This window comes from Sinocyclocheilus grahami, unplaced genomic scaffold (assembly GCF_001515645.1).
Source record: "Sinocyclocheilus grahami isolate Dianchi unplaced genomic scaffold, SAMN03320097.WGS_v1.1 scaffold167.1, whole genome shotgun sequence".
Lineage (NCBI taxonomy): Eukaryota > Metazoa > Chordata > Actinopteri > Cypriniformes > Cyprinidae > Sinocyclocheilus > Sinocyclocheilus grahami.
This window is the reverse complement of record NW_015505346.1, coordinates 1,597,570-1,668,762: the sequence shown is the minus strand read 5'-3', so window position 1 is coordinate 1,668,762 and position 71,193 is coordinate 1,597,570. Positions and strand designations below refer to the sequence as shown.

The window sequence follows — 71,193 nt, the reverse complement described above, 5'->3', positions numbered from 1 at the left end:
AACCCACCACCTTTCTTGGGTACAATGAAGTAAGGGCTATAAAACCCCGTCCTCAAATCGGCTGGAGGAACCGGCTCTATCGCGTCCTTCGCCAGTAAGACTGCGATCTCTGCACGCAAGACAGGGGCATCTGCTGCTTTCACTGAAGTGAAGTGGACGCCCCTGAACCTGGGAGGGCGCCGGGCGAACTGAATCGCATAGCCAAACCTGACGTTCGAAGGAGCCATCGAGATGGGCTGGGTAGCTCTAGCCAGGCTCCCAGACACCGTGCAAGTGACATCAACGGAACTACAGGCGTACCCGCAGTGGAGCAGCGCGGAAGAACGCAGGGACCCGGCCCGGGCATCTCGTAGCCAGTCCGAGGCGGGGTCTTGGTGTGTGTAACACTGACCTGCGTTCGAGTAGAGGGTGCGTGGGTAGTCCGTTGGTTCGTCCTCCCGATCCACCCACTGCTGCTCACTGGAGAGAGAGGAGGGTGAGTGTGATACGGCTCTGGATCGTCCACAACCCCCCGTCCCCTCCGGGAACCCAGAGATAGAAGAATTTGCTCTTTTGTCGAGTATTTGGGGAACAAAGGAAACAAAAGATTCTTCGCCCGGCCCTCCTCCGGGGGAGGGAGTGGTGCGTTCACCATCTCCCGAAGAGCAACTCCCTCCATCTCTGGGTCGCCCGTCTCAGGGCCTCTTGCTCCTTCGCTTACCACCAGGTCTGGTGGGGGCCTGGATGGGCGGCTGCCCTGCGGCCGGCTCCTCTGTGCAGTTTTGCTGGAGGCTGCTGCGGACGCTGCGCGGGAGCAGGGGCGGCGGCCGGGTGCTGCCCTCGGCGACGAGTGGGCTGAGGTGCTGCCACCGGCGGCCGGGTGGAGGCGGCAGCTGCATGCCAGGGCAGGATGTACCTGATGGCCTCAGTCTGCTTTTGGGCAGCGGAGAACTGCTGGGCGAAGTTCTCCACTGTGTCGCTGAAAAGGCCGGTCTGGGACACGGGGGCGTTCAAGAATCTTGTCTTGTCCGTCTCGTGCATGTCGGCCAGACACAGCCAGAGATGGCGCTCCTGGACCACCATAGTGGACATCGCACGACCCAGAGACCTTAACCTTCGTCGCTCGTAGCGCGAGGTCCGTCACAGTGCGGAGTTCTTTGAGAAATTCCGGGTCTTGTACCTGGGGAACTCCCACATACCCCCGCGCTGGACCCCCATCAAGGGTGGTGAGGGAGGATGAGCCACTGGGCCAATTTATGGCAGTGAAAGGTGCCGTCCATGACCCAGCGATCTCATCATGCACCTCCGGGAAGAAAGGCACTGGTGTGGGGCCCTGAAAACCAGCGCGTGCCACCCCGACAAAAACCAATCGTCCAACCTTGAGGGTTTGGGACGCGGTGGAAGTTTCCACTCGAGCCCGACACTCTCGGCGGCCCGGGAAAGCATAGCCATCATTTCCGGGTCCGTCTCCAGCACCGCTGACCGCCCAGAGGGCGGCAACGCTGAAGGATCTTCATCCCCAGAAAAGTCTGGCTCACACTCCGATGCTGCAACTGACATCCGATCGTCGGGGGGAGCCTGCTTTTGAGAGCTCCGCTGGTTTCGAAGTGCCGGCGGGCTGGGGCATCCCCGGAGGGGAATTTCTCACCATGACCGTAAGACCAGTCCCAGAAACACACAGATGGTACGACATCTTTAAAAAGATGCGTCATTAAAAAGACGTTCTACCCGTGAAGCTCTTTTAGATGGAAATTCTCTCTTTTAGTGTGCTGAAGCGCACAGGGGAGATGGCCCTCTGCAACACACACAGGGGTAGTGCAGCCTGCTGTGTGCAAACCACTCGACACGGGAACACCACCGCCGCTGAAGCACGAGCACGAGAGCCCACGAAGAGCGTGCTTTACTGTAGTTTTTACTTCTCTACGTAGAAGGTTAGGAGCAGAACGATAGAACCTCTTGGCTCCGAAGCGAAAAGCTGAATATGCGCTGCATCTGCTGCCTACTTATACTCACATTGTGATCAGCAGCAGCTGGATGCAATAATCGCATGCCAATGTGCATTGGCTCGTTTAGTTTACATTCGAAGCAGATTGGTCTCTCTAAGCGAGATCCCAATTCGTCGGTCATCCGACGTGACGTCGGGAGTGACCGACTGAAAGGGAAACAGCTCCGCTCATCACCTGCAGAGTACCATCCCATAAGTAAAGTGTGCTGGTAGCAGCCTCATGCTGTGGGGACAAAGGAACTTGTTAGAGTAGAACAAATGCTCAGTGCAGCAAAATATAGAGATAGCCTTAATGAAAACCCAGTCCAGAGCATTCAGAACCTCAGACTGGGCAGAAGGTTCACCTTCCAACAGGACAATGACCCTAACCAAACAGCAAGAGTGGCTTATAGACAACTCTGTGAATGTCCTTGAGTGGCCCAGCCAGAGCCTGGGATTGAACCGAATCAAATATTTCTGGAGAAACCTGAAAATGTGCATCTGCCCCCATCCAACCTGACAGAGCTTGAGAGGTGAGGAGAAGAATGGCAGATAATTGCAAAATGCTGATGAGCAAAGCTTGTCGCATCAAACAAAAAAAGACTTGAGGCTGTTAAGGTGCGTCAGCTAAATATTTAGTTATACTTATGAATACTTATGCAATGTACTTATTTCAGTTTTTTTATTTTTAATAAATTTACGAAGTTGTGACAATTCTGTTTTTGCTTTGTTAGTATGGTGTATGGAGTGTAGATTGATGTGGGAAAAAAAGTAATTTAAAGAAGTTTATCATAAGGCAGCAACATAACAAAATGTAAAAAAAATGAAGGGGTATGAATACTTTCGCAAGGCACTGTATAGTCATATATTGCAAATGTTGTTCAACACCTGCGAGGGCAGCCAAGCCATGATCTTCATGAGTTGTCATCTGACAAGGTTAATGTTAAGTCTTGTGATTCAGCCTTTGAAAAACTCCCATTGCATTCAGAGAAAAGGCCGATGCCACAATGTTAACCTGTGAGTGATGAACAATCGTCTGTCAACGCTCACACAACACTGTTAAAGCTTAACTTTGTATCCTGTTGCTGCTGCTTTTGTCTGCATAGTCTTTCTGAAAGCAATTTTTAATTAGCTATGTTCTTGAAAATAGGGGCCTATTTTTTTGTATGCAAGTGCACTGCGTTTAAAGTGAATTAAAGTGAGTTTATAGTGAATTCCAGCAACTTTATACCTTGAAGTGAAATCAGCAGATAACTAATGGTCTTGTACTTGGTGCATACGAAATGTTCAAAGGGGAAGCAACACAATGTGCTGCACAAGTCATTTTAGGTAGACATTTCTTATATCTCATCTTATTTCACACTCCATTCTTTCAAGTATGCAAACCTGGTCTCCACCAGACATCCAAGTGATGGTTATATCTTGCATCCAAAGCCACCACTGCACATTCATTTGGCCACCGGAAGCTAACAGGAGCGCATGCATTTGGCCAGAGTTTTGCATCATATTTTGTATATTGCTTCAAGCTAGGCAAAGAGCAACATCGGCTCATTGGAAAAACATGCCTCTACCAACATTTTTGCAAAAATCCAGAAAACGTACCTACGGTATGCATGAAATTCACTGCTGTCTCCAGCTCAAATGATCACTAGAGGCAGTCAAAAGCCAACAAATTTGATTCTTATCCACACATATTATGATTATAGGGGCAGATTATCAATTAATAACGATTTTAATATGGTGTTAATATGGTAACCATAGTGCATAATTTCTAACCTAATACATGTTGATGTTTGTATAACCAGCTCCATACATATGGCTTTTCTGACATGTAAACTTGCTCAGTAGCTCACCTTGTACAGCACTACACAAGTTGCTAAAAGAGCTTGAAGACTTGTAGATGCATACTGAAAGGGCGTGGTTACTTCAGAAATTGCGTTTTTATCTCATGTTTGCTGTTGTTAACAGTATAGGTTAGGTTTAGGGTAGGTTTTAGAGTAGGTGGTATGTTATTTTGTTATTCATAGGACATTTCATTTCTAAATTGTTGTGATATGTTCAACAACCAGTGTAATAAAATGTTGCCAGATTCATATTTGTCTTTTTCGAATGAAACTGAAATGAGCTTTTAGCGACACTCATTGGAAATTTTCACTTTGAAAGTCGCAAAACTTGTGAGAAGCAACAGAATATAATTTAACAGAAATGTGTCCACAAGCATATTTTTCCAAGAAATCTGGGATGGCAGACAAATTGGTGGATGGGTCTTTTGGTTTGTTTTCAGTTTCACATGACATTTTTAAAGTGGAAAGAACTTAAGGGTTTAGACCAAGAGATAGCTCCGCATTTCATTGCACATGGCCAACAATTTATGGGGTTTTGAGTCGTTCTTTATCTCTTTTCTCTTCATAATAAATGGCTTGAGGTAAAAAAGTTCATTCTGTATTTGAGATTTACAAAACTATTAATCTAGAGGACCTCTGGCATTTTGTTCGTTGAGTCTCTGTGTATTGTGTTTCTGCCTTAGAACATACTGGTATAAATGCCCAATTGTGCACATAGTGTCTGCAGCCCCGAAAATGGTTCACAAGAGTTTAGAAACTTCAACACAAAGCTCCACATGGACCAACAGTGCCATCTACTGGTAATATGATAGACTATAAATTGTAGATAAAGGCACTGTCTGCTACACAATGTATTTTGCTTATTTTGTGGTTTTACCCCTGTTGCATTGTCTGTTCATAAAAGAGCTTTGTTTTGGGTGTGTGTTTTCTTTAATGCACCACAGTCTTATTGTTTTTTCTCTCTATATCCATGTAAAGCCCAGTAGTGGAACATTGTCCAGTACTGAATAAATGAATGATACGGTGGAAAAAGACACAGTCTTCATGCACAGACTTCATGCACTTCATGCTTTTTTACTTTTTTTAAACAAATTATTGCATATACTGAGCATAGACAAGATCAAAAAATCTCAAATCCTTGAGGTGTAAGATGAGCAATAGTGACAAATGAATTATTACAGAAACGACTGGATCGTCATGTTGTACAACAAATTTTAACATCTGTATCTCACCTCTCACCACTATGCATGTTCAGATGGCCCTCGTCACATTAAAGCAATCAGAACGAGCACTTGAAATCCGCCAAATGCTACACTTAGTCCCATTATACAAACCAGTCATAATGAGTTTTCATAATGGAAGTAAAATGGCCCATTTGAGTTATGCCAGCTATCAAGTCAAGCGCATGAAAGCTCTTGAGTTTATAATCACAGCACTAACTCCTGCTGCATGGATTCATGCACATTTGTGTATTTGTTGAGTGTTTTCTCTTTTTTTAATCAGGATTGTGTATGCATGAACGATGGAGCAAGAATGCAAGGGGAAGTGATACAGCAAACAAGAGGACACATGGAAGTTGAAGTTAAGGACAGTTTAAACGTGAGTGAGAAACCTTCTTCAGAAACTGTGGTAAAAATAAGTGGTTCAGAAGTTGAAAGGCAAAATGGAAGGCTTATCAGCCAGAGACTCTCAACATGAGGTAGATCGTTGTTTCAAGGGAAGGAAGGGTGTATATGGAGGACACAGGAGGGGGTTTGTTGGGGTTGAGAGTAAAGCTCTGTAAAGTTCAGATTTGCTTTTTCCTCTATCTTCTACTTTAGGGGCAGATAGAGACACCTGTCACCTGTGAACCCAGCATGTGAAGCTAAGACTATCTAAACTCTTCGTTTAGAGTGGCTCTCGTATACCAGAAGTGACATATATGCCACTGTCTTTTTCTTAACTCTTTTTCTTAACTTATTGCTTAGTTATTGTTTGAACCAAGTAATAAACTATAATTCCTTAAGCTATGATTTTCTCTGTCCCTCTGTGTTTTGATATTGTCAAATGACCTAAGAGAAGTTATATCAAACTTTTGGTGTCGGTACATTGATTGATTGATTGATTGATTGATTGATTGAAGTCTCTAATGCTCACCAAGGTTGCATTTATTTGATAAAAACCTCTAAAAAACAGTGATATTGTGAAACATTAGTACAATTGAAAGTAACTGTTTTCTAATTGAATATATATACTGTGTATATACTGTATATATATATAAAAAATCATTAGGATATTAAGTAAAGATTATGTTCCATGAAGATATTTTGTAAATTTCCTGCTGTACATATATCAAAACGTAATTTTTGATTAGTAATATGCATTGTTAAGAACTTCATTTGGACAACTTTAAAGGCGATTTTCTCAATATTTAGATTTTTTTTGCACCCTCAGATTCCAGATTGTCAGTTGTAGCTCGGCCAAATATTGTCGGCCAAATATTGTCCTATCCTAACAAACCATACATCAATGGAAAGCTTATTTATCCAGCTTTCAGATGATGTATACATCTCAATTAAAAAAAAAATTACCCTTATGACTGGTTTTGTGGTCCAGGGGCACATATATATATATATATATATATATGTGTGTGTGTGTCAAAAATGTCAGCCTGTCCAAATGCAGCACATACATTTTATGTTTCAGTTTTGTTTACATGATGAACAGCGTATTCGATTAGAGCATTTTCTGTCTGTCTGGATTGTCTTTTAAACATGCACAGACACACACTGCAGAGATTTCAATCTTCAAGTCTCTCTTATCTGCGCTTCAAATATCTTAACCTGATTTACCCTGCATTCCCTCTCTTCCTTAGTGGCTCAAGCGGAGATACGTGATGCTTAGATGTTTTTCACGCTTTTTTCTCTCATTTTATTTATTTATTTTTACAAATAAACGCTTCATCGTGGGAGAGAACATTTCAAGCCATCTCATGCCATCAATCAGTTGTGAACTTTTAAATGGGGCAGAAGCTCCTGTCACACTCACTGCCAAGGCTGCTCATTCTCCACATTACAAAACACTGGCTCACCTAGCCCACTTAGAAAGATGCCTTTGCCTGATGATTTTCAGCTTCTGCGATCTAAGCTTCTCTCAGGTGGTCTTGGTGGGAACACTGTCAATGTTTACCAAGCCTGTGACAATTTGGATCAGTCTGCAATCAAACCTAAGATTTTAAATGCCTTTAAACAGCTCAAATTATTGTGTTCTCTGATAGTTTTGACATTTTCCTTTCAGTGTGTCTATGCGCTGTATTGCCACAGAGTTTCAATCGAACATGTCAGGAGAGCAGACAGTTCCTTTCAGCCAGTGTCTAGTCAGCCTTGTGCGATTTATGTTACTGAAACACCTCTGAAAAGCAGTCTAAACACCATTGTAACAAGGCCAGACAAGAGAAGAGAATATATATGTGTGTGTGTGTGTGTGTGTGTGTGTGTGTGTGTGTTTGTAAAGTGCAAATGGCGCAAGCACTTGCTGAGAGTCATAAAACTCCAAATGCAACTTTTGGGTGATCCAAAAAGCAAGAGAAGAAAACTGGAAGAGGAAATGAGCCAGACTCTCCTATGGCTACAAAGCACTGTTAAATCACCTCCCACCATCAGACTACAGAGTGGGTGGATGCTGAGGACATCTTCATCCCAGATATCTGAGCAGGACTGCCAGGGGGCCACGGGGGTGGTGGGAGACCTATGTGAGGTTTCTCATCCAGTGCCAGATCGCTCTGGGAATCCGCATCATGTGGATGGGAATGAGGAGAGAAAAGCATAAGCCAATCCCCCCTCCCCCCTCCAGAAGCTACTGCACACCACAGAATCTCATTTTTGATTCATGAAGAGGTTGCAGTGACATCGAATTGCACAGCTATGGAGATAGAAGTGGAGCAAACCATTTGAACATAACAGTTCTTGAAAAGTCAGCCACAGTTGTGGCATACCATAAAAAGGCATTTGTGAAAATCAAAACTGCAGTCAAAACACTTTGTCTGGTAGAATCAGATCAAAGGGATAGTCCACCCAAAATAATTTACTCACCCCTCATGCTGTTCCCAAACTATGTGGACTTTCTTTCCTCTGTGGAACATAAAGGAAGATAGGCTATGTTTCCCTATACACTGGAAGGCAGTGGTCACCAAAATTGTTTGGTTGCAATATTTTTCAAAATATCTTTTTTTGTGTTCAGAATAAAGTAAATACAGGTTTGGACAGGCATGAGGGTGAGTAAATAATGACTGAATTTTCAATTTTGTCTGAAGTACTGTATAATTTTAATGTTTTTGGTGTTTGCTGTTTAAGTCAGAATTCAAATAATTCATGTAGTTTGTTTTCCTGTAGCCTACAACCCTCACGAAAAAAGCCAATGGAATATAGTAAAACAATTTTGGTCTTAGGCTGAAACATTAAATACTTTAAACTTTTTTATTTTATTATCTAAGCTCTTCAGTGCGCTCAAGGAATATGAAATATAATGTATTTTGTTGGGAATGGACTCTTGGTGGCGGTTAGAGACATCACACATACTTAGAGCACCATCTAGTGGCGGAGAGGTGTAATAAAATATAAACCAAGCTCTGCCTCAGAACATGCTTGAGAGATGGATGTGCTTTTATTGGGCTTAAGGTTGAACAAGTAGGCCAAGAGGTTAAGAAAGTCAAACAAATAAATAACACACAACATGGTTTACCTTTAAATAAATATCAATAATCAGTTGAGTTGAATTTTCATTAAAGGTAAATGTTTAACTATAGGAAAATGAGACTGCCTAAGAATCAAAAACACTGCAAGTTGTTTTTTTAACTGATTAGCTGTTTAAAATGTAGCAAATGCAGTGTAATTAAAATAAAAAAATAAAAAAATAAAAGTATTTAGTCAAGTCTTTAGGTGGATCAAAACCATGAACAGTTATTTGCTACTTGGTTGCAGGTGGTTATAGTATAAATGGAGAAAAATAATCTTTAATCTTTAATGAGCTGAAAAGAACGCACGTCACACCTCTGTTCATCAATTTGCACTGGCTACCAGTAGTTGCTCGCATAAAATTCAAAGCATTAATGTTTGCCTATAAAACCACCGCTGACTCTGCTCCCCTTTACCTAAATTCATTATTTCAGAGATATGTGCCCTCTAGAAGCTTGCGTTCTGCAAGTGAACGGCGTATTATTGTGCCATCCCAAAGAGGCACAAAATCACTTTCACTGACTTTTTCATTAACTGTTCCCTCCTGGTGGAATGACCTGCCCAAATCAATCCAAGCAGCTGAGTCCTTAGCCATCTTCAAGAAACGACTAAAAGCACATCTGTTCCACCTTTATTTGACCCTCTAACTCTAGCACTTTCTATTCTATTTTAATTCTACTTTTATATTTATCTTCTTTTTTATTTAAAAAAAACTTACACTAGCTTTCTATTTTTTCTATTCTATCTACTTGTTTTTCTTTGTTTGTGTGTGTGTGTGTGTGTGTGTGTGTGTGTGTGTGTGTACAGGTTTATATATCCTGGTGGGGACTTAAACCTTAATACAAACAGACTCATGGGGACTCGTGTCACGGTGTGGACCTAAATTGAGGTTCCCATGGGTACAAAAGCTTATAAATCATACAGAATGTTTTTTTGAGAAAGTAAAAATGCAACAAATTTCCTGTGAGGGGTAGGTTTAGGGGTAGGGTTGGTGTAGAGCAATAGAATATACGGTCTGTACAGTAAAAAATCCATTACGCCTATGGAGAGTCCCCACAAGGATAGCCGACTAGACATGTGTGTGTGTGTGTGTGTGTGTGTGTGTGTGTGTGTGTGTGTGTGTGTGTGTGTGTGCACATTTTTGTGACAAATGAGGACATAAATTTGTATAATGACAAGGGTATGACATAGGTATTACAAGTAGAAGTTGACTTTTCAGGACATTACCCCATGTCCCCACTTTTCAAAACGCTTATAAATCACACAGAATGGAGTGTATTGAAAATCTGAAATAGCAGAAAGTTTCCTGTAAGGGGTAGGTTTAGGGGTAGGGTTGGTGTAGGACAATAGAATATACGGTTTGTACAGTATAAAAACCATTACGCCTATGGGAAGTCCCCACTTTTCACAAAAACAAACCTGTGTGTGTGTGTGTGTGTGTGTGAGTAAGATGAAAAAGAATGCATACCACTGAAAAAAAAAAAATGAATGAATCCATCGCAACTTCTAATTAAAATATGTAGAAATGGAAAAAGCTTTGTCTCATGCGATCAAAAATTAGTGGGATGTATGAGTTATTCAAGTAATCCGAATGCTCTCTTGATTCAAAATAGTAAGTATACTCTCTTCTGAAATAAGCCTGATCCTGACCTTAGTGGAATTCTGAAGGAATGTAAATACTCAAAATAAAATTCATTCATGAAGATTATAAAAGTTAATTATAAAACATTTGAAGTTATGTAACATAATAACATGGGTATGACATAGGTATTACAACGAGAAGGTGATTTATGAGAAAATTTTCAGTGTCCCCGAAATTCAAAACGCATATAAATCACACAGAATGGAGTGTATTGAAAATCTGAAATAGCACCTAAATTTAAGTTCCCATGGGTACAAAAGCTTATAAATCATACAGAATGAGTTTTTTTTTTTTTTTAAATTTAAAAATGCAGAAAGTTTCCTGTAAGGGGTAGGTTTAGGGGTAGGGTTGTTGTAGGGCAATAGAATATACGGTTTGTACAGTATAAAAACCATTACGCCTATGGGATGTCCCCACTTTTCACAAAAACAAACCTGTGTGTGTGTGTGTGTGTGTGTGTGTGTGTGCGTGTGTGTCTAAAAAAATATACCTTGCTACGTGTACTGCATTAGGCTAACCGAGACTTGTCATTTGCACTTACATGTTGCTCTTTTGTTAGTTTTGATTGCTTCTATTGTCCTCATTTGTAAGTCGCTTTGGATAAAAGCTTCTGCTAAATGACTAAATGTAAATGTTTTTTTAATTATTTTGTTTGTATTACTTAAATTATTTGGTAGAAAGAAAGAAAGAAAGACATTGCATATTTCACCCTATCGAGAGTTCTTTCTCTAATGGTTATTATGGATTGCCATGGCTGGACCCCTACACAGGTGGAGTAGTGTTGGCATCTGTGCGCATACAGGGGTCGCTCGTGTTTAATTTGTGCCGGTCTCCAGCTGTTGGCGTGGAGGAGCGCTGCTGTGATTCACAGCTGTAGATCTTCAGTTCTCTCCACGGTCAGGGATGCTGACGGGTCATGTCAAGAGAAGAGGCGAGTGGAACCTAAGTACTCCTGAACTTTTCCTCACCTGGACAGAATACTAAAAAATCTGAAGACGTTTAAAAGACGACCTTGCTGCTCAAGAGTGTTCTTCTCCATCCTTCTATTAGAAACTGATTTACTCATAGTATTAAATTGCTTTCGGCGGACATGTAAGTACTCAATACCCCAACACTACTTTCATCAGGCTCTATTTACACCACATTTACTTTGCAAACGAACGCCTAAACGCGACGCGACTAACGAGCTCACGAGGAAAGCTGCTGTTGTGTTTTAGTTTGTCGCGTCGCAGTTTATAAACTGTATAAACATGATTCTCATGGTTTCTTTTAGTGGCGGGACATCATAAAATGTTTCCAGAGAGGGGAGGCTTGACTTTTCTCACTGGGGTTTTGATCGTGGCGTTATCATGTGAAGCTAGAGGTGAGTCATGTTGTCTATTATCAATCTTTTATTCATTCATTAGGACATAATTAGAGGCAATTTCCTTTGACGATACAGACTAAAGTTTGCGGTCTAATGCTGATTTTATATTCTTGGCTCACAAATAATATATTTCAGTGTGACTTTTTAGAAGATGATTATTTGTATGTTTCACTTTTGCCTCTCGCACTTTTGCTCAATCTAAACTTCTCTGAACTAAGAAGTTCAAGAAGAAGTGTCCAAAAGTGTTCAAATATTATCTCAAATAAATACATCAATAAAATCACATAACTTTTTAGTATTTTAGGGTTTTGAAGGGTTATACAAAGGGTTTTTGGGGTTGGGGGGGGGGGGGGATATTTTGCCCTGTAAAAACTTGCACTATAATTGACTTTAATTGAAAGTATTGAAATGTAATTTTTTTTAATACATTTAAGCAATAATCCGTAGTGATAAATTCAATGCACTTCTTCTTTTTCAACATTTGAAGTTAAAACTGAAAATAAAATTGTGTAGAAATTATTAGTTAATAAGTATCAATGTTAGTTCTTGTTATAACTGATTAAATCAAATTTGTTATTATAGCATGAAAAAATTACAGTGCTACTGAACCAATTTTAGTTTGCTATAAGGTCAAGACATTAAAAAGTGACCTTTTGCTGCCCAATTTGTTTATTGACTACTTTAAGAACATCAGGGAATGGGCCGGCCGTGTTTACTGACACAGCAGACCAACCGCAGACACATATAAAGTCATTCTTTTGAAGTCTCACATCTATATCTGCACTGCGGTGTCTCAGACCAAACAAGAGGTCCTTGTTCCCTGAACTGTAACAGAAATTTAGAGGTACATAATTCAGTGTTCCCTGCCAAGTTGAAACGAAATTTACATAAATCAATGTCTAACTAATGACACCAACTGTGCTGGAGATTGTGTATCGGAGAGTTGAGTCAGAAAGGTGTGGACCTTCTCCACATGTGCCATCACCCTGCTGGGAGCCCAAAGGACATTTTACTGCCTCTCCGAGGAAATAAATGAATGTGTTTGAAAGAAAAAGCCATTTCTGTGTGTTGTGCAATATCTTAGCTCATCTTGTATATTCCTTTACAATTTATGCTTTGACTCATACTGGGATGCCAGACCTGTTTATCTTTTAAGGTGGCTTAGCCATTTATGGTCTCATTTATGTCACTATTATCTGAAACAACATTATTTGGTCTGGCATAATAAATCTGGATGAGTTAACTGTGGTATTTACTCTGTTAAAGGTGATTACTATTAATGCGCCCATAAGAATGCCAGGTTAACCCACAAGTCAGAGCCTGACCTCTACTAAGTAAACAATCCATTGTCTTCTCTGTTTATTGGTCCATTTGTTGACTCTATTCCTCATTGTGTGCTATGAGCACTTCTTGAGGGGGGGTTCTCAATCTTTGTTGTCCTTGGATTGCTCTTCATTTTCCCCTATCAGCCATTCTTGGAATTCTGGGTTCCAGTTTTCCCACTATCTGTGTGTTAAATGTAGGGAATAAAGGAAACAGGAGTGAAATATATGACGTTTGAGTTAACTGGCTTTGCAGTGATTGCTGAATGAGGTGTATGTCGGTGGATTTGCTAAAACAGTGGCATTCCTCAAGCTGTAATATTCAATAAACAATTAGGAAATGTTTCAGGAAACCGTTTGTGCTTTAATAGATTTTGTCAGACACAACTGCACTTGGTTCATTTAAGAGGGTTCATTGTTGGGTGAAGTGACTATTATGTTGTGGAGAAACACGATATGGAGCTTAAGGCAAGACAGTTACTGGATGTGTTTCCAATGACACTTTGGCACTGTGTGTTAAGATCATTACTGTGTGACAAACACTTGTTTCCATAGAATTCTGGAAGAGCAGAGAAATGACTTCTTTGTGGAGAGAAGGGGGGGATACTACTTTATTTGCCAGTACCTGTTTTACTTGTGTGAAGTTAGAAATTAAGCAGGTGTAACTGTACTTTCAAGATCATGATATTCATTCAAATCTGGAGCTCATATTTAGAAATAAAACCTTAAAGCAGCACAACCTAAACACAAGTTTGCATAAGATAAAGCACAAAAGTTAAGATGCATTTTGCCATTGATCATAGATGTCGCTGAATATATTTATTGAATGGTCAATTAATCTTGTCTTATCATCTGAACACACTACATTTCTGAGATTTATTTATCTACTGTAAGCAATTAATGTCGATTTTTACAGAAACCATTTTATTTACTTATTTAATTTTATTCAGGCAGACTGTCAATGTGCATTAATGGTGTGGCTGTTTAGTGATTCTTTCTGCTGGTTAAATCACTTTGACAAGTTATCGACAACTTTCTAAGTGAATCATTGACCTGCTATATCAAGTCATTGAATCATCCGTTCAGCCAGTTCGTTTAAAACTGTGAATTATTCAAGAAAGAAAACAACAAAACTGTGTGTTGCTCAGTGTTGCAACTTGCAACAGTTCGGTTGTGGCTTTGTTTGGAATAATTTTCATTGGTGGAGCCACTGTATCTAAAAAGTAAGTTACTCAACATTAACTTTATAAAAACAATGACACAGTTGTTCTGTATCTCTGTTACGCAAATAACTAAACGGCTGCTAGTTGTACTTGTAACATGACATTTTCAAATTAGCAACAACCAGGGCTTGACATTTAATTTTTTGCTCACCAGCAACTGTGGCTAGTGGTTTTCCAAAATGCCACTCAGAATTTTCACTGGCCTCAATTTTGTTGTTAGGAAATTACATTTTATATGATTAAAGTTGACTGCTGCATACTAAAATTTAATTTTTGCAGGTTTCCAGGTCATTTTTTAACTAGGTAAAGGGCTGTTTTTTCCTAACCTTATTAAATTTATGCATCAAATTCTTACATTTCAGTCTTTTACATCAGTTATTTAATCTATAAATATGAAATGGTAGGGGGAAAATGCAATGATATGCTACTTTTAAATATGAAAGTAAACCACTATTTGGTGGAAGTACGTGATTGTCTTAATGAGTGAGTCATTGAGTCATTCATTCAAATGATTCATTCAGATGGCAGGTTTATTCAAGAATGAAGCAAGTGCCTGGCTGCCTCCGAAATCGAATACTCTCTTATAGGTACTTTTCTGAATTAGTTATTACTTCCTGACCACAAAAAGAATATGTTCTATATAGTATGAATGTGTGTAGTATGATTGTAATCTGGACGAACTTCATTCACCATGTTGTCATTGTCACGTGACCTACCGCCGTCAGTTGCGTCACATCGCAGCAATTCATAAATCCTCTCCCGTGGCCTCATGGGATAGTGTCCATCGAATGCACACTTCAGAATCCCGTCAGAAGTTGTAGGTCATGGGTATTTTTGCCTACTCTTTTATTACTATAAATTTGTACATACTTCTTTTATTAAATACTGATTTTGGATGCAACTCCTGTCTTTATGAATGGGATTTGAACCATTGAAGCTGTATATTCAAAAACGCTGAATCATTCAGTAACGAAGTATCACTTATTGTTGCTCAGAGATGCACGACTGTTCTGCTGTGATCTTTGTTTGGAACTATTTTCGTTAACCAAATTGAGCAAAAATGGTCAACATAAGTCACTTAATATTTACTCATTTGAATGAAATCAATGTTACATTTGCAGTCAACCTGCCAAAGTGGCTAATGGGAGTGATCGTGTTACATGCCCCTGCTAAAAATCCACCCACATTTGGGGGGTGTTAATGTCAGCATATTTTGATGTAGCAACTGCAGACCATGAATCAAGGATGTAAGGCACACAAGAGTGTTTTTTGGGAGGCTGTTTGGTTGTTCCTTACTTGTTCACATACTTGTTTATCTTTTTTTAACAGCATCTTGGTTGATCTGTCCTATAAAAGCCTGTTGAATAGCAGTTTGATTTAATAATTATTAGAATATATTCCTTTGTATAATTCATAGATTTATGTAGTGTAATCTAGCTTTGACCAGAATTCTGTTATTCTGATTTTAATTGGATATCTGTCGTTATCCAATTAAAATATGTCAAGAATCTGATCACAGCTGGGATAAGTGTACACTAGTGTAGGCTATTTGCTTTCATCTCAATACCTCATTGGTTTCTATGAGTATGGACAGCTCAGATTGGCATGACACTCCTCCAGCAATCCTTACACACACAAACACAGCAGTCAGCTCAGACAAAGTGTGAACACAGCGGTTTGAGAAATGCTCTTGCATCCCTGTTCTCTCGTGTGGTCAGATATTTCCTGTTTCTCACTAACTTTCCTGCCGGTGGAAAGAAGCTGACTGCTTTCTCCCAAGAAAATGTTCGGGTTCCTGTGGCACGGCGCCTGGCTGTTATAAGCAGCGCAGCTTGATATTTGTCAGTTTTTTTTACGTTTGTTCTGATCTGGCAGATGATTGCTGCTGCAGAGCGTATACTTGAAGTTGAAGCGAAACAAACCGTATCCATGCTAATAAATATAGCTCTGATTTACGCACTCTACTGGTTGTAGAGTTCGATGAAAGACAGAAATGTGTATCCAACAGTCGTTGGCAGTTACCAGCTGTTTAGAGTGGCACATGTATCAAAGGCCTGTATTGCGTTCTTTAAAGAGGTCAGATACGGTAAAACGTGGTATATTTGCAGACACAGGAACATCAGGAAAAGGGTTTCGTTTTCTCTCCTCTCAGATATTTAAATCAGTTCCAGACTCTGGGGTTGTAAGGAGGAGATGTTGGCCCTCATGCCCCATTTACCTCAATAATCTACCTTTTAAAGTAGAAATAGCTTTGATAAGAACAGGGAAAACAGGCTTCAGTTATGTAGGTCTCCCTTCAGCTGGTCTCTCAGCAGGTGTCAGGATCTCTGGGTTTATTAGACAGATAATGCAGCTCTGCAGGCGAGCCCTGCTTATCAAACAAATGATAATGGAGCAGCTCTGTTGGAGCCATGCTGTGTCTGTGATCTGCCTCTGCAGGACAACAGTAATGCAGGCGTCAGTATCTGGCTGCTTTGGCCAAATTACAGAGAAGCCAAATGCAATGGAAAAGCATAGGCTGCTTCATATACTATGCTTTGAATGATTAGTTGGCCTGTGCTTTAGTTTAATACAGAATACTAATGGCTGTAAGTCACAAAGTTCTACACATCCTGTTCAGCTTATGTGTTTGTTTATTAAATATTTGGTCAATTTACTATAAACTACTAAAATAAATAAAGGCCCGATCACACCTACGACTATAGATATAATGATAAAGTTATAAAAATGGTTCTAATTCTGTGAGAATAGGGATGTTTACTCTACCTTCATGTTGTTCCAAACCTGCATCACTATATTCTTTCAAAAGGAGAAATTTTAGCAGATTATGAATGATGAGCTCTGAAGAAATGACAACGAGCACCTAACTTGCATGCTATATTCCAAGTCTTCTGAAGCCATAAGATATTTGTGTGAGGAAGAGACCTCATTTAAATTTAAAGAGACCATATTTAAAACTTGTAAACCAAACATCATTCTAATATCATACTTATGGGTCTTGTCTTAGTCTGACAAACATAAACATGTGCATATGCAAATTGCATGAATAAGGCCAACTATCCATGTTGTTTCTCTTGGGTCTGCTCAAAAATGTAAATGGATATAAAAGACAGAATATATATACTACTACTACTACTTTTATTATTGTTATTATTTATTCATTCATATTTTGTATTTATTTATTGTCTTTTCTCTGGTTACCATTCACTTTTATTGTGTTAAAAAGAGCAGGGTTTTTTATTTACAGAACTTTCATATTTGGCTAAACTAAAATCACTTACGCAGATTTTCTCCTCCAAATCTATGCAAATTCAGTGGTAGTTAGTCATTAAATATTTAAAATAGTAAGCTATGCAAACATATTTTGCTGTAATTATATTACTAATTGTGTTTGATTTAACCATCAGGGGCCTTTTTGGGCCCTGGAGATGTTTTGACATGCCCTGACATTTGTGGTTATTTCAGTTACTTATAACATTTTAATGGCTAACGTCTGATACATCTCTGTAAAGTAGCACATCTTTGGTGTAGTTCTTTTATAAGGCCTTCTTATAGATTCTCTATAGAATATTTACTTGCATATTACTATAAGCACATTTATACAGTTTCAATGAGCTACACTTAGGATTGAGTTGTACATGTTCCTGTGTTAGAGAAATGATGTACTTGGCACAGAGCTGAAAATGCCTAAGGATACAAACAGCTGTAACCAGAGCTGCTCTTATCTGCCTGTCTGTCTGTGTGCGCTAGAGACAGAGTTATTGTCTGCCTGTCTGTCTGAAAGAGCTGGAAACTGTATCAGTTCAATGCGGCACACTTGTGAAGAAAACAGTAAAAAAAATAATATATATATATTTGAAAATGTCAGTATTTAGTTATTTTGAGAGGAACATTATGTTACATGTGTGTTTGCATGCATGTGTACATGTGTTTCCAATTTGGATAATTATGATGTTGATTGAGGTGATTTCACTATTAACAAATTTTTCTGCTGAAGTTTGTCTTGCCACAGGAAGTGAGCATTGTTTAGTGTACCTATGTGGCAACTGGGTTTTCAAAAAAGGATTATTTGGCAAATACCTCTGTCTGCGTGTGTGTGTACGTGCACACACATGCACATGTGCGTGTGTTCCTTGGCATTGTAAATGCTGAGCAAGTTAACCAGCACATTTCAATCGGGAAATAGTGCAGTTGTTAAATCTGAACATGATGTTCATATCATCAGGTCCTGCAGTGAGTCCAAACACACACGCACACACTAGAACATTAATGTCAGGACAGCATGAACCCAGTCTGGCAAAAACTGATGCTGTATTTTACCCCGTATTTTTTAATCTCAGATGAAAACCAGAACCATTAGCCCATTATTCTCCTCTGAAGTCTGAGGGCTTTGCTTTGTAGTTCGTGATCTATGTTAAACGTGTGCTCACATCACAAAAGCCGTCGGTTTTGTGGGTGAAAAGTCAGTTTATGTAAACAAAGCGGCTAATGAGCTGCATTCGTCGGTGCTGTATTGCGTCGACGCGGCTCTTTGAGTGTCGGTATTTATGGAGGAGGTATTAAAACACAAAGGAAGCGCGCCAAGCCTTTGAACGTTTTTTTTATAATCTGAGCTTAGTTAAAAAGTTTCAGCGCTTGAATAGTTCTGGGAGTTCAACTGTGTTTCATCCCCTTCTTGTCTATGTACCTGTGACATACCGAGCTGGAGTGTTTGCACAGGTGGGAGAGGGCAACTCATTTTGAATGAGAGATTGAGAGCTGCCATCCCACCTTTGTTCTCCATATTCCCGTGGACTGAGCTTGTCGGAGCAGTGTCCTCGTGCAAGACCAGGCCGATGCATTCGTCATGTGCAATTTGCTGTGTATGGGCGGTTCACTGTTTCGATACAGGAGCCTTCTTGGGAATTTCTTTATCCCCTGTTTAAAAGAAGGATTAGCTTGTGTTTTACAGGATTACAGGTGTCCAACACAACAAGGATCAACCTCAGCTGCGAGAGATGCACTTCACTGTCATAAAGCAAATCCAAGATCCCATGTTGTGAGCTCTAGCATTCCAGGAATTAAAAACTTGGACAGTAGGGCCTCTTTTCCTATAGCTGTTTTTAATGTTCTCTCACACTTATTGCTAACTCGGGTGCACTTTTCCTAGGGTCATTGCAATAGGTCAAAGGTCAGGATGGGAAAAGCACCGAGAGCAGGAAGATAAACAAAGTACAGTGGCCTCGAGTTTGTTTCAGCATCTGGGAAATAAAAGAGAAGATAAAAGGAAATGGGTGAACTTTTCATGTTCTTAGTGTAACGTAGGGTCAGATGTGATTAATAAGGTGAGCTCGGCAAATGCGTTGTGTGCAGTCTTGTCTTTTCGCGAACAGCTGTGTCTGCTCTGGCACGCGATTCTGTCAGTGTCATTGCAACAGCAGTAGCTCACGCTGCAAGGCATAACTTAATATGTAAACACTCATGAGAAAGAAAGAAAGGAGAGAAAGCAATAGAGAGAAAAAAGAAGCAGCAAAAGAGAGCCAAATCAGGATTAGAGGCCTTGCGTGTGATGGCTGTCGGCCGGGATTTTTGACACAAAGGCCAAAGCTTAATAAGCAGGTGCTCATTACGGTGCTGGAGACCAGGTTACTCAACATTACCCCTCAAACCCTGCAGAGCTGCGAGTCTATTTACGGGGGCGGGTTTGGCGCGCTGCAGTGCCCTTCCCTGTGGTCCAAATTGCTGGTGGTCCATATGAGGAGGAAACAAATAAGGAATGCTGTCTTACATAGAAGAAATTGGAGATGCTGTCCTGCATTGGGTTTCTGAGGTTGTTGGATCGCAACCTCACTTGGGGGGGGGTTGGGGGTCCTGAAGTACTGAATAATAACCATCATAATTTCAGCTAGCTTGAAAGCAAGATAAATCTCAAATCAGGTTTGTATCCATAGTGAATCGTACTGAATAAAATTAAACACCAGTCATGCTTGAATAGGGCCATTTCTACTGTATATACGGTAGCAATCTATGGTTTGAAACCATTGGCAATAATCTAACATCTCCTCCTTGTAGATCATTTGGTTGAACTGCAGACTGCAGCAGCATGGCAGCTTGATGACAGACAGGAACACTTTAGGTGCATTTACAGTTATGGATGCTACTTCTCATCTCCAGCTCTCAAAATATCTCTGTCAGGGTGAGGGTTTGGCAAGCTTGATGAGACAGGACAGTCTTCAACCAGATTCCCCAGCTGGCAGTTTAAATGTCAGGGGTTCATCTGAGATCCTTGGCATCAGCCCCTTTCTAGCAAATGGACTTAACAGGGTTATTACCGTAAGCTCAAGTAAAGCTATTGTAAAGTAAAGTAAACTAAACCAGTCCTATTATTATATGATATTATAAAAACATTAAATAAATAAGTAAAATAAATGAATTAACTGCATAAAATATTTCAAACATAAAATTTCAACATTATTAATGCAAAAAAAAAAAATCTGCATATTAGAGTGATTTCTGAAGGATCATGTGACACTGATGACTGGAGTACTGATGCTGAAAATTCAGCTTTGAATCACAAGTATGAATTACACTTTAAAATATATTAAAATACAAAACCGTTATTTTACATTTTTGGAATAATATTTCACAGTTTTTACTGTATTTTTGATTAAATAGATGTAGTGTTGGTGAACATAAGAGCCTTTTAAAAACATTTAAGAAATCTTACCAACCCCAAGGTTTTGAATGGTGATGCACATTTCAAGTTTGAACGTAGCAATAAAATAAGAACAGAATTTGCAAATGTAAAACTAACTACCTCTTGGTGCTTAATTTGGTAAAATGTACAGGAGGTCATCAGAATTAAGACAAAGTGAGACCAGGCGGCCTGGGCTTCGCTGTGTTTAATTTAATTAATGGATCAGTGGATGATGGGCAGCTGCTCTGTGTCCTCTTCAGAGCACAAAGAGCAGCCCATAACCCACAAGGAAGTCTGTGTGGAATCGCACACATGATGTCAGACTTCTGCAGTGCCTTATTGAGTTAGCTTGGCTCCAGAGGCAGCAGTTGGTCGAGGTACAAAGTCTGGCTCAAGATCTGATTACACTCGGTAGAGAGACAGCTGTGAGCAGTGGCGATGACAGAACCACAGCTCTGCATTCACATTACCAGAACTAAAAGGGAGAGGTGTAAGTGAACCTGTTTACCTAGCAATCCTGTGTTTGTGTCAGCATAGGAGGCTCTGTGCAAACAGCATCAGGCCTCAATCTCTGCCCATTATCTCTCTTCCTGATAAAAGAGTCACATTCCATTGCCAAGACCAGTGCTGCAGTGTTTGGTCTATCTGTATCTATCACTGATCACATGCTGAGTCCTATAGCAGTCCTCCCCTTTTGCAGGAGATTCACCATAAGAGAAGATAAAGCTGCTGCTAGATCACATGAGAATGGTAGATCAAACTCTAGATGACCTGGCAGAAGCTTGGCTGCCAGTGCTGTTTGTTTTTTTCTTAGAGGAAAAGAGTGTTAAGTCAGAACATCCACATGCATGATGTACACAGTTTACTAAGAACTAGTACTAGTTGTTTCTTTTTAAATTATTTGGTGACATTTTACAATAAGGTTTAAAAATGAAAATTGTCACCACAAACATGTTGTTGCGAACCTTTATTATGTAATGTCTTGAGTTTAACACAAAAAATATAGTTTTGAGACACCAACATTGTTTAAAATATTTTCCTTTGTGTTCTACAGAAGAAAATTTGGAATGACATGAGAGTGAGTAAATGATGACAGAATATTATACAGTTTTTTACATTTGATTAATATTATCATATTAATAAAATGTGAAAAACAGTATCATTTAATGAAAGTGACGTGACATGTGGCCAAGTATGGTGACCCAAACTCGGAATTAGTGCTCTGCATTTATCCCATCCAAAGTGCACACACACAGCAGTGAACATACCCACACCGTGAACACACACCCAGAGCAGTGGGCAGACATTTTTTTGCTGCGGCGCCCGGGGAGCAGTTGGGGGTTCGGTGCCTTGCTCAAGGGCACCTCAGTCGTGGTATTGAAGGTGGGAGAGAGCGCTGTACATTCACTCCCCCCACCTACAATCCCTGCCGGTACGACTCTCTAAACATTAGGCCACGGCTTCCCCTAAAAAAGTTTAAAAGTGAATTTTATGGTGAAAACTTTAAAAGTTAAATAGTAAAAAAAAAAGTAACTCGTATTATTCGTTCATAAAATATTAACTAATTTATACAACTTGAAATTTAAAAAATATATTAGTACTGTATGTGTACGCTACTGTTTCATTTCTTTGAACTCTTTCCCTGCCAAACACAGAATTTTCTGGTTCCGCGTTTTCACTGTTATACGCTAGGGGGTGCTATTACGCATCTCCTGAATGAGTCTAGAAAGTGCCGATCAAAAACACAGACCAGGAAGACGCAGAAACGAGCGATCTCATATGTAAGCATATGCATATGAAAAATAATGTGATCATCAACATTAACCGCATATAAATGAAAACTGCCTAATGTTATAGAGTGAAATGTCAATCCAGAAAGTGGTACAGGCCTGTCTAAGCTTTGAGAGTTCTGATGGGAGTACATCTTTACTTTGATAATATAATACTGAATATGATTCAGATGTAGTATTTGATGAAAATGTGATTTTCTCAGCATTTTGCTCAAAATGTAATTTTTTTTATTAAACCTACCAACAGTACATTCAAGTGTTGATAAAAAAAAGAATGACTGATGCTAGAATATGAGACAGGACATGTTCAGATATTCATATAACAAAATATTTTGGGGGCCATGGAATTTTAGTGATATTCAGCAAAAACGCTGGCGGGTAAAAAAATGTTTACAAATATTTTTATTCAGCAAGGGCACAATAAACTGATCAAAAGTGATGGTAAAGACTTTTACATTGTTTCCATTTTAAATACATTCTGTTCATCAAAGAATCCTAAAAATAAAATAAAAAAATCATGGTTTTCACAAAAATATCAAGCAGCACGACTTGTTTTCAGTATTGGTAACAATAAGAAATGTTTCTTGAGCACCAAATCAGTATATCAGAATGATTGCGACACTATAAACTTAAAAAATACGGCTGCTGAAAATTCAGCTTTGCCATCACAGGAATAAATTGCATTTAAAATTCATTAAAATAGAAAACTGTTATTTTGAATTGAGCAAAAGAGATATCATGTAACATTAACCTTGATTAATAAATGCAGTAAAAGTATTATTGATTGTTAGTTCCTCATGCCTAATGCATTAACTAATGGTAACAAATTGAACAATTTTGTAGTAGTCTTTTAGAATATGTATTCACTAGTAATCAACCCCATGACCTTAATGTTAGTAGCACCAATGTTAAGCTTCAGGAACTAAAATGCTATTACATATTTTATTCAGTTCCTGCTAAACATTTTTAATATGCGGTCATAGGCTATGTTGAGCAGATTTGTAACAGCGGCGGGTGATTTATAGCTGAAATAATCCCCGGGAACGCTGACAGAAATGTGCAGCGCAGTCTCTAGCTCTCATAATGGGCCGGACCGTTTGGATGTTGTGTACACGTGTCCTTTGACAGCAGCAGTTAGTTAACTGGCTGCCATGCCTGGACTGCTCATCCAAGTCTTCGTGTTACTCCTGCACCTTCTTCTCTTTCACACTGCCTTCTCTTTCTGTCTTTCTCTCTCTCTGGGCCTTTGATGGTCATGTCACTTCCTCCATTCTAATCATTTATCCATGCAGCATGCTGTCAAGCTCCATTTGAAGCTCTCGCTGTGACACCAGTGATGTTCATCTAAAGCTGTGGAGGCTGCCCAGGCTTCAAAGTACTTCCACTGCGGTCTGTAAGGCCGGTTCATAAATCCTTTGAGAAATCAAAAAACCATATCAAGATGTCTGAGACAAGACGGGCCAGTGAAGGAGTGCATGCTAGCTAGTAATCCTTATATAGTTTGGTCTTCTTTTTGACGTGGAGACAGTGGAGATTTAACTGGTCATGTGTCTAGTCCAATAGATCTAGACAGAAATGAGTGATTCATGTCAATGTAGTAATTTATTGTACAGTCAGGGTGGCAATAAATGTGTATACATTTTTATGGAGCATCAGTCCATTGATCTTGTCTTCAGTGTTGCCTTGAATGTGGTGAGGGTGTTTCCTGGGAGGTCTGTTAAAAATGCATTGTATGCGATGCCTGCACATGGACGCAAAATGATGGCTCTCTTTCTCTTTGTTGCTGTCTTTGTCTTGCTCTCATTTTCTTTGTCTAGAGACTCAATATTCATAAATGTTACCAATAGTGTGACGTGCACATTAGTGGTGCTTAATCTAAATCTGTTTGCATGAACATTTTTATTTTAAACTGATGCCAAAACGAAGTACACTACTGTTCAAAAGTTTGGGATTGGTGAGATTTTATGTTTTTGAAAGTCTCTTATTTCACCAAGGCTGTATTTTATTAAAATACAGTAAATATAGTAATATTGTGAAATATTATTAAAATGTACAGTAGCTGTTTTCTACTTACTTTATGTATTTTCAAATGTACTTTTATTCCTGTGATGCAAAGCTTAATTTTCAGCAGCAATTAATTCAGTCTTCAGTGTCACATGATAATTCGGAAATAAGTTTAATATGCTTGAGATTTGCTACTTAAAAATATTTCTTGTTATTATCAATGTTAAAAACAGTTGTGTTGCTTATTTATTTATTTTGCTTAAACCAAAATAAACTTTTCAGGATTTTTGAAGGTTCAAAAGAACAGCATTTATTTGAAATATAAATATTTTGTAACATTATAAATGTCTTATAAAATTATAAATGAACAATTCAGTTCATCCTTGCTGCTAAAAGTATTCATTTATTTAAAAAAAGAATAATAATAAAAAAATCTTACTGCCCCCAAACATTTGAATGGTAGTTTATCTTGAAAGGCAACATGACAGTAGTAGGTATGGGTGGGCAAGATCATAAGCGGAGGGTGAACCAACTCCAGGGTAAGGCTAAAAGCAGCCAAATGTATTAAACATCATAAACCCGTCTTTTTAGGCAAGAACCAGGTATGGGGGTCATGTAGGCTAAAAAAAATGTTTAATGGGACTGAATTTGTATTTAATGTGATTACAATTTAATAAAAACGTTAGAAATTGATAATTATGTAACGTTTCCTTTCCACTGTTATTCAAACAGCGAATAAACTATATATAGAAAGTGACATTATCACTAACATTGATCTATTGCGAGTTTAAGCACTCTCAAAAAAACTAAACTATCGTTATAATCACTGAAGCTGTATACACTGTTAAATGCATCTCTTACTTACATTGTACATACATCTGCGCTTTGTTGTTTATGATGAGAGAATTCGCAAGAGTCCGAAATTCAGTCAGTGAACGTGCGCGCAGTCAACAAAACTGATGAGTTTGAACAATGACTCATCTGAACACTTCTGATTGGCCATTGCATTCCTAAGCTCAGCTGATATGTGTGTGATTGGTTAAAATGCGCAACACTGTAAAAACGCCTAAAATGAAATACGGTGCAACATGAGCAGATCTTAATTTAATGCCGCAATCGACACGGTCTATTCATATTCACTTTGTTAGCAACAGACGTAATAGATTTCATTTGTTTGTGCAGGGGCATTTTTGTCCAATTTAGTGGCATTTTTTAGGCATTTTTTTGGCATTTAGTGGCCAGGGGAAGGTCAATAACTGACATCAACTAGTTTATCTAGATTTAAAAAAAAAAAACGTTAGCTTTAATATTACTTTTTAACTGTGGTGCTACAAAGAGCATGAACTTAGAGATGCAACTTCTCCAAAAGTGTTTTAGTGTGCTGTGATTTAGCATACAGTACTCTGCATGCAAAACAACCAACCCTTACCTTAACCGCCAATACTTAATATTCTGCCTAAAAAGACAAAGACAAATAATCTCTCAGCACACAGTGTGGTTATTTTCACCTCATGTAGGAGATTTCTTTTGCCACCCTGTCTGCCATCAGCTTCAGCCAGACATGTTTTTTTCTGTATGGGGCGTGTGTGTGGCCTCAGTCATCTTTTGTCTTTTCCACTGTTATGCTATTCATATTCACTTTGTTAGCAACAGACGTAATAGATTTCATTTGTTTGTGCAGGGGCATTTTTGTCCAATTTAGTGGCATTTTTTAGGCATTTTTTTGGCATTTAGTGGCCAGGGGAAGGTCAATAACTGACATCAACTAGTTTATCTAGATTTAAAAAAAAAAAAAACGTTAGCTTTAATATTACTTTTTAACTGTGGTGCTACAAAGAGCATGAACTTAGAGATGCAACTTCTCCAAAAGTGTTTTAGTGTGCTGTGATTTAGCATACAGTACTCTGCATGCAAAACAACTAACCCTTACCTTAACCGCCAATACTTAATATTCTGCCTAAAAAGACAAAGACAAATAATCTCTCAGCACACAGTGTGGTTATTTTCACCTCATGTAGGAGATTTCTTTTGCCACCCTGTCTGCCATCAGCTTCAGCCAGACATGTTTTTTTCTGTATGGGGCGTGTGTGTGGCCTCAGTCATCTTTTGTCTTTTCCACTGTTATGGGCAATATTTGTCTGTCAGCACGTATGACGCTTCCCTCCGCCTCACATCAAAGCTTTTCGGACAGCTTAGACACGGCTCTGTGACAAATAGTTAGCAAGCATGATGGAAGGAAGCAATTTTAAATGACAGTCCCAGGCTTTCTCTGAGTCACATCTTTCTTCTAATGCATTCTTTATCAAGTGCGTGATGTATGCTGTGTGTGAAGCGTGGCCTGTGGACGGAAAGGCAATGAGATATTTCAGCTTCTGCTCAATGGTATCCACCAGGTTGTTTTAATATCCTTAAGCAAACATTCAAGAGTTACCTCTCTTTTTCTATTCATTCAGCCACCAGGTTGATGATTCATTAGATCTATCTCACATGGTCCATGCAAACCATCTCCTCTCTGCTGGTGAAAAGATCCATTGTTTGTTCAAGGAGCCCACCGATTACATTACATCTTCATTATAAACACACAACTGTTTTCCTTTCCAAAGCCTCACAAATGTTTATTAAGCCTCCAATAGCTTTATACACGTACATTTGTAAATTAAGTGCATGATTCATCTAACATAGACTTCTCTCCAGCTGTGATGTTCATTTCAACCTTTTTTTGCTCTATTTCCGGAGGACTTTTTTTGCCATTCTCGGCCCTTCCCAGTCTAACATTCTGGAATTTACTGTAATTTAATTCCAGCACCAAAACAACCTTTTCTTTTCCCTCCCGCGTGTTCTGGTGGCACTTTCCTGGATGGCAACCAGCAGCTTCAGGTGAAAACACTTCACTCCAGCAGAGAGACTTGAAGGGAAGTAGGGGAAAAAAACGAAAAAGTACATTTAGAGCCAGTATCATTTTTCAATTTATAATCTTGGTGGTTCTCACAGCAGCTGCTTGAGCAGCAACAGGATGTGACAGTACCAGGCATGAATGAGAGGTGCCTTCCAATGTATACACATGCCAGTGCAGAGGAAATGGAAAGCAAGTGCTCATGGGAGTCTTCGCAAGCTGCAAGGAGGGGATGAAAAGGACCTTGTGCTTGCAAGGACAGAAATTCCCCAGAAGATTATTGTGCCTAGCTTTCCCCCTCATAATATTTATTTGTGGGGCTAGATGTATTAGGAGCTGGAGAAAAAAAAATAATGCCAGAAATGTTGTGCCCATGACATTTTTGTCAGTGTTGTCTTGGTGCTTATTGTGCCATAACACTGGCAAAGGAACATTTCAAGCAAGGGCGCATGAATCTTCACATACTGTACCTTTCCCATAGCATGAGTATGCCAGGAATAAATAGAGGAAACCTTTACCTGCTGGTACTGGAACATTACATACTATAGATGTAGCAAATGTTATATATAAAGCAAATAGGTAATAAGTTCACAAAAATAATAATGATAATTTTTTTATGTAAAAACTTTATTCAATTATTAAAATTATTTTTTATTATTATTATAGCATTAAAGCAAAATGCACCACAAAAATACAAATATTTTATTAAGAAAAATTATTTCAAAACATTAATAATTGTCATTAATAATAAAATGAAATTAATATTTATATAAGTTGTTTATTAAATTTATATTATTATTATTTATATTATATTATATATTATTTATATTATTATTATTTGCATTAAAGCAAAATGCACTAAATATAAATGTATGGGTCTATATACTGTGTGTATATATATATATATATATATATATATATATACTGTATATATATATTAACTATTAAACTATAATAACTATATATGCTGTATTAACTATTAAATTATCTTCATACAGAAATCAAATATAAAGAAAACAGTATTTCTAATTTTAAAGGGGTCATGAACTGCCTTTGTTTTTTATTTTGTGCTGTTCTCTGAGGTTTTTGACCCTCCTCATAAGAACGCTCCATTTGAATATTCGTGGCAGATTGTAGACTCGAAAGTAAACGGCCACTGCTATGAATGGCTAGTAGGTGTGTATGTTTGACAGCGTACATTCCTCATAGATGGACTAGATTTAGGTCCAAAATGCATAAATAACTATAAGCTGGTTTTAGACTAACGACATATTTTTGGATTCTGAATCTTATAGGATATTTTTATACAAATTTACAATGACCTCTTATATGTCAAAAGATCAATTGGATTTTGTTATCTCAGTTCATGACCTCTTTAATGTGCACTTTTGCATTACACTCACATGATAGGTATGTAATTATTATTTGTTATGTAAATACACATGCTATACTGTTACTTAAGACAATGTTTTTTGCTCCAGGTCCTCCATGGGTGAGCCGTCAGGTAGAGGACAGACAGACAGCAAAACTGGGCCGCACGGTTCGACTTCCATGCCCGGTGGAGGGTGACCCCCCTCCGCTGGTCCTGTGGGTAAAGGATGGGCGGAACGTGAATCCAGGCTGGAGCCGCTACAAGGTTCTGAAGCAGAGTCTGAAGATCAAAGAAGTGGAACTGGAGGATGCCGGCGTGTACATCTGCCGCGTCACCAATGGATTTGGCAGCCTCGCCCTCAACTTCACACTCATTGTAATTGGTAAAGACTGCCTCCCACGCCATACACCACAACCCTTTATATCTCAGTTCTTTATACTTTTGCTCACCCAGAGCATTTGTAGGCCACATCAGTCGTCCAGGCATAATCAAAACCTGCACCGTTGCACACGCACAACGGCTTGAGGTAGTGTTTTAGGGGGTTAGTGACCCAGCTAGACATATGGCATCTCAAAACAGCAGAGCTTTCAACTGCAATCCAAAAAGAGCAGGGCAACGTTCAGATGCCCTCTCAAAAGGCTAATTATGGCACAGGAAAGCAGTCGGGTTTATGTAAAGCTGCTCCCAAATCATATTTGACAAAACTGACATGACTGGCAAGGTACTTTAGAACAAGCATGGTTTCATGAACGTAACATTAACTCCAAAAGCACAAGAGAGCATTGTGCTGATGGAAATTTATGACTTGTTAGCATTTGTTGGAGCATATGGCACTGATGCCGTCTTGCATTATCAGATCTAGAGAACAAAGAATGGCTTCATGTTGTCCGTCACACAATACCTGCAGTTGTTTATGTAGGCCGTAATTTAATACCAAGTTCGTACTTTTACCCAGGTAGTGACTTTTTTCCCCACTAGAACCTGACAGGCAAGAAAATGAATACACACCTACCTGGATGGATGGAAGGAGAAAGAGAATGAGGTGTAGAAGCACGTAGCTATTGTGAGGCAATGAGGGGTTTGTGTTGGAGCGTGTGGTTCTTCTGATGACTGCTGAGGGACTGTGGGGCAGTAGTTTCCAGCCAAAACGTCCTGTACAGGGAGAGGAGACAGAGACAACCTGCTGCCTTCTCTGCCATAAATCTGAACTGGTCTGGTGAAGTTGAGAGGCCTTGATGACCCAGAAGCCCTTGGCTCTTCCTGTGTAGCTTGCCACATTTGGGGGGGCAGTCGAGGCAACTAGTGTGCGGATGCAAATTATGATTATTCTGCTGAGCGAGGCAGCTGCTTAATTGGCTGAGCCAGTATTTCTGGCTCCCTCCCCTTGATATCTTTGCTCTGGGCCTCCTGTATGGGGAGTGATGGCGGCCTGCTGTTTTCCTGTTTTGTCCCCGAGAGCTCTGTGGAGCTCAGAGTTATGGTGCATTGGACTGGTTCACTCCCTTTGGAATATAGTTGCAGAGTTTACTGAAGTCATTAACTGCAATGACCAACAGCCCCCGAACAAAAGGCCCATTAGACCCTCCTGTTGCAGTGTTTGAGTGTTTAAAGCTGTGATTTTTGCTGAAGGGAATGACACTATTAGTAAACCGGAGAAGGGTTAAGAAGCAGCATTGTTTTTCAATAAAGATTAGTGGACCCTGCAGCTAAAGAGTTAAAGGGGTAGTTTACCCAAAAACTCACCCTTTTGTTGTTCCAAAACAGTATGACTTTCTTTCTTCTGTAGATCAACATTACGACATTAGACTATATGCTTTGGACGCTGTATGCCATACTGTCATACTGCCATACTATTGTCCATACTGTATGGACAAGGCTGAGACATTTTTCCTTTTTCAAAGTGTCATCTTTTACATTCCACAGCAGAAAGAAAGTCATAAAGTTTTGAAGGTGAGTTCAAATATTTTATTTTTAAATAAAACTACTGTAGGTGTCCTTCAAACAAAATTGGTTAATTTTAACATCTCTAATTTGACATTTTCATCTTTAAATAGTGAAGCATTTGAGGAGAACATCTTACAAGTTCTTTCATATTTCATCATTGCCAGCATTTTTTGCATTATGTTAGAATTTTGATAATTTGATGATTAATCGTGATCATTTTTATTAATTTAGCTTTATTTATTTATTTATTTATTGCTATTTATTGAGCTCTTGTGCGCTGTTTTCAATGACATGAATGAAAATGAATGGTTAAATTAATGAGCAGAATTTTCAGAAAATCTGAAAAAGAATATGCATTTAAATGTCAGTGTGAATGAAACACTGATTAGTGAAAGTAATAATAAAATTGTTTAAGGAGGGTTTTGGCAACTTTACAGCAAAAGCACAATTGCAAAATTACCTACCAGATGTTTTTAGAGATTCTCCTTTTAAGCAGCTACTTAATGTAAATTAATGTACACCAAAAGCACAACAGGAAAACTCCAGCCAGGACTGACTGTATCAGGAGAGAGGAATCTGGTGACATTCAATAGCACCTGTTGTCATCAGTGCAGCTCTAATCTGCAGCAGGATTTGCACTCACGGCAAGCATGGGCAGAACCGTGCCCTCATATTTTAATGTGCGTGAAATCTATATCCCACTTATTTCCTCATGAAAGTGTAATTTTAGCTTTTAGTTGATATTCTGCCCCTATCAAACCAGGCAGTTGATGGCTTGGTGTAATCAGTTGGCAATAAACATAAGCTGAGGTAACAGCTATAATTTAAGCCTTCAGTTTTTCCTGACCACAGTCACCGAAAAGTCTCTGTGCTTATCACATGCGTAAATAGAAACACTTTTTTTTTTAAACATGTGTGCAATTGTACATGAGAACAACAACTTGAGTTTTAAATATAGACAGAGATTAGCACAGCTTTATAGCTTTAAGGCATTTTAATAGGATCGTTAACTTGCTCTCCAATGTTGCTCACATATTCTGTGCTTTTTTGCAATCTGGCACAGGGAACTCGGGGAATTTGGGTTTGTAAGAATGGCATATTGGGCTTTAAAGGTCACAGTGAAGGTGTTGTTTACTAGAAGGTGTTAGAAGAAATGCTTCACCACCATCTCACGCTGACCATTCTCACATTTACTGATGTGTTAGGGAGTCAAATCAGTCTCTATGTCATAAACCGCTGTACTTTAAAATGTCCCACAGCACCTGGGCCTCTCCCTCTTTCCCCCGCAGTGGTCCCAGAACCTACACCCCTGCTGTTTCTAAAGAGCTCCACACACTGCCAGCATTGTTTTCTCACAGCTCTGCTTTGCAGGAGTCCAGGGCGAGGGATCTTATGCTTTTCTCCGCAACATAATTGTCTATATTGTTAAAATTTATGTTGGATGTATGAATCTGTAAGTGGAGTAGAAGATCTCGAGTTTGCCTCCAAAAGTAACAGACTCTGCTCACAATTGCACTGTTGTAGAGTCCTGGTTGCCGGGCACTGGCTCCCTCTTGTCTGCGTTTCTCACCTATTGTATAGGAGGCCGTACTGTGTACGGACGCAGCGGAGGGAGACTGTGGCTTGTACTCAGACGGTGGTTTGGGCTGCCTGTTTTATGAGGGGACTGGTGGAGAGCTTCCAGCAGTGGCCTTTTGTTCTTTGTTTGCAGGCCACGGGTTACATGTGTTGCAGTTTAGCCAGCGTCCTCCTCACCTAAATGGATAATTGTATCAAAATTACACTTGTAAGCCAACCCAAGACTGCGGAGGGACACGGTAGGTGGGATAAGGGAAGGGCGGCGCGTTTGGGACAGCATGAATATGCCTTCCAGTCTTTGGGTCATGCCACCTTGGTCAGGATTGGCTTGAGTGGGAATCACAGCACTGACATTCATTCATTCGAGATAATTTGTTCATAAGCTTTCCCGCTGCTGAACTCTTACACAAGCTCTTTTCCATTCCAATAGACGTGCGTTTACTCATTTGCCATGGCTGGTCTGAATGGAGAACAGCCTCACTGCTGCAGTATTTATGTTTAGTCTGATTTACGTCTATTTTCCACGACAGCTCCTCTTTTGGGAAATGCTTCTCTCCTATTTAAACAGTCCAAAGGGGAAGAAACATGAACTGGGTCATTTTATAAAACAGGCACTTTTTGCAGTTGATAAGTTGCTTACATTATTTTGATTGATTAATTAATTATATACAAATAATTTTATAATTTAAGATATAAATATTAATATATATATATATATATATATATATACACACAGTTGGGGTCAAAAGTTTACATCCCCCTTTCAGAATCTGCAAAATGTTATAATAGTTGAATTTATAAAAAATAAATGTACCCCGTTCAAAAGTTTACATCACCTTGATTCTTAATACTGTGTTGTTACCTGAATAATCCACAGCTGTTTTTTTTTTTGTGATAGTTGTTCATGAGTCCCTTGTTTGTCCTGAACAGTTAAACTGCCCGCTGTTCTTCAGAAAAACCCTTCAGGTCCCACAAATTCTTTGGTTTTCTAGCATTTTTGTGTATTTGAACCCTTTCTAACAGTGACTGTATGATTTTGAGATCCATCTTCTCACTCTGAGGACAACTGAGGGACGCATATGCAACTATTACAGAAGGTTCAAATGCTCACTGATGCTCCAGAAGGAAAAAACATGCATTAAGAGTCGGGGGTGAACTGATGTAAACTTTTGAACGGGGTCATTTTTATAAATTCAACTATTATTTTGTCTTGTGGACTATATGTAAACATCTTTTATGTGAAATATCTTATTCAGGTCAGTACTAAATAAACAATAACATGCATTTTGTTTGATCCCTCTTATTTTGGTAAAATAATTGACATTTTGCAGATTCTAAAAGGGTGATGTAAACTTTTGACCTCAACTGTATATATGTGCGTACATACAGTGGGGAAAAAAAGTATTTAGTCAGCCACCAATTGTGCAAGTTCTCCCACTTAAAAAGATGAGAGAGGCCTGTAATTTTCATCATAGGTATACCTCAACTCTGAGAGACAAAATTAGAAAAAAAAATCCAGAAGTGGGTACGGACGCAGCGGAGGGAGACTGTGGCTTGTACTCAGACGGTGGTTTGGGCTGCCTGTTTTATGAGGGGACTGGTGGAGAGCTTCCAGCAGTGGCCTTTTGTTCTTTGTTTGCAGGCCACGGGTTACATGTGTTGCAGTTTAGCCAGCGTCCTCCTCACCTAAATGGATAATTGTATCAAAATTACACTTGTAAGCCAACCCAAGACTGCGGAGGGACACGGTAGGTGGGATAAGGGAAGGGCGGCGCGTTTGGGACAGCATGAATATGCCTTCCAGTCTTTGGGTCATGCCACCTTGGTCAGGATTGGCTTGAGTGGGAATCACAGCACTGACATTCATTCATTCGAGATAATTTGTTCATAAGCTTTCCCGCTGCTGAACTCTTACACAAGCTCTTTTCCATTCCAATAGACGTGCGTTTACTCATTTGCCATGGCTGGTCTGAATGGAGAACAGCCTCACTGCTGCAGTATTTATGTTTAGTCTGATTTACGTCTATTTTCCACGACAGCTCCTCTTTTGGGAAATGCTTCTCTCCTATTTAAACAGTCCAAAGGGGAAGAAACATGAACTGGGTCATTTTATAAAACAGGCACTTTTTGCAGTTGATAAGTTGCTTACATTATTTTGATTGATTAATTAATTATATACAAATAATTTTATAATTTAAGATATAAATATTAATATATATATATATATATATATATATACACACAGTTGGGGTCAAAAGTTTACATCCCCCTTTCAGAATCTGCAAAATGTTATAATAGTTGAATTTATAAAAAATAAATGTACCCCGTTCAAAAGTTTACATCACCTTGATTCTTAATACTGTGTTGTTACCTGAATAATCCACAGCTGTTTTTTTTTTTGTGATAGTTGTTCATGAGTCCCTTGTTTGTCCTGAACAGTTAAACTGCCCGCTGTTCTTCAGAAAAACCCTTCAGGTCCCACAAATTCTTTGGTTTTCTAGCATTTTTGTGTATTTGAACCCTTTCTAACAGTGACTGTATGATTTTGAGATCCATCTTCTCACTCTGAGGACAACTGAGGGACTCATATGCAACTATTACAGAAGGTTCAAATGCTCACTGATGCTCCAGAAGGAAAAAACATGCATTAAGAGTCGGGGGTGAACTGATGTAAACTTTTGAACGGGGTCATTTTTATAAATTCAACTATTATTTTGTCTTGTGGACTATATGTAAACATCTTTTATGTGAAATATCTTATTCAGGTCAGTACTAAATAAACAATAACATGCATTTTGTTTGATCCCTCTTATTTTGGTAAAATAATTGACATTTTGCAGATTCTAAAAGGGTGATGTAAACTTTTGACCTCAACTGTATATATGTGCGTACATACAGTGGGGAAAAAAAGTATTTAGTCAGCCACCAATTGTGCAAGTTCTCCACCAAGGAATTTACCAATTAATTCTTTAAAAATCCTACAATGTGATTTTCTGGATTTTTTTTTCTCATTTTGTCTCTCATAGTTGATGTATACCTATGATGAAAATTACAGGCCTCTCTCATCTTTTTAAGTGGGAGAACTTGCACAATTGGTGGCTGACTAAATACTTTTTTGCCCCACTGTATATATTGTCCTTACATAATATTATGGCTTCAAAAAGGTACTCCTTTTCAATAATTCAGATGGTTTGTACCCTACTGGCAATCATAAGAAAACATAAAGTGATTAACGATAAAGTGATTTACAAACAATTTATTTATAGATTTTTATAATTAAGTGAATATAAGTTAAAAAAAAGTATATATATATATATATATATATATATATATATAGGTTATATAAAATCTTAAAGTGTAAAGAGAGATTTTAGCTAAATACTAGCTTTTATTTTCATGTATTTTGTTTTCATTGTGGATATTTTTTCATATGCAGGGTGAAGTCTTTTTTACACAGATGTATATGAGAGACACAAATGGCAAACATTTTGTAGAATGACTATTAGTATTTTAAGAAAAGACTAGAAGAATACAGTAGAATGTATTTATCTGATGTCAAACGTATCATAAGAACCAACCAAAATGCTTTTAAAGCCATAATTTGATCATACGTCTCTCTAACACTGATGTGATTCGTAATTTTTATTACTTGTAATGTGACACGGAGCTTCACAACTTGGGCTCTCAAGTGCATGTTTGTTTTATTTCTTTCATTGTAGGGAAATAAGCTCAGGCAAGTTCAAAGAACAAACACATATGGACACAAATTAATTCATGCTTGTGAGTAGCTGAAGAAAAGACATGGTTGAAAAAGGCAAAGATGAAAGGATACTTGATGGAATTGAAACCAGTCTGGACTCACATGAAATTAAGCTGAACAGAGAGACATACAGAGTTTGAAATGGCACATAAGAGTGAGTTCAGGCGGAGAAGTGAGAAGCATAACTGAGAAACAACACTCTGTAAGTTTAGCAGCACAAGGGCATAAAATAACAGATGATAAGGGAATGAAGATGAAAATGTAAGCCAAAGAAACAGTTTCTGCAGATTTAATGTAAATATAATTATAGTTTGATATAATAATATTGATTGTATTTTATCATTCCTTTATTTAGATACTTTGTTTTTTAGATTACCAGTTCAAACCTATAATGGAGTCCAAAGTTTAAAATCTAGGTGTTAATAATGTTTAAAAAAAAAAAAAAAAATTTAAACTTAAAGGAATATTTCTTATTCATTTCATATCATAATGTTTAAGATTCTGCACTATTTCTTGGTCACTAGAATGACTAGCTGTCATTAAATAAAAAGGGGGAAATATGAAAAATGTAATTCTGAAACTCAAATTGTATGAACTACCAAAATCTGGGGTCGGTAAGATTTTGTTTTTGAACGAAAGTCTCTTATTCTCACCAAGGCTGCATTTATCTGATCAAAAATGCAATAAAAGCAATAAGCATGTAAAATACTAATACAATTTAAAATAAGTGTTCTCTGTATTATTATATATTTTAAAATTCCTTTAATGACAAAGTTGCCATTACTCCAGCCTTCAGTGTCACATGATCTTTTAATATCATTCTAATATGCTGATTTGGTGCTCAACTAACATTTCTTATTTTTATCACTGTGCTGCTTAATATTTTTGTTGATATTTATACAGTTCAAAAGAACAGCATTTTTTTATAGAAATCTTTTGTAACATTATAATGTCGTTACTGTCATTTTTGATCAATTTAATACATCCCTGCTGTTTCTTTCTTTCAAAAAAAAAAAATCTAACTGGCCCCAAACTTTGAACAGTAGTGTATAATTTGCATTTAAAAAATATTAAAATAGAACATTGAAAAAAGGCTCTCAGACGTTTAGACCCCACTTTATGTCAAATTATAGCATCCAGTAAATGCACTAAATATTTTGACTAGTACTTTATGATGCATCTCATGCCCACCCTGCCTTTCCTTCTATGTGCAGTTTAAACCAGAACCTAATCACATCATGGCTTTGGTTTCATGGCATACAACTGAGCCTTCTTTGAGCTGCAGGGGGAGCAAAGGCTTTAATTAAACTAAAAGGATGCAAATTACCCACCTTCATCAGAGCCATATTAAAGGGCCTTTCATCCACCTCATTAGAGGGGCCAGAGGCTGGGCCGGGCCCTCTGCAGGATGCTCCGGACCCACTCCACTCACAACAGAGAAGAAAAGAACACGGGCACGTTAGGTTTGGACAATTTCCTCCCGGGTCTCCATACGACTGTTGCTGCAAACCACTTATGGCCCTATAAAAGATACAAGGAGACTTCTAATTACCCTTTCGCCTCTGCTTCTCTCTGTCTTTCCCTGCTGTGAATCAACCAACAGTCTCTCATTTGCCTCTTCAGTCAGCGCATAGAGATATGCCAAATATACAAACTGAAATGAGGTGTATGTGTAAAGCTAACAAAAATGGAGGAACCAGATCATATGCTTAAAAGCATGAAAGCTTACCTACATTATCCATCTGATTTGAATTTTTTTTTTTATTGGCAAGAATAAGCACTTGCTTTTATAACAGCTCAGTCTATTCTTTTGTATTTCCCTCTCATCTCACTCCAGTATTTTTGAATACATTTGAATACATGAAAACACATAACCACGCTTCTTTCAAGAAAGATTAGAGCTCTTTAATGTTTTCATCAAGAACAAAATGATTGGAAGAGCTCAAAAGAACTGGAAAGCATTCAAAAGTGCAACATGTAGCCGATCAGTTCATACCTTTTCCATCCTTATGGAACTTCGTGAGTACTGTAATCCCACTATAGTTAACAGCATTGGCAGAGTTTTCCTTTGATTTACAGGAACAGACATGGTTTTAGTTAGTGATAGGCTATAACCTTAAAAACACAGCATCACTCTCAGTCAAACGACTCAGTAAGTTTCTCCACAATCTTCAATCTTCATTACGTCTTTGATTGAAAAAAGGTAACAAGGCCTTTTTTCCTTTGATGTTTATTTTATTTAGATGTCGCTGAAAATCAGTAGAAACGTTTCAGTCCGCTTTCTACTCCATGTTTGTTTTGCTTTGATTTTTTTTCCAAGCATGTGGAGCTCTCCATGACAAATCTACAGGAATGTATGTTTGCTCACACAGGTATGAATGGAGAATGAACCTTTTTGAAGGCACAGCTTTCAACTTCTTCCCAGTTGGAAAAAATAATATGTGAGCCTTATTAACACGCAGTCCACATGAAGATCATTTGTAAGTTGAGCTGCGGGGCTGCATGTGGACCTCTCTGGACCAAACCCTCCTTCTTTAAGCAGCCCCCTCTTTGAATGTATCTCTATGGGGCTGCAGAGGAAAAGGAGCCCCCTGTCCTTCAAAACTTCAGAGCTCCTTTTCCGCTATTTTCCTGTCCTAATGGTGCAAAAACATCACTGAGAGTAGGGGAACTGTGAATTGATTCCATGAGTAGCATGCATAGTAATATCCATAAAGCCATACAGGAATGCCCTGTCAGGAAGAACCTGTCTTTTGGACACCTGTTTAGAGAGCTCAACCCTTCACAGACCAGAGAACAGGGAGTCTGGGGTCGGGCTCTCAGTAAGACTACTTTAGTCCACATAAAGCTCCGCTGATTCCACTCTGCTGCCGCTGAATAGAGCAGCAATGGCTTACTTTTGCTCCTGCACCCCAGGGCCAAAGGTAACAATGGACTGAAGCCTGGTGAAAACACTTCTGCTTGCTTTGGCCTGGTTGTCTGTGTTGAACATGCAAGGCCTGTGCTCAGCATATGAGGCTTAGCAGGGACAAAGGTGCAGTGCTTTACTCCAAAGCAGCTATACACAGCCTCGGGACAGCAAAAACTATAGAAAGAGAGACAGAGAGTTTGAAGGCTTTCCTAGCTGATCGTCCTGTTCAGTAATGTGGACATGCACTATGATTCAAAAGCAGTAAGATTTTTTATTTTATTTTATTTTATTTTTTGGACAGAATAAAACATATGACAATAAAATGAAAGAAAAAAAATAATATGAAAGAATTAAAAATGATAATAAAACAGCTCAGCTTTGACATTACAGGAATTATTTTAAACTATATTAAAATATAAATCAAATCAAAATTATAAAAAAAAATACAATATTGCTTTTTTTACTGCATTTTTTTTGGGGGGGATAAAATAAATGTAGCCTTTTTGAGCGTGAGACGTCCTTAAAAAACATGAAAAAATCATTCCCACCCCAAATTTTAATCATTTATTTGAACGAAAAACTATTTTCTTATATATATTTTATATATTTTATGTACTTAAAGAATATGTTTGTTTTTGTTTTTTAAAAAAATTATATAATATTTTAAAAAGATCTACTAACCAATGGTAGCAACTGGAAGTTTTTTTTGTTTTGTTTTTACCATTTATTGATAGAATTTTATTTTACATTTTATAATAACACCAAGCAATTTATATGGTATCCAAATATTGGTACCAATCATAGTGACACTGCTGTAGGCTTTAAACTCTGCGTCATTTAAGGGGGAACAGCAACCTTATATGATGTTTGTTTCACTTTTTCTTCCTAAGTGAAGTACTAGCTGTACCAAGCACAGATGACGCTGGCTGAACCGAATTATGGAAAGTATTCATAAGGCATTTTATTAAGTAGTTTCATCACCTAGCCATGTGAGAACCATTTGTTGCCAGTGTTGATTCATGGCTTGTTGATTTGGGATTGCTCAGAATAAGTAATGTTGTGTACATAAAGATGTTGTGCTGGGTTCATGTACACACTTGTGTGTGCCGACGATCCGTCTGCTGTGGATTCAGGGAAGTGAGAGGGTTCTCTGTGCATTCCCGTGAGCCAAGCCAGAGAAATTCATCCCAAACAAAGCAGGGCTCTCAGCTCTGTCTGCACAGTTTAGGTTAAAGTCAGTTAATTGGTTTCCTGTCCAGGGTTAAGTCAACAGGGTGTTGTGTCTTAAACAGTGTGGAAACCGGAGAGAAGAAACAATATAGCAGTGTTTGTTCACCCCCAGCGCACAAAGCCCTCTAAAATAATACGTCGGTTTGGCCTGGTTATCGTTCCCATGGAGTTCTGAAACGTCACCGGTTCCGAAAACACAAAATCCTTCACACACCTCACAGTCCACTGATCTCCAAGTGAAGCAGAGGCGCAGAGGGGTTCTGTTGGCTCTCAAAGCACTGCAAATAAATCTCACCAAGTGTTGGCCTTTGCATTGACCCGCTCATTTAACATGATTTACATGACACCATTTGCAGGCATTAATAGTGGGTATGAAGATGAAAGAGCTCATATTGCTAGAGAAACATCTGACCGCTGATTTATGGACCAATATCTAAACTTTCCTTTAAAGTATGCCTGAGATCATGAGGATTTTTCAATTGACGAGTTCGACTGGGGTGCTTAAACAAGTTTCAGTGGTTTCACTTATGCTTTAAAAAATGAAACATTTTCATATTGAATTGAATCCATTAACACTGAAACAAGCTGACATTTCAATTGCTCCCTGAGTAGCAGAGATTTGCCTGAAATCATTTGTCAGCAAGTCTTTATAGATAAAATATAAAATATTTTTACATGTTAGTTTTAAAGGTTTTCAGCATTAGAGAACATCTTATAAAATAAAATGAATCTCTTAATTCACATTTAACAATATTATAAGTGGCAACTGGAAACAATACTGCATTTTTTCCCAGACATTATTTTGAGATTTTTTCAATAATTATGTAAAGTCAGTTCACCACAGTTCACCACTTTGTTTGATATTGTGTCAAATGCAAAGATATTCATGCATTTTTTATATTAGGTTTAATTTTCTAAATACTTTAAAAGCCATTGTATATTTTAATGTTACAGTTAGGTAGAAATGCACAATGATTCATTTCTAAAAATCAGTTTCCTCCACAATTCCTATTGCTTATTTGAAAAGGAAGCATGCTGAAAATCATAACAGCAAATATTTCTCATGATTCATTACTTTGGATCGTGTCTTGCAGATGATGCAGCTGTGACTCAGAACCAGCCTCCGCCAGACGCAGCAGAACCTAACGCAGATCTTACCCTGCAGGACCCTACCGGAGAGCCATGGGGTAAGCATCTGATACACACCCTCCTCATCTTTCACTCCACATTACTCAATGCATGAGGTCATCAGCATGGGCCGTGTCTGTGCCCGCGTCCTTAAAGAGCTTAAAACAGTTCATTTCATCACTGCTGTGGGACTACCTAACAGAATATGTTTTGTCATCCAGCCGTAACCTCATGTTGTAAATGTTTTATTTCCTCCGCAGTGAAGCCACGCTTCACTCAGCCCACAAAGATGCGCAGGCGTGTGCTAGAGCAGCCTGTCGGCAGCTCGGTGCGTCTCAAGTGTCTGGCCAGTGGCAATCCAACACCCGTCATTACATGGTGGAAGGACCATGACCAGCTGCCCAGCCCTCACCAGAGTAAACGACCACAGTGGACACTGACTCTGAAGAACCTGCAACCTCAGGACAGTGCCAAATACACCTGTCATGTCTCCAATGCAGCTGGCCATATCAATGCCACCTACAAAGTGGATGTAATTGGTGAGTTTGGAAGCCAAAGATAGTTTAGCAATAGAATATGTTTGTTAATAATTTATATATATATATATTATCAATTGACATAATATTAATATAATAATAATAATAATATATATTTTACATTTTATTTATATATATTATATATATTTTACATTAAATTCTAACAAATTTATTTTTGTGGTTTGCTATATTTTTAATAATATTAATAATAATATTTTATAATAATTTTGATATTTTGTTATCCAATGCAAAGATTTGCAAAGACTTGCTTGTCTAAATATGTTGGACTTAATTTTAAATAATATATCTACAGTATATTTTTTGTGAATATTTTTTCTTGAAAAATTCTTAGCATTTCTTTGCCATTACATTCAGTATTTTAAATTATATACAACATATATTTGAATATATTTGTTAATAATATATAAATTATATAAAATAAAATATAAATAAATATTTTAAATCTTGTACAAATATATATTTTAAATGATAAAATGTTTTGCCATGTTTATGGATATGGATAGTTTGAAGATGACAGAAAAGGATTGGTGGAATATCAAATTTATCAAAAAATGTTGCGGGCCAGACTTGAACTTATGCTATGCATTAGCACCTCGACTCAATAAGTATTCAGTATGTCATGATTCCAGCCACTGTTTCTGTTTACCATTATACCTTAATCAGTTACAAATGTGATGTGCATAAGTAATCTCATGTTAGTTTAGACAAAATATTCAGACTGCTTTTAAGTTTTCAGTTTGTTTTCTTCACAGAGCGTACCAACTCCAAGCCCATTCTGACAGGTACCCATCCTGTCAACACGACTGTGGAGTTTGGTGGAACAGCTTCCTTCCAATGTAAAGTCCACAGTGATGTAAAGCCTGTGATACAATGGCTGAAGCGAGTTGACCCAGGCACAGAGGGGCGTTATAACTCCACTCTGGAGGTAGGAGGCCAGCACTTCGTGGTGCTGCCCACTGGGGACGTGTGGTCCAGACCTGACGGTTCCTACCTCAACAAGCTGGCCATCGTCAAGGCACGCGACGAGGATGCTGGAATGTACATCTGTCTAGGAGCGAATACCATGGGCTACAGCTTTCGCAGCGCCTACCTCACCGTTCTCTCAGGTCAGCTCCTGGAATTCTCCCTCAGATCTAGGTGGATTTACAGCACTAATATTTACTGTAAAATAATCATAATATTCATGATAAAAGACTGTAAAAAACTGTTAATTGGTTCACTGTAAATTCCCTTACTATATACTGTGAAGGACTAACTTTTCATGTATTTTACAGTGAAATATTTGTTAAAGCTAGTTTTTAGAATTGAAAAACAGTAAGGTAAATTAACATTCCTGGAATTCCTTGTGTGACACTTCACATTTGATGGAAGTCTGTTTCTTCTTTTTTTCTAATTAGTTACATTAGGGTTTATGTTACTTCTTAAGTTGTTAAATAAATGATTATTGGATTATTTTCGTGTCAAGCTTTTGTATGACACTATGTGCCTTCACTCTAAAGAAAAAAGGTTCAAAAGCTGTCACAGAATATATTATATCTATATATCTAAATATCTATATTATAGATAGAAGAAGTGAATGATGTGTAGCTCCCGGCACCGATTTATACTGTAGTCGCACCGGTAGTGACGTCATGGCTGTCGCCGGCCAACGAGTTGGTGTTTTTTCAATGTATGCTTCAGATACGAGTCACGACGAGGCGTTCCCCATAGCGACCCCTAGAGGACGCAGTGTCTCGTTCCCTACTCAGGGAACCATGGTTACATAAGTAACCCGAGACGTTTTTTTACTCTATTTTAAAGATTAATTTGTAAAACCTAAAATGTTGCTAGCATATTTTTATGGTAAAGTTATAGCAAACAAAGCTGCCATTTTTACCAGATTTTTTTTCCCAGTGTAGAAGTAAATTAATGCCTCTGTTTGTTTGCAGATCCCAAGGTGGATAAGGACGTCATTCCCCGCCACATCAGCCCCGGTCTTCCCTGGCCACTGATCATTGGGATCCCAGCTGCTGCCCTACTCATCGTAGGAGCCATCGTGCTCTGGTTGTGCCACAGCCGCAGACGCCAGGGCGCTTTGCCTCCCCGGCCGACGACCTATCGAGACCACCACATTCCAGACAAGGAGCCCAGCACGGCCAGCGGCATCAACCCTGACCTGCCCAACCAGAGACTAATGGGAATGGGGCCCCCAGCTCTCAGCGGTCCACCAAAGATTTATACCAAGGTCTACACAGACATGCACACTCACACCCACACACACTCCCATGCACACATGGAGGGAAAAGTACACCAGCATTTCCATTACCAGTGTTAACAGGTTACCATCAGGTAACCCATGCTGCTGCCTCTGTTCTCATGAGCTAAGGGCCACCACTCGAGGACCACAACCGTACTGTTCTGATGGAGCCCATTTACCTTGAAATGTCTCAGGTCAAGGAAAATGTCTCACACTCAGTAGAACTGCAGTGGACCTCAGTTTTCCTTTAGGTTCTTCGGAGTTCAAAATCAATTAACACTGTATCAAAGCAACCCGAGCATGTGCTAACAATACAAGAACAATACTTGGACCTTTTTGCTATTCAAAAGCCAAGCATTACACAGGAAGTAGAACGGAGATATTTTATATTTGGAGAAACTGTGATGATCTGTGTTAAGCATACTGGTGGCCCTGTTTACAATGTATTCTGTCAGTAAATTAGCAAAGATGTGGTGTTTTTTTTCTTGTTTTTGTTCATTATATTGTGAAGAAATGGTGCAAGGAAATGTCAGGGAAAATAGATGGATGACTAAATGGAAAGGGGGTAAGGGCTTCTGTTGTATTACCATTAAAAGGTACTTTGTGTGTATGTATTCAGCTCAGCTTTCTGATGATTGCAGTATTACATAACGTACGATCACTCTTTGTCAATTCAGTCTCACTGTTTGCTAATTACAGTCGAGGAAGCTATTTTATTTCAAACACATTGTGTATAATTTCAACTTACAGATGAGCTGTAAACATGGCATTGCTGTTTGATGATAATATATTTTAAGACTCCACCAAAAGCTAGTCAGCAGGGTCTTTAGAAACCCCTTGTGAGCCGATATACAAATCTCATTCAAATCTATAAATGTGACAACATGTTTATCTGAGATATTGCATGCTGCAATTTTTACTTTGGTGCTCATGTAAGTGTATTTTAATGATATTTTTGCAAGAAATAAATAATTTTTTTATTTTCCCCCATGCGTTTACAGTTTGACCCCCGAAAGCTTGCGTATTTTCTGTGGGAATTGAGTGTTGGATGCCACCGCAGTGGCTGTTGACTCTCCTCACCCTCCCTAACATGGCCTCAGACCACTGTTAGTTCAACAGGCTGAGGAATGCAATGAGAAAATCAAGTTATTCTTTTCGAAAGGAGGGAAATATTCCCAGCAGGATTTGATGGGTATTAATATTCGGATGGGGTTACAAAGTGGGGGCTACAGTTCTTAAGGCTGTTTCCTCTGTGTTCCCTGTGGATGACAAAGGCAAGAAAAACTCTCCAGCAACACTAAATGCCCCAGAGGTGAGCGCTAACTGAGCACTGGACATTTGAACTTTTAAAAGTAAAAAGAAAAGGGGTTAGACTGTTTAAATGTAATTAATCAATTGTGTGAATTGAGGGACTGTCAGTACCTGCCAAAACAATTGTAGGGTAATATAGAGAAGAAAAAGCTAGGCTGCCATCTAGAGGCCATAATTAGTGTTACCACTCAATGTGCAATAATCGTGCCTTGAAGTACTATTAATACTTCACCAAAAATGTTTTATAAAACAGTCTCTGAGCTCAAACTAAAATCAAGTACATTTCAAGTAGAGATGTAAAGCTATAGGCATCTTTAATGTGATAATTGCAAGGTTAACTAAAGTTGATTACTCTAAATTTCTCTCAGTTCATTGGTCTTCAAAGTAAAGTTTTTTATTTCTTTATTTCAATTCAAGTTAAACTATGTGTGTGTGTGTGTGTGTGTGTGTGTGTGTGTGTGTGTGTGTGTGGAGATAGATCAATATCTTGCTGTTTTCAAGCTTTTTATCTTGAAAGCATGCAACAGGAACAGCTGATATTTTTTTTTCTGTCTGTGAATATAGTGGGTAAAATTATGCGGTTTTTGTCAGTGGTTTAGCAGCCACACCACAATAGTGCTAATAAAATGCTTTAGATTGCATTTAAAGAGAGACTAGCATCAAGTGCTTCTTTGAATTGACTTAAACATACTTTTTTATGATAATTGCATTTCAGACAGGATTACTTGAAAAATACTGTTTTAAATTATAAGTATTAAAAGTTAAAAGTATTGATTTGCATCATACACTTACTAACCAATGTTAGTATAAGAATAAACAGAAAGCATCTGAGACAGGAATAAGAATTTCATTTTCATTTTCTTTAGAGGAATCTATATTGAGTCTTATAGTTTCTATTTATATGGTGTTTTTGTGTTTGTGGCCTTTTTGTGCTGTGCTACATGGTTTTGACCATGCAGCAGATGCATATCATACTTTTGTACATCTAAAAATAAAATGCCCTTCATGTTAAGGCATAAAGAACACTCCTCCTTTTTGTGGTTTTGATCTGTCCTTTGACAAAGTGACCATTAAAAACCATGCCTTTCATTTACAGAACTTTAGCACATTGAGCAGTAGCATGTTATTAGTGTCATACAAAAAATTATTATTATTATTAGATTTGCAGAAATTATTATTTTACTCTGATACAGCTAATAGTCATGTGATGCTATGAAACTTTTCATCTAGAGTGGAAAAAGGAGGGGCTTCAAGTTTTATCTTAGAATTGGACATCGACGCATCTTTAATATGAGACTTTTCTGTGTTCTTCTGCTTTTGAGCGTTGTTTGTAAGTATCATCTTATAATGCTTTGGATTAAAAGGAAAACAAACTGAGGATTTAGTTGTTATATATTGTACATTTAACATTGTAACATAATGGTTATATTGTTACGGTATGACTGAAACATTTTTCGACATGAGAAATCACTTCCTTGTAAAGCCAGTATTTTTTCTTTTCAGGCTCTGAAAACAACGACACAGGTAAGGAAAAATTGAATTCTAGATGCAACAATATTTGTGCTATATAAGCACTATGCATTACATATATATGCATAGTAAATATATATATATATATATATATATATATATAGTATGCATAGTAATATATATATAGATTTAGATTTAGATAAAAATTTTATCTTGATAAACCTATGTTCTGTTTCAGATGCTGGGACATGTTGTCGGACAGGTAGGGGATGTGTTTTATTTGAAACCCTTTTCCTGTTTCAAGCAGTTTTCCATCTTATTTTGTAATAACTTTCTATGTCATAAGATTATTTTGTGTGTATGAAGCTAGTTTCATCATTTCAATCACATCATATTTTTTTAAATGTCTCAGGTTATTGCTATGGAAACTTTTACATTCCTATCATTGTAATTCTCTGTGAAGCATTACTGCTTTCTTTTGCTGTAAATGTCTACTTCATTTGCATGACAAGATATAGAGACTTGTGCCAGAACTTTTACAGTATGTAACTTTTATTTTATTACCACTACAAAATAAATGTCATTAGTTATTACAATAAAAATGACAATAATTATCATATGCTATTTTGCCTCTTTTTTAAGATAATTATATTGCTGTCTGGTGTAGTCGTGGAACAGCAAATGAGCCTGAGCAATCAGATGACCAGGTACAGTTTTAGCACATGCAAACATTTTTATTATTTACCATTTTTGTTATCAAAGATCTTTCATGTGAGTATAAGATCTTTCAACTTTCATAAGTATTTCATATAAAACAATTATGAATTATGAACATACATAATGTAATTATTATATCCATTATAAGATATACTGAGAGATATACTGTGTTTACTTGTAGGTTCCGGACGACAGACAATGCTCTGCACAATACTCTCTGAGTGTTTCCAAAGACAAAGGAGAGCGTGAGGAACAAACAGAAGTGAACCCCACTGAGTGTGTGTACTCTGCTGTGAAACGCTAGAAAAGATTAGACCTCATCAAAAACATATGCTAAAATTGATGATATAATCTGATTTTTTCTCTCTCTCTCTCTCTGTTATTGTTTTGCATTTTTGATTTAATTTTCATTTAATCTGTCTGTAATTTATATTTAAGCAGATGTTGAATAGTTTTCTGAATATTTTAATTTAAAGTTTTGCAGTTTGCAGTGGGAAAAAAATTATAAAGATGCTTGTGAACTACTGTCCCAGCACAAGAGTCAAAGAGCTGAAGTCTAGTGGATGGTTTATGGTATAACCACCTCACTCACAGTTTACCAGTTTTGAATGGACAGTGATAGTAGTTTTTGGTTGATAATTAGTTACATTAGTAGTGCAGTAGCTTGCTCTTAGTATCTGAGTTCACTGTTGGTTATCGGTTGGTATCTGTATCTTCTGGCTAAATGCAAATTAGCAATGAACACATTTCTGTGCAATATGTGCGGTTACATGAGAAGCATGTACTTCAAAGAAACTGGTTGCTGTCAGCAGTTCAAAACATAGATGCATTTTACTATTGATTTAGCCTTTTTGTGAAGTAGGCTTTAATGTGATGTAGGTTTGTTTTTTTTTGTTTGTTGCTTTTTTTTTTAATCATATGTCTGAAATTTGATTTCATCCAGGCCAGCGAATTTAATGTTCCGATGTTGTAAATTTACAATTTAAACTGAAATGGTATGTGTTGTGACTGAAATGCTCATGTTTTGGTGACAATAAATGGTTAACAGCACAAGGTTTGTCATTACCTGCAATCTCAAAGCTCACCTTATGAGGGCAGCAGAACTCACTCAATTTAAAACGGTTGAAAAACGATTTGACTATATTTGAATATAATACGCTGATTCCTATACTAAATTGTAGGCTAGTCTTACAATACGATTGTGATTTTTAAAAGTATTACACTAGAGATTGGATGGGCAAAGTCGTAAAGAGATGATGATAGCTTCTAAAATGCTTTTAACACTTTCTGTGCTTTATCAAGTTTCCTGAGAATTGTCAGATGAATTATGAAATAATTTTGCCAGTGAACACTGAAAGATCTGCCACATCAGATGAACATCACAGCCTCCTTAAGCTCTCAGATGGCGGCTCCTCTCTTGTCTTTAAATCTGTTAGATGACTCAGGATTTGCATGCTTGACCCCAGAGCTGCCCCAGACGTGACAGATAGTGTTAGCATATGTATTACCAGCAAGCCAGAATAAAACCACTCAAGACGAAAGGCCAGCCTAGTTTTACAGTTTTACTTTCACTTTTTTCATTTATGGACAGCCTGTGATATGCGCACACATAACAGTAACAGAAAAAAGAACAAAAGGCAATTTTTTCACACTTTTTATCAAGACCTACAACGCATGCAGCATTTTTTAATACAAAAAAAAAATGTTTTAATGTGATAATGGTTTGTCAGCCTTTGTTTCTTCTCAATGAGGCAACTGGGCTTACTTTAATTTCAAATGAATAGATTGAATTCATATGCAGTCCCAGGCTGGATGGTAAAGAAACCTTATTAGTAGTTACTATAATAGATAAACATTTCTTCTACTGCTGTACCGTCCTCATTTTAGATTTTAAAGAAAATATTTAAATTTAGATTTAAAGAAAAAACAGCAACAGGTGCACAGATGAACGTAGAATGGAAACTTGTGGTTTCACTTTAACACCTCCATCACACCTTGAATAATGACCAATGTCTGGTAAAAGGTCTGTCACAGGAAGAACAGGAAGCCCACAGCAGCAGTGTTATACTTTATGTCTCAGATGTATTATCGTGATACAAATTATGTTTGTCCAGATTATCCAGGCATTTGTGGTACTTTATCTTAATATATGTAAGTGACATTTTAGCCTGCAAAAAATATTTTATTTAGACAGCAGCAATAGTATAAAAAAAATACCATTATGCATTTTAAGTTAGTGGTTTGTCTTTTAAACCTGGTGTGAATGCTTTTGTTTCTTTATTTCAGATTTTACTCACTGCACAGTTCTTCATCAGCCTGACTCTGTTATCCCGTTTGAGCCGGGTGCCAACGTTACTCTGCAGTGCTTTTTCGCAGAAAACTACAGCATGTATGACATGTTTTGGTACAAGCAAATCAAAGGCCAGCAGCCATGTGCTGTTGTTAAGGCGGGAGCAGTTGCTGATCCCATTTTTCATAAAGGATATAGGAACACACGCTTCAATATCATCAGGTCAAAGAAAATACTTTCTCTTAGTATCATTAATATTAGTCACTGGGACGAGGCGGTCTATTACTGTGGAGTGGAGATTTTCTTTGATATTGAGTTTGGAAATGGAGTATTTTTGACGTTAAATGTATCATCTTTTAACTCTACAGGTGAGTTCTTGTTTTATGAGCTGAAAACTCAGTCACATCAAAAATAAATCAGATATATTTGCATTTGCAAGTTTTTCCGTGTGCGTGTAAGAGTGATTTTAAGTCAGAAAATGAATATTAATTGCACTGTTCTGTTTGTTTTTCAGCTTTAAATCCAACAGAGAGAGATTATCTTATCAAAGTCATTATCTTTCAGTGCAACATTATTGGAATATGTGCCGTGTGGATCATATGTCTGTGCATCAGGATTAAACAACAAAAGGGTCTGTTTTGCTATATTTTATATTATACATTACATATAATCTATATCTTTTTAATACTCTTCTGCACTCCTATAACCTCAAATGATGTATCTGTAAATTGACCAAATTTACAAAACTCATAACACTGTAGAAAATGTAATGTAATTTGATAATAATAGGTATAAAACCACTGTTTATGTCAACATCATACAGTAAACCTTATATTTGCAAGTAATGACCTTTCAAAATAACTGTTGATATATATTAGTTAGAAAGGCAATCCTCAGTCACTGTTAATCTAAATTAATGTATCTTTTTTATAGCTTCATCTCCAGTTTATTCCATCTCCAGTCAGCGGCATAGAGGACACATACCTGTCCATATTGAAATGTCTGACGTAAAGGTAAAGTAATTGTTTGTTTGTTTTTTCTCCAAATTTCTGTTTGTGAAGTCAGAATATGTTTTTTTGATTTCTAGGAACAAAAGTTTCAGAGGAGCTTGTGATCTAAACCAGTCCACAAGCTGATGCTTACACATACTTCTGTAATTTGTAATCACTGTAAAATCAATTAAAATCACACCAGACTGAGAGCTTTTATTTTAACAGATGAAAATCTAAGATTTTTTTTTTTACAGAGTCACACATCCAGTTTTTGATGCTAATCAAGATCAAGAAGCTTGAGGGGACAATGATGCCAAATAAAATGAGGATCATTTGAGAATGAAACATCTTGGTCAAAAAAAGAGGAAAAAATTGGCCATATTTCTTTAATATAACATATTGTAACAATTACTGTATAAGTACTGTATATTTGATAATTCAACATTGTTTGTTCAGTAGAATTTACAATTTGAATAAATGAGCATTGGCAACTTTTTATGTTCCATTTCATGGGGATTGCAAAATGAATTTTGTGGGGGTGAGAGGGCGGGAGTTAATAAAAAATGTAATCACAACTGTGTAAATTCAAATTTGTTGTATGTACACAATTTTATTACAAAATTAGATGCAATGATGGAATTTGCAGAAAGACACATGTAGCTAGTTAGTAAATAAATCACCATAAATTTGCTGCCTAATTCTATACACTTCTGTACTCATCTATGCTATGGTCAGTCTCATGGGGGTTATTGACTTGGCTGTACACACTGTCTTGAGGTGTTTCCCCCTTCCTTCGCACTCTTCTGTTTTTTCCCTCCTTAAAATGCAAAGCAGTATAACTCAACTCCATTGCATCATGGTCCTAAGAAGTAACACATGACAGAAAGATGCAGTTAAAAGAAAATGTATAAGAAAAAATAAAAATCTTTTTATGTCATATTTAATTTAATTTAATATTAAATGTACTGTTGAAGAATAGAAAGTAAGAATTTAAAATAAAATTAAATAATATGAAATTGCAAATTACACCACCCAGCATCATATTTGCTAAATGAAATTTTGGGGTGCCCGTTTTGCTCTAGCACATCAAACTTTCTCACAAAATATGATATGCATTTCATAGCATTTCTGTTTTTGGCAACCATTCTTGTCTTGCAACAAAAGTCTTGTATGATCCCTTAATCGCCAGAAAAACTGTGACAAAGACATGATTCATATCGTCTTCTGAACAAGGTTATGTTTGTTCAATTCTTAGCCGATTTTCACAGGTATGAATGATTCTGCAGATGTATTTTTATGATTGTACTCTCAAGGTTTCAAGATTAGAATTATGGCCAGAGACAGAAGAAAATGTAAATGATTTTACTAAATCCGTGGATTTTTTACCACATTCAAGCAGCAACAGAAAATGTATATTTACATGTACATTTGAATTTTGTGAAAAAGCTTATTTATAAACGTTTATGTTGTTTATGTAACTTTCTTTGACATTAAATGAGTACATGAACATACTTTTCCACTCCTTTGCAGAGTTAAATGATACATTTGGAACACTTCTTTGAAGTATACTTTATTAATACTGTCATGAAAACCAAAACTTTTGATATTTAAAAAATGTTCATTCATATTTTGTGGGGGGAAAAACTATGCGATGGAAAGTCTCTGATATTTTTAAACTCGGCTTCATCAAATTAGGTAATATTAGTTCATTAATGCAAATCAGCAGATTGTGTTTTTTTTTTTTTCAAGATGCAGGGCTGTGTTATACATAAAATACATGACTGAATTGAAATTGATTTATGACGCACACCTGACACGAGGGATGTTCTTTTTCAATGTCTTGAAGCCTTTTTTCTGGTTGAAAGAAAAGCAACGTTGCAATGGAAGCTTTTGTAAAAAAAAAAAAAAAAAATGTTTTGTCAGATAACTAAAACAGCATTTGATATGTCAGTTCAGGAAGAAAATTTCTTAAAACTTTTTAGAACTGTTTTTTTGCTAACCATTTAAATATAATTTACATTACCCACAAAGAGAGTGGTTTTTATTTAAGCCCATTAAAGTAAGCCTGTTTATTTTAAGGAGACAAATTAGATCAAAATGCTTACCTTTGTTATTGTAGTATCTTTCCTTTTTATGACTTAAAACAGCTTGAGCAGTGATCACAATTATACAAACGCCCAATAACACACCCAAGATAATCACCAGAGGATCCACTGGCTTTACTGCAGAACAGTAACATAAAACAAATTGTGTGTATATGAATGTACTGTGTCCATTGCAGAGATGTACATTTAGGATTTATATTAAACATTTAATAGAATTACATCAATACAAAGTTATACATTAATTAAAATGTAAACATTTCCAATATTTAGTCAATTTGCATGTAGAGAGGTTCTGTTTTATACAACAAAGATGTTTTCTCCATCAAAGAACGCATACAGAAATATTTCAAATGAGCAACTCAACCATTTATGATTAAAAAAAAGCTTCTTTTTTTTTTTTACTAAAAATTTTAGTTGCTTACAAAATATTAAAATAGCCTGAGAAGAAAATAATTCGCACTTACCCATATTTATTTGTGTCCCATTCCCAAAGAGAATTTTTCCACAGGTGACCACAGCGCAGTAGTAAGTGCCCGTGTCCATTTGGCTGCTAATGTTCTTAAACAGTTTGAAAGTGCAGCTCCGTGTAGAATCAGTCTCACAATGATTAGACTGATTATGAGTGTAGAGGATTTCTGGAACAGATTTTCCTGAATCAGATCTGAACCAGAACATCCTGATATCTGTGGTGCTGTGTTCATACCGCACAGAGCACTGCAGGGTCACTGTGTCTCCAGACCGGACAGGCTCTGATTCAGGATGTTGAAGAACAGACACCTTGGATTCATATCGGTTGTTTTTTGACCCTGAACAGACATTTTATCACATGACTTATTTTAGAATTGAAATTAATGTGGACTATAATTTTGCAAATAATCATATGTAACAAATACAGTTATAGTGTTATAGTATATAAATACTATTATAGAATTATAGTATTTCCCGTATTATTTACTAGAGACCCCCCCCCCCCAACTTAAAATAATGGTTGTAAGAAATTTTAACAAGTATACTACATGATTTGAATATTCAATAAATTTACTCCTGAAGGATTAAACACAAACCTTTCGAAGCCAAATATGTGCCTCCAGCAAAGTGAGTTTCATACTTTCTCCAGCCACAGTAATACATTGCTTCATCCGATGAAGTGACATTTGAAATCCTTAAATGACATTTTTCTGTGTCTGTCTCAATGCTAAAACGTGAGGATTTAAAGTTGTCGAAGAAATGAGGAGTGTTGGCTAATTTCTGCACCATCGCAACAGCTTGTGGTTGGTGTCCAGAAGTTTGCTTGTACCAAGTAATTGGATCAGTGTGATCTATCAGAAAAAAGCAGCGCAGAGTGACATTGTCCCCAACAGAGACCATCATCACTGGATCTGGTTGATGAAAATCCTTAGAATGTGTTGGGTCTGCAGGGAGGGAAAACGACTAAATAAGAAAACAATGTTGTTTCATCTATGTGACAGTGTTACACAGTAAGCTCATATTTCAGAAAACAATGTTGTCATTGTGAGTACCATGTTAAAGTTAAATGTAGGTATATATACTTTTTTTTAAAGCCCCATAATGACTTACAAAAGTAATTTATGAGATGTTTAAAAAATTTTCAATAGGCAAAAAAATACATAAACGATTTAAAAAATCCTTAGTTCAAGGTAATACATTCTTTGAATAAAACTATTGCATTAAACAGAGAAATATAGCCCTCATTAAATGTATATTAATATGTTCAAAACAATTATTTAGAAAAGTTCTCTACAGAGATAAAAAAAAAACATGAAATTATAGAAATGACTGGAGGTGACTTACCTTTGTATATTAAAGAAAAATATTAAAGAAATGCATTTAGATACAGTATATGTGTTACACACTTACACATTTCACATAGAAGCATGACAGATATCCACATAACCATCATCATCTCAGCAGACTGTGAATGATTGGCTTGCCTTCATAAACTACTGCAAGATTATACTGTACACCTCTGTATTGTCTGTCCTTTCGTGACATCACAGACTTCCTGTAACCTTTTCTTGTAAACATTACTGCTGTTTGTAGGACAGTCCTTTTAAAAAGTGCATCAGTGAAAAGGTGAACAATCGTAAAATCTTTGAGATGTTTGAAGATCACACTGTACAAATAAAACTTTTAACAGTCTGCTCTAACAGTCACGAATCTACAAAGGGGTCAGTTACATTAAATACAAATACATAATTATTGCATCAAATTAAGTAAAGACAAGGCCATATGTTACTAAATAAATAAATAAGTTAATAAATAAATGCTATAAGTTTGATCGCAACATTATAATCATTGCTGTTAATAGTGTTCACCGTCTGTTTGATTACATGACATTAACTAACTGCTTGATTTTACCGTACATTTCTGCCATATGGACATCAAATTGAGATAGTCACCACTGATGAGATATTACTAAATATAATCTAGAAACTTTAATTTTCTGTAAAGCTGCTTTGCAACGATTTGCATCATGAAAAGCGCTATACAAATAAACTTGAATTGAATTGAATGAATAAATAAAAAATACAAGACTAAGTTTTTAAAACTTTGATTCAAGAAATATTTCAAAAGACTTGTCGGTGAGTAAATAAAAGCCAGATTCCAGCACACTTTATCTATCAGGGTCAGCTCATTAGTCCCTATCTGAAGGTTTGGGACTCTATGCATGTGCTTGGGCTGAGTTGCAACCTGCACTTAAATCATTCCTGCAGGTTGATAGTAAATAAAAGGCTAGTAGGCTAGTAAATAAAAAAAACTTTGAAGCCAAGGTAAAAACTAGAATTTAAAAGAAAGTGTTGTGGAGACCCGAAGGAGCCTAACAGACCCAAACTAACAAACTTAATAACAAAACAACAGGAAGAGGTGGGACATCAAAGTGGGGAAATTAGTACCACAGAGACGTAGGCCTATGTGTGGTAAACCGCTTTTAAAGCATCACAGGGAAAATGGCGTTCACGTTTATTAGAGTTTTCATTACTCGGGAGAACAAATAATAGGAAAGTGTGGAGAAAGCTGCTTATAGCCTGCTGACGATGACAAATGTATACGGTGCTAACACAGCTCATATGTAAACCGTCGCTTTCGCACAACAAATGGTATTCTGGTGGTCTGTGTTTATCTCTGTCTAAAGGGACCGAGATTTAAAAGGAAGGCATCTACGCATTACAAAAAAACTTGGCACGACAAAGGAAAGGGGATAGGCCAACAATCATGACCAATTGGACACAGTAAACTTAATAGTACATTTAATCTTATAGGGGAACATCTAACTGGATTTCGTGAACATTGTCAAATATCATGAACAACTGAACATGTGATTATTTGCAGTTATTATGAAATATAAAATAAATGGAAAGAATCGGAATAACATTCACATACTATGCTTTCTAAACAGTGGGGTAGAGTGGGGTAAAACGCCCCGTACTGTTTTCCCCCAAAAATCACTATCAGAATCAGAAAGGGCTTTATTGTCAAGTGTGGAATTTGTCTTGGTGACAGGAGCTTCCAATGCAAAGAAAAAGTACAGACATAGTGCAGACATACATATAATTTGGCATACATATATTAGATATACCTAAATATAACACTAATAATAAAGAGAATAGACAATAAATTAAAATAATAATAACTATGTGGCACTAAAAATATAGAGAAAAAATACCATACTGTACAAATGTGCTGTTTAAAGATGAACAGTGATGAAACGTATTGCATTGTTCAGGTGGAATATGGCCTAAGGAAAAAAACTGTCATGATACTTGTTTTGTTGTTGCTATGGACCACATTGACAAGAGTAATGTAGACGTATTCACTGTGAAGCTTACACTGGTGACATTCTTGAGAGAAAACGGATTTCACAGTATAAGTGATCTAATTTTCAGCAGTAAGAAAAAAGTGTTTTAAAGCTTAAAACATCACAGAACATCACAGTTATATGTGATTTAAGAATATTAGGCCGGTAGTTATTTAAGGAAAATATAATCATATTTTCAGAATTACATAATTTTATGTATTTTTTCCCCCAAAACTAGTCTGTGGTGTAAAAACAACCCCAAGCGGCATCGCTCCCACTATCATATTACTGCAGTTATTCCTTTCTGAAGATCACATCTTTTGTTTTAAGAAAATTACCTCAAATTAGCATCAGCTATAGTTAGCTAGCTAGTTAGCATCAGCTAACAATATTTTTTAAATGATTTGATTTTCAGCTTGGTTCATTAATAAATACTCATATTTTTCTACTGTTATATTAGCTTGTCTTATAATCTAAATCCATAATCTAAAACTACGTGTACTCTGATTTGGCTGTAAACGTATAAAGAAAATTGATTTGTCAGAGTGGGGGCATGTTTGTTCATGGATCTGCGCTTAGAATTTTCACCTGAAATGGTAAATTATCTGGGTACTTTTGGGATATTATGTACTACAATTCAGGACACACTAATTTGAACTTTGAGTAGGACAGAGTTGGGGAAAACGTCCTAGTTTTCAGTGACAATTACATAAATTATGTGTAATTTTTTTTTTAAACATGAGATATCGAACCTGATGAAAAAATATTCATTTATTGTTATCTGTGTTATATTTCATCTGCAAAAACATTGTGAAAGAGTGCATACTTTTAGGGCATAGTATAAGTAGGTTGATTGGGGGACAGCATGCTACTTTGTAACTTAGAAGATGGCAGTAAATGCAACATTAAAAGAATGCAAGATGCTGTTAAAACTTAACGAAGAAGAAGAATTCTGCGTTCCAAATTAAATAAATCCTCAGAAGAGGATTGAAGTGATAACAATCATAGCTGCAATACTGAAGGGTCGTTACAAACTGAAGTGCTCAAAACTAGCCACTTCAAAGGCCCCTTCGTAAAGAAGAATTTCGGATGAGCCCCTCCTTAGTTTTTTGGTCCCCACACCCTTCTGTCCTCTGAAGCTCTCACTCTGGAGGAAAACCCCTTCGAAGGGATCAGGGCATAAAGATTAGCCCTTCAGAACGGAATACAGTATTCGTCTCTGATCAAAAACCAGCATGTAAGCACACACAGAAACATGTTAAATTCTTAACTTTGTGCATGATCCCCCAAATGCTTAGCAGTAAGTTTAAAGAAGCCTCTTTTGTTCATGTTTACCTTTCATTCTTTTTAAGTATTTTTAAAAATATATTAATATCTGTGATTATGACATAAACTAGGAGTGATATTTTAAATGCATGTTATCTAGATATATTAATACTAATTTTGCACAACCAGCCTTCACTAAAATAAAATAATTTACAAAGAAAACCGTCTCGGTTACGTATATAACCCTCGTTCCCTGAAGGAGGGAACGGAGACGTTATGTCGTGACAGACGAATTGGGATCTCGCTTCGAGAGACCAATCTACTTCGAGTGTAAACTAAACGAGCCAACGCACATTGACATGCGATGATTGCATCCAACTGCCGCTGGTCACAGCGTGAGCATAAAAAGGCAGCAAATGCAACGCATACCAGGTTTTCGCTGAGGAGCCGAGCCGGTGACCCGGCCGCTCAGCGGTGGTACAGCAGCCGTGGCGACGGGACGTGACATCTCCATTCCCTCTTTCAGGGAACGAGGGTTACATACGTAACTCGCAACAAGAAGAACAGTCACTGTTGTCGAAGCACTACCCAATCAGTGAGATTGGATAACACTGGGAAAACATACCCATATCACTTCGAACAGGAATGTTGCGGAAGCCCCATCCTTCCCGAAGGAGGTTTCGGAAGCACTTACACATATGACATCCGTTTAGGTGCATATGGTAGATTAGAGGTGATTGTAACCCTCATGGAATGGCAGAAGTCTGCCGGGGAAACACGGGCTCTGAGGCTATACTGTGGACTTTACACATATGGGAACCACTTAGGCCTCTACATATGGAACCCAGCCCTCTACCGGTTCTCATGGATTCAACGAGTGAGGGCCTGGTACCGGACGTTCCGCCATGTCTGGCTGCCGAGGGGACGGAGGAGCTCGACAGGGCCTACAGTTCGGACACTCTGGAGCAGTTTTAGCAAGCCGACACTAACCGGGGCCTCTCAGTGCCTCTACCCATTTGAGGTGAGAACACAGGAGGATACCGGCTCGACACGAAGGCTATAGAATCTAGTGAATGTGTTGGGGATCGCCCAGCCTCTATAAATATCTGTCAGCGAGGCGCCACGAGCCAGCGCCCAGGAGGATGCAACACTTCTAGTAGAGTGAGCTCGCAACCTGAACGGGCAGGGCACACCCTGTGCCTGATAAGCCAGGGTGATGGCATCCACAATCCAGTGGGCCATCCTCTGCTTAGAGACGGCATTCCCCCCCTGCCGGCCTCCGTAACAGACAAAGAGCTGGTCTGAGGTCCTAAAGCTTTGTGTCCGGTCTACGTAGCATCTCAAGGCTCGGATGGGACAGAGCAAAGCTAGGGCTGGGTCTGCCTCCTCCTGGGGCAGCGCTTGCAGGCTCACCACCTGATCCCTGAAGGGAGTACTGGGAACCTTGGGCACATAGCCGGGCCAGGGCTTCAGGATTACCTGGGAGTCAGCCGGCCCAAACTCTAGGCATGAATCGTCGACCGAAAATGCTTGCAGGTCTTGATGGAGGCCAATGCAAGCAGGAGCAGAGTTTTCATTGAAAGAAACTTTAGCTCAACTGACTGCAAAGGCTCAAATGGGCCCTGCTGTAGTGTTTTAAGCACCAGAGACAGGTCCCAAGAGGGTGTAGAGGAGGGCCGGGGACGATTTAACCTTCTGGCCCCCCCGAGGAACCTGATGACCAGATCATGCTTCCCTACCGACTTCCCTTCCACGGGTTCGCAATCGCAGCGACATAGACTTTAAGGGTGGAGGGAGACAGCCTTCGCTCCAACCCTTGCTGCAAAAAGGAAAGCACGACCCTGACCGGGCATCTCCGGGGGTCTTCTCAGTGAGAAGGACACCACTCGACGAACAGGTTCCACTTCAAAGCGTAAGCACGTCTCGTAAACGGTGCTCTCGACGAAGTGATGGTGTCAACTACCTCTTGGGGTAGGTCACCTAGAACCTCCGCGTCCCTTCAGGGACCAGACATGAAGTTTCCCGAGGTCTGGACGCGGGTGCCACAGGGTGCCCCGTCTCTGAGTCAGTAGATCTTTCCTCAGAGGAATCTGCCAGGGAGGGGCAGTCGCGAGGAGCATTAGTTCGGGGAACGTGAGAATGTGAAAGGCACGAAGTGACCTCAGAACCTTCCGACTCCAAAGGAGGAGGTGGCGGGTGAGTTGCGACATGCGATGGGAGCGCAAACCCCCTTGTCGGTTGATGTACGCAACAGTCGCCGTGTTGTCCGTTCGGACCAGCACGTGCTTGCCTCGTAAGCACCCTTTGAGACGGTTCAAGGCAAGGCGCACTGCTAACAACTCTAGGCAATTGATATGCCAGTGCAGTTGGGGGCCCGTCCACACCCCCTGACACTGCTTGCCCGTTGTATGTGGCCCCCCCAGCCGGTGGTGGAGACCTGTTCTAGGGGCACTCTTGCCCGAAGGAACGTAAGGTCTGACCCCGGGGTGAAGGCTTGGCGACAGGCCGGTGTAACTTGGACCCGGTGAGTGCCGCACTGCCACGCCCACCTTGGGACTCAGCCATGAAGCCAGTGCTGGAGTGGTCCCATATGAAGCAGCCCCAGCAGCGTGACTGCCGCTGCTGCTGCAGCTGCCATATGCCCCAGGAGCCTCTGAAATAGTTTCAGTGGGACCGCTGTCCTGCCCTTGAATGAATTCAAGCAGTTCAGTACCGACCGCGCACGTTCCTCTGTGAGGCATGCTGTCTGTTCGACCAAATTCAACTCCATACTGAGAAAAGAGATCCTCTGCATCAGGGAGAGTTTGCTCTTTTCCCAGTTGACCCGAAGACCCAACTGGATGAGGTGCCGAAGCACCAGATCCCTGTGCTCGCACAACTGAACCCGAGACTGTGCTAGTATAAGCCAATCGTCGAGATAGTTGAGGATGCGAACACCCTGCTCTCTGAAGGGAACAAGATCACCCTCCGCGACTTTCGTGAAGACACGGGGAGACAGGGAAAGCCCGAAGGGCAGGACCTTGTACTGGTATGCATGTCCCTCGAAAGTGAACTGCAGGAATGGTCTGTGGCGCGGAAGGATCGATACATGAAAGTACGCGTCCTTCAGGTCGATCGCTGCAAACCAATCTCGGGGACAGATGCAACCAAAGATGCGTTTCTGCGTCAACATTTTGAACGGTAACCGGTGAAGGGCCCGGTTCAATACATGCAGATCCAAGATTGGCCGTAACCCACCACCTTTCTTGGGTACAATGAAGTAGGGTCTGTAAAACCCTGTATTCATATCGGCTGGAGGGACCAGCTCTATCGCATCCTTTGCCAGTAGGACTGCGATCTCCGCACGTAAGACAGGAGCATCGGCCTCCTTCACTTTCGTGAAGTGGATACTACTGAACTTGGGGGAACGCCGGGCAAACTGAATCGCATAGCCGAGGCTGATGGTCCGCAGAAGCCAGCGAGATGGGCTGGGTAGCGCTAGCCAGGCACCCAGATACCGTGCAAGCGAGACCAACAGAGCCACCGCCGTACCCGCAGTGGTGCAGCGAGGTGGAACACAGGGACCCAACTCAGACGGCTTGTGAGCGGACCGAAGATGGGTCTGAGTGTGCGGTGCAGCACTTACCTGGTTCCATAGTTTGGCAGAGGGTGCGTGAGTAGGGCCTTTGTTGACGCTCTCGAACCGCCTGCTGCTGCCTGCTGGCGACAGAGGAGGATGAGTGCAGTCCGGAGTTGAACCGTCCGCGACCCTCCGTGCCCTCTTGGGACCCAGAGATAGTGAAAACTGCTCTTTTGTCGAGAATTTGGGTGGCGGAGAAAAACAAAACAAAAGATTCTCCACCCGGCCCTCTCCGGGGGAGGGAGTGGTGCGTTCACCATCTCCCGAAGAGCAGATCCCTCCATCTCTGGGTCGCGTTCCTTCTGCGGCTCGGCTGGCTGCGGAGCGCTGGAGAAGTGGTGGGCCCCCGAGGGTTGGTTCCCTGAGGGGTTTGCCACCACTGTAACCCTCAGACTGCCCGTGCTACTGCTGGAAGTAGTCCTTGCCTGGCTGCCGCAGAGGCAACAGAACTCCACCCCCCTGGAGGTAGCGAAGCCTGGTCCGCAGCTCCGAGATGGTCATCTTCCTGCAATGGGAACATGACTCATCCACGAACGCCACCTCAGCGTGCTTCATGCCCAGACACGCGAGGCAGTGATCGTGACCATCACCCGGCGCTAGGTAACGACCGCATCCAGAAACGCACGGGTGAAACAGCATCTTTAAAAAGACGATCCGTCGTCTTTACAAGACGCACCCGTGTAAGCTCTTTTACAGAAAATTGGCTCTTTTAGGGAAATGCTCTTTCACGTGCTGAGGCGCACAGGGGAGAAGGCCGCTTGCAGCACGACAGGAGGTAGTGCAGCCTGAAGTGCGCAACCCACTCAACACAGGAACGACCATCGCTGGAGCGCCGTCCGCCAACACAAAAGCTTCCAAGAGCGCGCTGAACTTGTAGTTCACTGAAGACACTGGTAGGAGTAGAACGATGTTGTTGCTCAGCTCCAAAGCGAAAAGCTGGTATGTGTTGCATTTGCTGCCTTTTTATGCTCACGCTGTGATCAGCGGCAGCTGGATGCAATCATCGCATGCCAATGTGCATTGGCTCGTTTAGTTTACACTCAAAGTAGATTGGTCTCTCGAAGCGAGATCCCAATTCGTCAGTCATGACGTGACACGTAGTGAACCAACTGAAACGGAACTACTAATGTTACAGCATTGTGGGTAACCCAAAATTTTACAGCACTTTGTTTTATAGTTCAGAAGATAACTGGAAAGTGAAGAGGACCTTTTTCCCCCTATAAGTGTCTCAACCAATGGTAATTAATCTGAGTCAGTTAGTCCAGGAAGTACTGTATATAAGGAACTCCTGCTTTGCAATAAAACTATTACCAGTTTGATGGTACATGGGCAGCAGAACATTTTTTACATTCTTTTTACAATGAATCCTTGGACATTTTTCACTGTTCTTTGTATTTTACGTAAGTCATGTTTTATTTAAATTTATTTTACAGTTTTGAAATATTTATTTTAAATGATTGCTGTGATTATTTAGTTTTTAGAGCTCTGTGGATTTTTGTGATTGATTTTCTGAAAAAATATTCTGAATTAGTTATTTATTTTTATTGAATATCCAGTTCATGTCTTAACCTGTGGGCATGATCAATTTTTTCAGGTATTGCGTATCCTCATGTTCATCAGCCAGATAAAGTCATAACTGTGGCACTTGGCAACACTGTGACTCTGCAGTGTTGTTCAGATAAAGACAACATATATTGGTATAAGCAAATTGCTGGACAACCACCTCGAGTCATGTCAGCATTTCAGAAAATGTCAGAACCCATATTTTACAAAGAGTTTAAAAATGATCGATTCTGGGGCAAGAGATTGGGCAGCTCCTCCAATCTAACAATTTCAGGCATCATTCAGTCAGATGAAGCAGTGTACTATTGTGGAGCAAAAGCATTTTATATTGAGTTTGGAAGTGGAACACATCTGATCATTAAAGGTACATTTTCAAAATCATCAAAATCATGATTACAGTGACTCCATATGATTACAGTCAGTCCATATGAGTTATATTGTATTTAGCCTATTTGTGAAGATTATGCACATCTGTAAATTACAAAATAGAATAAGATATTTATGAATCTCTAACACAATTGGGTTAAAGATTTATTTTTATTATATTTAATTGTGTATTTGTTTATTTATTTGAGTAGGTCGACAAGATGCAGCGTCAAAGATCTCAAAGTCTGATAATCTAAGTGACTTCACAGAATGTCAACAAAAATGCTTTGAAAAAAGTACAAACCAAGTGAAGAATGGTAAACAAGCACTGCTTTCATTTAATTACTTTTGTGACAGAAAAGTCTTCATAATAAATCTAGAAACATTTAATTTGCATACATTTCAGAAGAAAGGCTCTGTCCAGCAGTGCTTGGGTTGGCATGTGCTTTGGGACTTTGTGGAGTTCTAATCTTTGCTCTTGTGGGTTTTATATTTAAGAGAGGTATGTATGAACAGTGTCTGAGTAAGTCTGCTAGGATTTTTTATTTTCTTTTTCCCCCCTTTTTGCATTTATTTTTTGAAAATGCTTATAGTGGTTTCTGCATCTTTTTCATACAGTGCAAGTTTCTGGACAAGACAACGAAGTGAGAGGTGCTCAGGTAAGAGGATGAATTTGCTGTCTATATTAAAGAGGAATCTTTACCTTTAGTAATGCTTTAAATGTCATTTTGATTCGTTTGGACTGCCAAACTACGCTGAAAAAAATGATTAATTGAATTTACTAAATTCTTTTAAGGTGAGTGGTTGCAATCAATTTATTTTAGCAACATTTAACTTTGAACATGTTTTTTTTTTATTAAATGTAGCTAAAATAAATTTTTTGCAACCACTTACCTTAAAAAAATCTAGTATAATTTTTTTCAGTGTAGGATGTTTTGTTTTGTTCAGCTCCAACAACTAAATTGTATTTAACCAATTACTGTTAGTTTTCTAATTTCATGTTGCTTTTTGAAATTAATAAGTGAATAAGTGTACCCTATATCTATGTCATTGTGATTTGCTTTATATTTATAAATGCAGTGAATTCAAATACAAGTCAGTTTTATAATTTTGGTAACCTTTTCTCTTCAGAACACTGATGATGAGAATTTGACATATGCAGCCTTGCGATTCAGTCAGAGAAAAATTAAATCTGGAGGAAGGAGAGAAAAATCTCAGCAGTGTGTGAGCATATGATTCTTTAAAATACAAGAAGTCAGTCTGGTTTCTCCCAAGGTTTTTTTCTCCATTCTGTCACCGATGGAGTTTTGGTTCCTTGCCGCTGTCGCCTCTGGCTTGCTTAGTTGGGGACACTTATTTTCCAGCGATATCGTCGACTTGATTGCACAGATACTATTTAAACTGAACTGAGCTGGATGATGACATCACAGAATTCAATGATGAGCTGCCTTTAACTGAAAATGTAGTGTTTACTATTGTCCTTCTGCATTATTGACACACTATTTAATACTGTAAAGCTGCTTTGACACAATCTGTATTGTTAAAAAAGCTATATAAATAAAGGTGACTTGACTTGACTTTAAATGTTCAGTAGTTATTGTCTTCCGCTGTTGTGCTGTATATAATGAATATAAAATGGTGAGTTGTATAAATATTGAGTGTATTATTTATCAGGTTGTTTCATTGAGATTATTTCAATATGAAGATTATTTTTATTAATTGATTATCTTGGTCTTGTCCATTCATTTTCTCTCCACTGTATCCATTCTTCTGACAAGGGATCTGTTATCTCTAAGATAGATTCATTTTATATGCTCAATATAAATTGTATATGCTTTATATGCTCAAAAACATACAGAAATGTACTTACACTGAGAAATATTCGCTGAAGTAAAATAAATAAATAGTCCTAAACTCATTTATGTACAAATTTCCAAAGGACAGTAAACTGAGATGCATTGCTTATAAATTATATGCCTTATATGTAGCTGTCATAAGTCTTATTGCATCTGGGTAACAAGAAGATTATAGAAATAAGTCTTTTTTTATGTCAAAATACATTTGAAAGGTTATTTTGAGGTAAACTAAACATGCATCTAATTGAAACAATACACTTGAAAGAAAAAGGTTACTAACAACTAACCAAAATCAGTGTCATGTTTGCTGATAAGATTTATGCAGAAATAATTTTTTAATTATTTTAAATACTGTTTTTCACACTCAGCAGCCGATGTAGTCGTGAATGGAATTTATTCTGCGCTGTTAAAGCAACACTAGCATGAAGGTGTTGTAGTGCAATAAATGTGTGATTGCTGCTCTGATGATTGTTTGGTAATAGTGTGTTCCATTGTAGCAGTAAACTAGATTAAGCATTTGCTCTTATCCTTGCAGTTTATATTGGCCACATTACGTTTCTAAGCCTTTGTGTGGGCTGGTGATTTAGGTGACGACCACCAGAAAGAGGTCAGTAATTTTTCTGGTTGAAATATGGCTACTTGAAAGTGAGTGGATTAGGCACACTTTATAAATGGTTAAATTGATGAGAAAAGCAGAACACAATGACTTTAATTTAGTATTCTGAAACAGGAACGCTTATAGTTTCTGACAGTGAATAGTCAAATATTGCCCATAGCATTTGGACATTTGTGCAAATGCAGATTATATTCACATTACTTTCTTCTTTTTGCACTTTCAGTTCAATTCAATTCAAGTTTATTTGTACAGCGAAAGCAGCTTTACAGAAAATTAAAGTTTCTACATTATATTTAGTAATAGCTTATCAGTGGTGACTCAACTTGATGTCCATATATGGCAGAAATGTACGGTAAAAAAAAAAATTGTATGATTTTGTTTTTTTTTGGGGGGGGGGGTCTGGATAACGTCATTTTGTAGACATATGTATTACTTGGTGACACTTTTACAGTGTTCCAATTTTGTACTCAGAAACGATATTTGAGTATTACACATTGCGTGCTATTGTAGTTGAGTTAAGGTTTGTTTTGTTTATTTGTTTGGAACATTTTCTTCCACAAAATAAGGAATTAAGAAAGTTTCCTCACCTTGTAACCTGCAGCATATACTGTCCAAACCCTAAACAAATGAAATATATAACTAAACAAATGAAATATATAACTACACTCTAAAAAATGCTGGGTTAAATTCAACCCATCGCTGGGTGAAATATGGACAAACCCAGTGAATTGTTTTGACCCGGCGGTTGGGTTAAATGTCTAACCCGACCTTCTGGGTAGTTTTATTTAACTCAACTATATTGTTTAAAAATTACTATATGGCTGGCTTAAAATTAACCCAAAATAGGTTGTACATTAAAAATCAGACACATAATTACTAGAGGCATCATCAATAATCAAAAGGTGAGAATGTATTAATAAACAACTTAAAAATATATATTTATTTACTATTTATTCATCTTATTAATAAATGTTCATTTGTTGAACATATTCATAAATGTTTATTTCCAACCCATTTTGGGTTCATTTTAAGCAAGAAATATAGTCATTTTTAAGCAATAGTTGAGTTAAATAAAACTACCCAGAAGGTTGGGTCAAAACAACCCAATCGCTGAGTTTGTCCATATTTCACCCAGTGCTGGGTTGTTTTTAACCCAGCAGTTTTTAGAGTGTAATTTTAGTAATTTCCAAATGGATACAATTACCTTCCAATAGAGTTTGGAACTTATACATTTCCTCTCAGAGGTTCTTTTATTTTTGCATATGCACGGTATGCCTCCTGAATGTGAACTGATCACTGTGTGGGAGGGTTAAGATGCAGTCTCAGTTTAGGCTCTGCCTCCACCACAGTGGATGAAACACCCATCTTGGTTTCCAGTGTTTCAAAATGTGCTTTTGGATGTGTGTTTGCCTGTCCCTAATTTTCAGGCAGGCCATTATTATATATTATATATTATATATCATATAAGAGAAAAAGACACCACAATAGTTGTGTTGTAAAATATCCATCCCTCTATCTGTGTTAGTTCTGGCTCTAAAACACACTAATAAAAGATTTTGTATCTCTTGGGACCATCAAATGTATCAAAGTGTCAAAGATAAAGATGCATCAACCTGTGTTTGTGTTCAGTGTTGGAATGCACTTGCATGTGTGAGTGGATGTGTGAGTTTTTATGTGCATGTGTGCAGGAGTGCATCTGTGCTTAAATGTGTGAGCATGTGTATGAGATATTGTGCAGAATGTGAGACCTGTTATTTTAAGCGGTTTCTCTGTACCGCTCTTGTCCTCCTGTCACCCACCACCCTCGTTTAAGTTACCCATGACCACTCATATCTACTGACTTACACCATCCTCAGTGGGTTTCTCAGTAAACAAGTCACTTGCCGCAACAGCTTTTAAAATTTCCACAGGATGTATAGTTATTTTTGCCACTGTTAAAGTTAGTAGTGCTCAAATGCATGTTGTTATTTAAGGTAGAACTCAAAAAGGTCATCTCTAGGAAGCACTTAATCATGGATATTTTTATGCTTACACTCTTCAAAATAAAGGTGCTGCACAATGCCATAGAAGAACCTTTTTGTCTAAATGGTTCCATAAAGAACCTTAAACATCTGAAGAACCTTTATGTTTCACAAAAGGTTATTTGTGGCTAAAGAAGGTTCTTCAGATTATAAAAAAGTAAGAAAGAGATAGTTCTTTAAAGAACCTTTTACTGAGTGGTTCTTTGTGGAATGAAGAACGGTTTTTCTATGGCATCGCTGTGAAGAACCTTTTAAGCACCTTTATTTTTAAGAGTGTATAGTAACATTACAGTTGCAACTATATTTATATTGCATTTAAAAATACTTGTATTCATCTTTTAATGGAAAACCTGTTCTGTGTTGGTTTTTGTGTGGAAATGTATAAATGTGCTCAACACTAAAACTCTGTGCAAAAGATATAGTCAAGCTTAAGGGGTTTTAATTATGTTGTTGATAATCAGGAAGATGTTATAGCTCTCTGTGCTAAAACCACAATGATGCACAATAAGTTTCCAAACCATGGCCACTATGTGCAAAGACAAAAACTGCTGCTCAGTAGTGTGATTCAAAACAACGTCCATACAACTGCTGTTACTGTCAGACCGGGACTAGTTGTCATACATGGAATTTGTCACAAAATTAAACTTTTTTTAGCAGTGGAATTGTATGTTGATTTTAAAGAGCTAATTCAAAATGCAAATGCATTGTCCAAACCGAAATACATAAAAATCATAGTTTTGCTATAGCTATTAGGTGAACAATTGAACACAATGCAACCACATTAACATCCATTCAGACTAGATTCAACTATAATGATTTAGATTTTAAACTTTTAAGAGTTTTTTTCCCTTCTGTTTTTTTTTCATTAATATCGAGATGGGCCAAGTTGTCACATTATTATTATTAATGTTATTATAAATTACGTTTAAACAACTTTATTGTATTGTTTAATTTTGCCTTGAAAGCCTATAACACTGTTTAACGACAGTTTCTATTGTGACAAAATACCCCATATTGTGACAACTCTGTCCAGCTACTGGGGCATGTTGTCACAAAGGTCAACACAGGCCCAGTGTATAGTATATTTTAATTCTAAATCCTGTGGGGGTTTTTTTCATTTGTATTTGTTTATTTAATTTTTACAATTTTTTTTATTTTTGTGCCCATGTCTGATGTACAGTAAATGAACATACTTTCCTGAAGGCCAACAATTCACTAAAAATATTTTTTATATTGGTCTTATGAAGTATCCTAATTTGTTGAGATAGTGAATTGGTGGGATCTCTTCACTATTCTTCATAACACCGTTAATCTCTAGCGCCATCTATTGGTTCAATGTATATTGTGTAATTAATCTGTCCAGAAAAATAGCACAGTTTCATTTGGCGTCGAGATAGATATATAAGTTTTACAAAGGTTTTATATATATTATTCTTATTTTTAATGATGTCTCTGTGGCTTCCATGTCGACTAGTTTATCTGTCCCAACTGCAGGTGTTGATCTTTATCATTTGATATTGCCCTGTTGTAACATGTTGACTCTTATCTAGAATTTGACTACGCATTCCAGGCAATGACTGAGGATGAAAGGGCATGTGTTCAGGCTTCCTTTGCAGGTAAACATTAACTCTCTTTACAGTACAGTTGGCCTTATCCCCACCCTGAGGTGATAAATCAGCCAAGGCTTATATAATGTGTCACATCGCCTCGCCCTCCTGCAGCGGGAGTTTTTCTTCTGGGTGATATTACAATCTCTCAGTCCATATCCAGCTCCAGAGAGGTCCACCATCATGTTGTTCAGTCAGTGTGCTCTCCTCTTGACCGTGTGGATGCTTCGTGTAGAGGTTTCGTCTTTTAACCTGGACAAGCAGAACGTGATGAACATGCATGGAGAAGCTGGCACTTTGTTTGGGTTTTCTATGGCCATGCACCATCAGCTCAAACCTTCAGAGGAGCGAGTGTGAGAAACTTGTTCTTATTATATATTTTTTATTTTATTATTATTATTTGTGATTAAAAAAATTGCCATTTTTCATATTGTTTTTCAAAAATATCCAGCAGTTCAAACCTTAACACTTTATAATTACCTGCATGCTTATTAATATTATTGAAATATTAAATAATCATCTATCTATCTATCTTTATACTTTATAAGAGTGTTTTGTTTTAACTGATTTGCTGCTATTAGAGTACTTAATTTTTTTTTTTTTATTCTAACTTGTACAGCACTTTGGTCGGCCTGTGGCTGTTTTTAAATGTGCTTTATAAATAAACTGAACTTGAACTTGAACTATCTATCTATCTATGGACAACACTTTCATCTTCAGATTGCTGATTGGAGCCCCTCGTGCTAAAGCATTGCCCAGTCAAAATGCCAATATATCTGGAGGTCTGTACAGATGTAAATTCACAACACAATCTCATGATTGTGAACGCATTTCTGTTGATATAAAAGGTTGGTTGTGCTTTACTTATTGTTATTTTAACGCATATTGTTAATATTTTATCAGTCAGTTGCATTGCTGAATATGGTAATGAGCTACATACATTGTTGAAATGCATTGTTTATTTTTTAATAATGCAAGCACTTTAAGTATCTTAAAGAGCTTATTCTAATCTTAAAGAACGTCCCCCAAACAATCCTGGACAAGATTATAGAGAAAAGCAATGGCTGGGCGTCCGTGTCCGAAGTCAGGGACGAGGAGGCAAAGTAGTGGTAAAGAAGCATCTTGTGTTGTTCATATCAGCTGGTTCTAATTTATTGTGAAAACACTTTAAAGTTGATCCGTCAAACTCTATATTTTTGTACATATAATAGCTTAATTTTTTTATTGACGTTATGTGTAAAGTCTATGTTCTGTTTTATCTAGACCTGTGCCCACAGGTACCAGGATTGGAGTTTTGACAACCGGCGGTTATTGGGCAGATGTTTTGTCCTGGAACAGGACCTTAACTTGGTGACAGATGGAGAGTCCACAAGAGCAATTTGTAAGAATCGGGAACCAGATAAGCACAAGTTTGGCTACTGTCAAC

The 71,193-nt window shown here is 38.1% G+C and overlaps 3 protein-coding genes and 1 gene segment (V, D, J or C); 3 read left to right on the top strand and 1 right to left on the bottom strand.

The window, feature by feature from the left end:
* Positions 1–11,048: 11,048 nt before the first annotated feature.
* Positions 11,049–45,136, top strand: fgfrl1b (fibroblast growth factor receptor like 1b). The gene is made up of 7 exons (XM_016282869.1): positions 11,049–11,253; positions 11,435–11,524; positions 28,917–29,189; positions 41,325–41,417; positions 41,619–41,897; positions 42,668–43,021; positions 43,844–45,136. Exons 2-7 carry the CDS (start codon positions 11,452–11,454, stop codon positions 44,227–44,229), a joined length of 1,458 nt encoding a protein of 485 aa, XP_016138355.1. The 5' UTR covers positions 11,049–11,253; positions 11,435–11,451; the 3' UTR covers positions 44,230–45,136.
* Positions 45,137–51,631: 6,495 nt separating this feature from the next.
* Positions 51,632–54,957, bottom strand: nitr13 (novel immune-type receptor 13). The gene is made up of 6 exons (XM_016282866.1): positions 54,915–54,957; positions 54,101–54,448; positions 53,501–53,842; positions 53,016–53,153; positions 52,742–52,770; positions 51,632–51,793 (listed from the first exon to the last, which is right to left on the bottom strand). Exons 1-6 carry the CDS (start codon positions 54,955–54,957, stop codon positions 51,632–51,634), a joined length of 1,062 nt encoding a protein of 353 aa, XP_016138352.1.
* Positions 54,958–61,714: 6,757 nt separating this feature from the next.
* Positions 61,715–64,903, top strand: LOC107593234 (Ig kappa chain V region 3547-like). The segment is given in 5 exon segments: positions 61,715–61,718; positions 63,333–63,665; positions 64,068–64,169; positions 64,286–64,326; positions 64,799–64,903. Coding segments are annotated over 5 exon segments (585 nt in total).
* A 4,991-nt stretch (positions 64,904–69,894) lies between these two features.
* itga6l (integrin, alpha 6, like) overlaps positions 69,895–71,193 on the top strand; it is a 7,065-nt gene continuing 5,766 nt past the window's right edge. The window contains exons 1-4 of the mRNA XM_016282865.1: positions 69,895–70,120; positions 70,488–70,615; positions 70,785–70,876; positions 71,031–71,193. The exon at positions 71,031–71,193 is cut by the window's right edge and continues 75 nt beyond it. Coding sequence (XP_016138351.1) covers positions 69,951–70,120; positions 70,488–70,615; positions 70,785–70,876; positions 71,031–71,193 — 553 coding nt within the window. The 5' untranslated portion in view covers positions 69,895–69,950. The remainder of the gene's footprint in view (positions 70,121–70,487; positions 70,616–70,784; positions 70,877–71,030) is intronic.

Bases quoted from the DNA above. Each gene is read 5' to 3' on its own strand.
- fgfrl1b (XM_016282869.1), top strand. From the start codon at position 11,452: ATGTTTCCAGAGAGGGGAGGCTTGACTTTTCTCACTGGGGTTTTGATC. The intron at 29,190-41,324 runs GTAAAGACTGCC...CGTGTCTTGCAG, and splicing joins CTTCACACTCATTGTAATTG to ATGATGCAGCTGTGACTCAG. The intron at 41,898-42,667 runs GTGAGTTTGGAA...TTTTCTTCACAG, and splicing joins CTACAAAGTGGATGTAATTG to AGCGTACCAACTCCAAGCCC.
- nitr13 (XM_016282866.1), bottom strand. From the start codon at position 54,957: ATGATGGTTATGTGGATATCTGTCATGCTTCTATGTGAAATGT. The intron at 53,843-54,100 runs GTTTGTGTTTAA...ATGTCTGTTCAG, and splicing joins CACATATTTGGCTTCGAAAG to GGTCAAAAAACAACCGATAT. The intron at 52,771-53,015 runs GTCTCCTTAAAA...AAAGGCTTCAAG, and splicing joins TAAGCATTTTGATCTAATTT to ACATTGAAAAAGAACATCCC.